Source organism: Cololabis saira, chromosome 2, assembly GCF_033807715.1.
Source record: "Cololabis saira isolate AMF1-May2022 chromosome 2, fColSai1.1, whole genome shotgun sequence".
NCBI lineage: Eukaryota > Metazoa > Chordata > Actinopteri > Beloniformes > Belonidae > Cololabis > Cololabis saira.
Genome location: NC_084588.1, coordinates 6,500,069 through 6,572,157, shown reverse-complemented (window position 1 = coordinate 6,572,157; position 72,089 = coordinate 6,500,069). Strand labels below are relative to the sequence as shown.

The window sequence follows — 72,089 nt, the reverse complement described above, 5'->3', positions numbered from 1 at the left end:
TAGGGTGCTTTCAGACCTGTGGCCCATTTGTTTTGTTCCGATTCAGGGGCTAAATCGATACAGTTTGTGTTCACAAGGCCATGTGCCATGTGTGAACCAACTGTTCTCTCATTGGTGAGAAATGAACACGGAAGGAGTTTCCTCTTCCGTACCCCGGGAAAAACAACAACTATGGAGCATCGAACCACAGTTTTGAGTGAGTTGTGTGGGTTGCTGTGTGGATTATGTTCTCACTGCAAACAAACCACTCCAGGTCTGGAATGGAAGCGAGCCGAGACCTCCTCTCCTTGGCGATCTTGGGTCGCCTTTTTTGTCCCGCATCCGAGTGCGATTGCTGTGTTCACACATACCAAATGAACCGATCTTTAGGGGGAACCTTCCCTGTATTCGGAACAACTGTTCCAAACTGGACAGGTGTGAAAGCACCCTTAGTTTCTAATGTACTTGTCCATAATCCTTTCCTTCTTTCCACTCACATATAACTTCTTGACACCTTCGACTCTCCAGCCACCTCTAGTTCTGCTACCTGTTTCTTGTCAGTGCTGCTCTCTCCAGGCCATATGGAAGGGCTGGTCTCGTAAACCTTTCCATTTATTTTTTCATCGCTACACTTCTTTCACAGATACAGTAATTATGGACACTTTTCAACACCCACCCCATCCTGCCTGCAACTTCTTCATTCATTCATTCATTACACTGCACAGTTGAATCCAAGTATTTAAACTCCTACACCTTCTTCACCTTTATCCCTAACATCCTCACTGTCTGCCTGTTTTTTTTTCATTTCCACAGGCTTTCTGTCTCACTGTCATTAACCTTCATTTCTCTTCTCCTGAGGGCATGTTTCCACTTCCCCAAGTTTCCTTCCACCTGCTACCTAACCCCCACATTTAACAATGTCCCCCACAAACATCTTAGTCTATGGAGACACCTGTCTGACATTGTCTGTCCACCTGATACATCACCATGGCAACCAGGAAGATCAGCAACCTTGATGGAATCCCACTTCCACCAAAAACCCATCTGTAAGACACCTGTAACACATAACACCAACATGTTATTTTTCAAAGCAAACTGCATCTGTAGTGCCCTTTCACGGCATGGAACCTATAAAGATTAACCTTATTAACCTAGCTTCCACTCTTCTTTCTCAGATCTTCACCGTGTGGCTCATCAGGTTTATAACTGCGGCACTGTGACAGCTCTAACTTACCCTTGTTCATGAAAAATTGCCCTTGTGCACGTTTCCTCCATTCCTCAGGCAGTCTTTCACTTTCCACAAAGTGGTTAAATACTAGTTAATTGACCCTTTCCCATCTCACCTCTATACTTCAATGGTAAGTCTTTAGGACCAACTGCCCATCTATTCTTCTTTGTTTTCAAAGCTGTTCTATGTACAGCCATGCTGACTCTTGGGACTTCTTGGTCTACAGGCTCGACACCTTCCACTATTTTCTCTCTAATTTTCTTAATTAGAAACTTTTAATATAATTTTAACTAAAAACCAAGGACCAAATGGTGTAGACTGAAGCCTAAGCTTGTGACGCCTACCCTTTTCACAAAAAAAAGTTAACTTGTATAAACTAGTGCATTTAGGATTTAGAGTATGAAACAAAATACATAAATAAATCCATATGAGACGTTGCCCGAGTATAACAAAATAACTGTACACAAACATACAGCATATTCCACATGTCATTATGAAATATCATTCCATACAGTATTTATATAAGCACATACATAAACATACACATACCTACACATACTTACATACACACACGCATACTATATATATATATATATATATATATATATATATATATATATATATATATATATATATATATATATATATACACACACATTGTAGTAACTTTAAGAGATCCAACTTTCACCTCGACATTGTTGCCTTTCCTTATTCCTTCTGTCTCCTAAGATGTCTGTCCTGAAATCTTTACCTTACCGAAAAGGACCTTGTTTACAACCCTGCTCCTCCCAAACAGATTTAAAAAGCCCTCAGCAACACAGTCTGGGGATGCTGAGGATGCTGAGGAGTCCGGCTGACAACCGAGTCATGAGAGGCTCCAACAAACAGAATTAACTAAAGACGGATGTGTGTGTGTGTGTGTGTGTGTGTGTGTGTGTGTGTGTGTGTGTGTGTGTGTGTGTGTGTGTGTGTGTGTGTGTGTGTGTGTGTGTGTGTGTGTGTGTGTGTGTGTGTGTGTGTGTGTGTGTGTGTGTGTGTGTGTGTGTGTGTGTGTGTGTGTGGTATTCTTACATTACTGCATAATGTATTTCAAGCCTCCTCTCTGACATCAAAGCTTCTTTCCCGACAGGTTTCAGCCGGAGTAACCGTCCTGTGAAGACGCAGCGGAGAAATTCTTCACACAACTCGAGGGAACTAGCAAGTGAGTGAAAACCACTGCTGTCTTATCAATAAAGATTTGGGGGCATTGTTGTTTTACAGTTGGCAGGGGGTTGAGGACAGCCCCGAGGGGGGTGTTGTGTGTGTCCTCTGTGTGTCAGGATGTCAGCAGGGGGGCTATACGTCAAACTCTAAGACAGTCATTTGCCACCTCTTTACTAGCAGGGAGGGTGAGAGACCTAGGTGGGAGGTGAGGAAGAAGAGAGAGGAATCAGCATGGAGAGGTGGGGATGTCCGTTCTTCTCAGGGCCATGAAGTTTGCTGGTGGATGGTTGGCCGGATTAAACCCAACATCACTCTGTTTGACGGAGAAGTCACATGAATCTTGAAGGCAAAGAAAGGCAATTTTATTTGTAAAGCACGGGGCTCGGCAACCCGCGGCTCTAGAGTCGCATGCTCTTTAGCGCCGCCCTAGTGGCTCCCTGGAGCTTTTTCAAAAATGTTTGACCTTTTTTTTCCTTTTTTTCTTCTCTTTTTTTCCTTTTTTTCTCTTTTTTTCCTTTTTCTCTCTTTTCCTTTTTTCTCTTTTTTTCTTTTCTTTCTTTTTCCTTTCCTTTTTAACCTCGACATTTTGACTTTTTTCTCGAAATTTTGACTTTTTTCTCAACATTTCGACTTTTTTTCTCGACATTTCAACTTTTTTCTCGAGATTGTACTTCAACATTAATCTCGACATTTCCACTTTTTTCTCAACATTTCAACTTTTTTCTCGACATTTCGTTTTTTTTCTTGACATTTCAACTTTTTTCTCGAAGTTCATAATGAAAAAAAATCTTCCCCCAGTTATAGCTAATATAGATACATACAGCATGTGTTGTCTTCATTCTAAGGCTTATACAAGACTTTTTATTTTTTGCGGCTCCAGACATATTTGTTTTTTGTGTTTTTGGTCCAATATGGATCTAAAACATTTTGGGTTGCCGACTCCTGGTTTAGCACAATTCAACACAAGGTAATTCAAAGTGCTTTACATCAACATTAAAAGCAGCAAGACACAATTAAACACTAAATAACAAATAAAAATGACATAAAATGATAGGAAAAGAGGTAAGATAATAAAAAGCACAAGTTGTTAAAGAGTAAGGGCAGTAGAGTACAGCAGGTACATCTCATTCTTACAATGGCAAGAATTACGTTTCTATACGGTCAAAACGTACAAAGACCGGGTCAAATACAGTATTACAAAAGTAATCTGTAACAATTTGTACGGTGAATTAAACCATAATGTATTGTTCTTAAGCGTTCTGTTCACCTGGTGTCATTGATCAAAAAAATCAAACAAGCAAGTGCAGTTTATTAACCTGTAAATTGTAATTAACTAAGTTTTAAATGTAATTAATTAGAACATATATGTGGGAAGTTTTGCATATTTAAAGTGCATGCACTGTATGTTCTTATACCTCCTGTCAGGCATAAATGAAATTACTTAAAGACCGTTCAACAGGCCGTCAGAGCATTTCAAGACCGTTATCAGACAAGATTGTTACCTTTGTTTCACACCTGGCTGGGTCTTTTCTGTGAGGAGTTTGCATTTTTATATCTCTGTCCTGCACAGATTTGAAAGTCTTTCAGTTGCTTGGTAACAGATTAGTTATATTTCCATTTAAAAATTGTATTTTAAAATGAAAGAGAGTGAAGTGTATGTAAACTGATCATCAGGTCTGCATTAGGATGATTACTCCATGTTGGAAAAGAACCCACCACTGCAAACGCACATCCCAGGCCGTTAGCGTTAGCTCAATGGAAACGCACACATGGGAGTATGTGAGGGCGGGAAACCACTAGAAACACCCTTCTTTGTAGATTTTAGCTGCATAACTGCTAAAACCAGGGACAAAAAAGTCAGCAAATTATTTTTAAACAATACTGAAATGATGTCAGACGGAAGCAGTCTGGTTGGACAGGTTGCCGGTCCATTGCAGTTTATTACACATTAGTAAATTTTTATTCTTCTGGAATTTTTGCTCAAACATCAACAAGCCAACAGAAACAGATTATAGGACAGCAGTATCTTACTCATCACCAAGGGATATTTGCTGTGCAGCCAGCAGAAACATTATGCAAACCATGGAAAGACAACACACAACAGGTTAAAACTGCACATCGCCGTGACTTGTTTAAACAAATCGTGACCAAATGGCAACAACAAAAATCATTAAAAAGAGGGGGGCTTGGATCAGTCAAGGTGGACCTTTTTTAAGGTCCTAACCTTGCGTAGGTTAAAGTCACTCAGGTTCTTACCTGCAGTTACTTCACATATCTTCACACACCCCTTTTCAGTCTGTTCTTATCACTTAGAGAAAGTGATCCAAACCAAAGATATGTAAGAAAAAGTCAAACTAATTAAATAAAACAATAATTAAACATCCCCATAAAACACAACATTAAAGCTTAACGAGGTCCGTCAAGTCTCTTTCGGCACTCATTAGTGTAACGCACGAATAAAAGACAAGACGGGTCGCAGTCTTGGAGATAAGAGCATCCAATAAAACACCGTTAACGCCCTCCTGCTGGGCCTGCACGTTAAAACGCTCCATCAGCCGGTGAATTAGGCCGGAGTCAACGTTAAGAGGGCTTGAGTCTGCTGGTTAAAATGTGGAGTCAGATTCAGTTTTACATGTGCACATTTGTTGGTAAACTTGAAAAAGATTGAAGTCTTTTTACACCAAAGTGTGTCCATCTTGTTGTCAGGCTGGTACAGGGAGGAACCAGAATGAAACCTGCCTTGAATGAAACATACTACAACTGCATGATACAACTGTTATTACCCATTTTAGATGATGCTGATGTTGTCTACCAGAACACTTATGAATCACATCTTCAACTCCTCACTGTCATTTACAACAGTCTCTGGAGATTTGTCTTACGGTGCCCATACCGACCTCACCACTGCTCCATGTATCATTCATTAAACTAGTTTAATCAGCTCAAGAAGACAACACCACTGGCTCCAACTCAGATTCAAATGGATCTACTTTAGTTACTACTTTTAGCTACTTTTATTATTTTACTTAAAACAATATCTGATTCCATATACATCCTCATATTCTCTCAGAAACACTCAGCAACCCTTCTTTTTCGTTCCTTTAACATTTAAAGAAATTGGCAGACGTGCTTTTAAGTTCAAAGCCCCATCAGATTGGAACAACCTACCCATCAATATAAGAGAACTCAATTCATTACATACATTACACATTGTTATTACTGCATTATATGCAGTGTTTACTTGTGCTCTTGGGGTGTGGTAGGTCTTGGGGACTGGTGTGTGAGAGTCTTATGTATTATGTATGTTGTATGTAACTGTTTTGTACTGTGTTGCATGTTTTATGTTGGACCCCCTCGAAAACTAGATGATTCATCTCAAGGGGCTATCCGTTAATAAATTTAATTTCATACTGTCAATAGTTTCTGGTGTTGCTACAACCGAGCTTCTTCTGAGAAGGTCAAGGTGTGTTTTTGGTAACTGAGGTTATTATAAATGTTTTGGTTCGTACTCTTCTGCCTCATGTCTGCTCCCAACAGAGAGCAGCTGATGAAGCACTGGTTGATGACACGAAGCCGTAGATTAACCAAGATAATTGTGATCTGGTTCATGGGATGTCTAACGGATCACATAAACATGGGACCAATGTAGAAATGTTTTGTTTAAAGCCAGTTTTGATTTAAACCCAAAATCTGGTGTTTTGGCAGATCAGAGTGGATGATGAATGGAATTATATATTCATTTATTTGAAAAAGTTTATATTTACCTGCATTCAAATTGACACACAACACAATTATTCCACTGTTGTTGCCTAAATATGAACAAAATTCTCTCTCCCAGGTACAAAAGCCTCTCCCATAAAAGTGTTTATGCTCTCAAAGACCTGCAGCTACAAGTCAGACCTGCACAGCTGCTGATGATCATCATGGATGAAGATTAGAAAACTCCTTCCCAGGAGAAGTGGGAGGTTTATGGTGTGGTACCGCCACTGATCTCTAGGGGGCTCCAAAAACACAACGGAAATGTTGCTTTCCACTCAAAAGAAAAAAGTTTGATGGAAAAAAATCGATAATTTCATGCTCCATCATTGCAACATAAGCAATTATCTTTGGTCCATGTTTGTTTTAATAATATGCATTTGGTATTTTACTAAAAGAATTCGTTGTAATCAGTTGAGTCTTAAAGTCAAAGAAAAATAACTTTTAGAGTCATTTTTAGATCACATTGGCTATTACCCAATGTGATCTGAAAAGGACTCTAAAAGCACTTCCTTTGAGCAATAATAAAGCCTAATGGAAGAAAATATAAAGTGAAAAAAACAAACAACAAACAGTCCAAACAGTGAGCCCTGTGGAACTTCGTGGCTAAGTCTGGAGGGAGGAAGACTATTTATTTACGTTAACAAATTGGTATCTATCAGGTAAATATGACGTAAACCTGTCTAATGCAGAACCTTTAATCTTGATAACAAGTAGAAATCTCCGGTGTAAATGTTGTGATCAGTGATCAGCACTCAAATCCAATAGGACAGATACAAATACAGATCATTGGAGACTTTCACCAGAGCAGCTACGGTGCTGAGTCTAATTCCTGACTCTTCAGATTGTTTCTGTGTAAATAATCAGAGTTGAGCTGCAACAACTTTTTCAATAATTATGGATATAAAAGGGAAATAAGTTGGTCTATAATCGGCTAACAATCCTGGATCAAGAGTAGCGTTATGAAATAAAGTTCTAATTACAGCCAGTAGACAATGACTGATCAAATTGGATATGGAGGTGTTGACATTAACTCCAAAGGGCAGTTGTGGATGGACCTACGTGTTGGCTCATGTCCAGGTGACTGACCAGTCAATATCTAATCAAAGGAAGTAGATTGGAGAGTGGAGAGGAGATCAAAGATCCGGGAATAATCATGAAAATGTGGATACAGTAAACACAGGAGTGTCAAGAAGCATGAATGAAAGGCAGCTTGTTGCACGGCCAAACATCCCAATCACTACTTCCTGCAAAATGGTAAAGAATTGTAGACTGGTCTGATGTTAACTTTTTGATTTTGAGGTGGTGTAGAATTGGTTGAAATTAGCTTTTTATCAGTCTACCCTGGTGTGTGTGTATGTGTTTACGCAGGATTGAACCGAACTTCCTGCATGTATTTATATCATGTGATGATTGTGTACTTGGTTAACCTTTTTAACACTATCTTAACACACAGAACTTGATAGCCTAACTATAAACCGATCTTGACATATTCCCATTAATGATTTAACGATGTTAAATTTGTTTACAATATTGTTATGTTTATAATGTTGTTTATAAAACTAAGTTGGTTCCTTATCTCATTGTGGTTCCTTTATGTCCTGTATTTACTGTTATAGTTTCATAGGAGCCTAATGATGCTCTTCTAGTTTAAGGCTCACAATGACCTGTAACAATGATATAGTATGGGTATATTATACATTTCCTGAATCTTTATGGTCCTGTGAGTATTCCAGTTTTTGCATTTTGTGTCTCTGTTGTTCCTAGTTGACACAGGGCCAAAAGATAGAATATAATTTAGGCAAAAATTGTGTAAAAATGCATGTTGTTTATAGTTTAAAGAGCTGCAGTGACTTCTATGTTGGTCAGAAAGATTCACATCTTATCTTGAATGAATGCTTAAAAGGTCCCCTTTAAAATGATACCAAAGACAATATAGTGAAACATTGACAGATATCCTGTACATGAGTCTAAACCAGGATATGCACCAGCATCTAAAATGTAATTTTCTGAAGGGGGTGGGTAAGATCATGAGTTGATAACTATGATACAGCTGCCACTCAGGAAGGTTATCATACCAAAATATCATCTTTAGACATGGATCTTTTCAAAAATTATAAGCAATTGAGAGGTATTGATATCTGGTCTGGCCCATGGACTAATGGAGCTGCTGAAGGGAGACACTTCACTGAAGAGTCAAAGCATGATGGTGATCACAGAAATGCATCGACGTCTTCAGATTACTTTTAGTGTACTGTCTTAAAAAATGTGAACTTCATGCACTCCCTCTTTCATTTCCTCACATTATCCATTATCCCACAGTGTTTATGTGTGTGTGTGTGTGTGTGTGTGAGAGGGGGGTGGTGGTGGTGGGGGGGTATTGGAGAGACTAAGAGAGAGAGAAGACAAAAGAGAGAAAACCTTGCATCCAGTTACAGGTGGTGGTATCTCAATAGGTCTAAAGAGGAAAGAAATGCCTTTGAATGCCACATGAAAAGACAGGGAGGGATGGGATATCTGGGGATACCTTCATTTCTGTGACAGCAGCCGTGCATACAAATAGGAAGCTATGCTAGGAATCCCCTCCTGCTCGCAGACTCTCTCTCTCTCCCTCTCTCAGGCCTTTGTGTCGTCCCTGTGTCTCAGTCAAGCGAGGATGGCTGCTCCTCTGTGGTGATGCGCTCACTCTCCCATGCCAGGATGGTGGTAGGAGTGCTGGAGGACAAGAGTGATGACACTAAGAGGGGCGCCACTCTATATATGAGTGTTTGCGTGTGTTTGTGTGTGTATGTGTGTGTGTGTGTGTTTGTTTGAAGAGTGAGGGGTGTAACATGTCAAACCTATTCATCATTTGTCAGTGCCATCTGCTGATCAATTAGGGGAGAACAAGAGAGCCAGTGACTGGACGCTCCAGCACGACGGGGCCACACACACGAGCGGCCCAACGGATGCACACACACATTGGTGAACTGCTGTTTTAGAGACAGTTTCATCACCCAAGGAAAGGTCAGTCCCCCCAGTCACCCACTGTTCAACATCTTTAACATTTAGCGTAGAAGTTAGATCTATCCATCCATCCATCCATCCATCCATCGTCCGGCGCTTATCCGTTCCCGGGTCGCGGGGGCAGCAGCCTCAGCAGAGATGCCCAGACTTCCTTCACCCCAGACACTTCCTCCAGCTCTTCCTCCAGCTCTTCCGAGGGGAGTCCGAGGCGTTCCCAGGCCAGCCGAGAGACATAGTCTCTCCAGCGTGTCCTGGGTCTTCCCCGGGGTCTCCTCCCGGTGGGACATGCCTGGAACACCTCCCTAGGGAGGCGTCCAGGAGGCATCCGGTACAGATGCCCAAGCCACCTCTGACTGACTCCTCTCAATGTGAAGGAGCATCGACTCCGAGCTCCTCCCGGGTGACCGAACTCCTCACCCTATCTCTAAGGGAGCGTCCAGCCACCCTGCGGAGGAAACTCATCTCTGCCGCTGGTATCCGCCGCTTGTATCCTTTCGGTCACTACCAAAAGTTCATGACCATAGGTGAGGGTAGGTTTGTAGATTGCCCGGTAAATCGAGAGCTTCGCCTTTCGACTCAGCTCCTTCTTCACCACGACGGTCCGGTACATTGACCGCATAACTGCGGACGCTGCACCCGGAGAAGGCACGCCACCCTTTCCCGGTGGAGAACCATGGCCTCGGTCTTGGAGGTGCTAATTCTCATCCCTGCCGCGTCGCACTCGGCCTCAAACTGCCCCAGCACATGCTGAAGGTCCCGGCCCGATGAAGCCAACAGGACAACGTCATCTGCAAAAAGCAGAGACGAAATCCTGTGGTTCCCAAACCGGATCCCCTCTGGTCCCTGGCTGCGCCTAGAAATCCTGTCCATAAAGATTATGAACAGGACCGGTGACAAAGGGCAGCCCTGCCGGAGTCCAACACCGGGAACAAGTCTGATCTACTGCCTGCAATGTGAACCAGACTCCTGCTCCGATCATACAGAGACCGGACAGCCCTTAATAGAGGGCCCCGGACTCCATACTCACTGAGCACCCCCCACAGAATGACACGAGGGACACGGTCAAATACCTTCTCCAGATCCACAAAACACATATGGACTGGTTGGGCAAATGCCCATGAACCCTCGAGTGTAGAGTGTAGAGTTGGTCCAGTGTTCCGCGACCGGGACAAAAACCGCATTGTTCCTCCTGAATCCGAGGTTCAACTATCGGCCGTAATCTCCTCTCCAGTACCCCGGCGTAGACTTTCCCGGGGAGGCTGAGAAGTGTGATCCCCCTATAGTTGGAACACACTCTCCAGTCCCCCTTTTTAAACAGAGGGACCACCACCCCGGTTTGCCACTCCAGCGGCACTGTCCCCTTCCTCCATGCAATGTCGCAGAGGTGTGTCAACCAAGGCAGCCCTACGACATCCAGAGACTTGAGGTACTCAGGGCGAATCTCATCCAACCCCGGTGCCCTGCCACTGAGGAGCTTACGAACTACCTCAGTGACCTCGGCTTGGGTGATGGATGAACACGCCCCAGAGTCCTCACTCTCAGTGGAAGGCATGTCAGTCGGGTTGAAGAGATCCTCGAAGTAGTCCTTCCACCGTCCGACGATGTCCCCAGTCGAGGTCAACAGCTCCCCACCTGCACCATAAACGGTGCCGGCAGAGTACTGCTTCCCCCTTCTGAGGCGCCGAACGGTCCTCCAGAATTTCCTTGAGGCCGACGGAAAGTCTTCCTCCATGGCCTCACCAAACTCCTCCCAGACCCGGGTTTTTGCCTCCAGGACCGCCCGAGCCGCGGCTCGCTTGGCCTGCCGGTACCCATCTACTGCGTCAGGAGTCCCACAGGCCAACATAGCCCGGTAGGACTCCTTCTTCAGTCTGACGGCATCCTTTACTTCCGGTGTCCACCACCGGGTTCTAGGATTGCCGCCACGACAGGCACCGGAGACCTTGCGACCACAACTTCGTGGTCCACTCGGACTCAATGTCGTCCGCCTCCCCCGGGATCTGAGAGAAGCTCTCCCGGAGGTGGGAGTTGAAGATGTCCCTGACAGAGGGCTCAGCCAGACGTTCCCAACAGACCCTCACAATCCGTTTGGGTCTGCCCTGTCTGTCCAGCCTCCTCCCCTGCCAGCGCATCCAACTCACAACCAGGTGGTGATCAGTTGACAGCTCAGCCCCTCTCTTCACCCAAGTGTCCAAGACATGCGGCCGAAGGTCAGATGAAACGACACCAGGGTCGGCGCCAGAGCAAATATTCAGAGGGGGCACGAGGCTTATTAGGGCGGGCACCAAATCAGTTGTGTATAGGACAGCAGCATTTTAAGGAAAAAAGTGCATTCTACTTTCCTATTAATAATCTGTCTAAAACATGTGGAGAAATCAAATCACTTAGGTGGAAATAATGCAAGGAAGCGCACATTTTACTTTGACTGAAAACGTTTTAAGCCTTTTTCACATAGAGTGCGCACAGCGGCAGCCACCGCCGGCTTTGCCATTCATTGTGTATGTGCTGCGTCTCCGCGCAAGGGCGCAGGGTCTGTAGCCGAGGTCGGCGGCACGCATCCAGGCGCACGCCGGGATGGGCGTCTCTGTGAGTCTGTGTGAGGAGCTGTGGGATGCGAGACTGCAGGCCTATCGGGACATCAATAAAAAGGGACAAAAGTGGAGAGAAATCTCCTAGGATATGGACATACACGTGTGTTTAAAAGTGGTAGAAATGTGATATTCTTTTGCTCTTTTAACAATAAAATGTTCATTTAAAATAAAATATAGCATTTCCATGCCTCATATCAGGATCAATTGAATCATTTATCAATATTATGAAACTTTTTTTCGGTCGCCAAGCAACCTGCAACAAATATGTACAAAGGTCTCCAACCCTGGTCCTGGATCCACCTATCCAGCATGTTTTAGGTGTCTCCCTGCATGAGCACACCTGATTCTAATCAAGGGTCGTCATTAACTTGTCATCAAGGCCTGGACAGTTCTGTTGTTGACACAGCTCCTTGTATCATGGTGTGCTGAAGCAGGGAAAGATCTCAAACATGCTGGATAGGTGCTCTCCAGGACCTGAGTTGGAGACCCATGCGCCCAGGCGCGCCCTACTCTGCGCCACCCCCGGCGCTGTTGCCGTGTTCTATGTGAAAAAGGCTTTACTCGTAACACACAACGAGGTCACATACATGTTTTTAACATATCAAGTTGATCCGTTCATGCCCCGACAGAGCGGGGGAACGGCAGGGAGCAGAGCCTGTCAGAGCTGACAGCCGGCTCTGCTGCGCCGGGCGGGGTGCTGGGTGAGGCGCAAAGTGGGGCGCAGGTTTTTGCGCAGAGCGAAGCGACCGGTGTACAGAGCTAGATGGCGAGTCTAGAAGTCAGGCTCTGTTGAAGGGGCTGACTGGACAGACTGCCACCAGGATGGCTGAGTCTGTGTTGGATGGAGAGGAGGATAGTGTAATGGAGGAGCGCTTTCGGGAAATTTGTTTACCGCCAAAGAAGAAAAGTGAGGGGGCACAGTGACTGAAGTAAGCGGGCACTGCCCCCTGGTGCCCCCCCATGGCGCCGACACTGAACGACACCAAAGACGATCATTGACCTCCGGCCTAGGGTGTCCTGGGGCCACGTGCACTGATGGACACCCTTATGCTTGAACATGGTGTTCATTATGGACAAACCGTGACTAGCACAGAAGTCCAACAACAAAATACTGCTCGGGTTCAGATCGGGGAGGCCGTTCCTCCCAATCACGCCTCTCCAGGTATCACTGTCATTGCCCACGTGAGCGTTGAAGTCCCCCAGTAGAACAATGGAGTCCCCAGTTGGATCACTATCCAGGACTCCTCCCAGGGACCCCAAGAAGGCCGGGTACTCCGCACTGCTGTTCGGCCCGTAGACACAAACAACAGTGAGAGACCTTTTAAGAGAAGCTTCAAGCGGCAACGCTTTTTAACTTTTTTTTGTTTGTCTCGGCCCTGCTGAAAAGTCAGCTGGAGCCGTGAGCAGCTATGAAGAGACAGAGCTCCTGGTAGATCTGGTCGTTCCTTATCGCCCGTCTAGATCCTTTTTAATTCTCTCCTCAGCACCAGGTTTATGAACATCTGCACCTCAGAGTTGGATCATGAAACAGACGTTTGCTGCCATTGTTGGTTGAATAAAACGAAAAAGCTGCGAGCTGCTCTTGCACTGATTCCCGCTTCCTGACTCTGACTCCAACCCCCCGACCAATCAGTGGCCTGTAGTGTGATGATGTCAGATACAGCCGACTCAGCCGCTTAGAACCTCGGCAGAATAGATACAGAAAAGTATCTACTTGGCAAGCCTCCACCCGCTTCCACCCGTAGTTTAAAAGCGCAAAACAATCTCTTTCTTTAATCAGGCTTTTAACTGACTCATTTAACTCTATAATTTTCTATGCTCACCCCTATTTTTATTGGATCTTACTACTCTATTTCATATTAATTTTTAGTTTAGTTTACCCTGTTTTATCATCTCATTGTTTTATCTTAATGTTATATTTTCTCCGTTTCTAATTTCTTGCTCTTTAGACCTACTCTTAGGATTTCATGTTATACTTCTATACTTTTTTAGCATGTATTTTAACTTCATTCCTCATGGGGAGCCTCCATGCTGGGAGTCTCAGGCCTGCAGGGGGGTCGTTGTAGGAAAGGTTTTGTCTGATTCAATGTCAGACAGTGAGAAAAAAAAGAAAACACTTATGTATCTTTTTATACAGTGTATGCAAACATCTGCTTTCAACTGTATGTATAATTACACAGAATAAGAATCAATGGTCCCGGTGGGCCGGGCTTAAGTCCATCACTGACTACGGCAGCGACGGTGCAGGGCTTTGATTAGCTGGAGCCTGAAGTTCAGTGACAGGGCAAAGCTCCGGCCCAGTCACAACTAAGTAAAGAATGAGAGCATCAATGACGAGAGACAGTAGAGAGACATAAAAGCACCGAGAGCGGGGTTGTCTGTCTCTCCTACAGATGAAAGACAGTCAGCAACAAGGAGGAGGAGAAGTCTTTTCTTTTGCTGATGAAAACAAGAATCAGCAGGGCTAAAGGTAAAGAGGGCGTTCGCATGGCGGCGGGTTATGTTCAAAAGACGCACCTGTTGTTTGGCCTGTCGCAGTCTCTCTGTCCCTCCCTGCTCCTCTGTCTGTCAGTCTGTCTGACCACACACAGACGCAACAAGTGAGCACTTCAAACAAGCCACCACGCCCTCTAAATCAGGCGCACAGATACACAAACACACATGCTACACGCACACAGATACTATCAAAGACAGAAATCCAGCGGTGCTCCAGGTGAGATCCCACTGATTTATTCTGGACAAAGTCATGTAGCAGATGACACAGTGGGGTAAAGTTTTACATGTGTAAAACACTCATTTGTTTAACAATTTTAAGCTTTACATAACTGTGGTGAACAGTGAGTTTTTTATTAAGTTTGTTTAACATAGCTTTAGAGGGGGTCGACCTTTATATGTGATGGTACAACAGTTCTCTATTATTACATTTAGTCTGGCAGGGAACAAGATTCACACTGGAACTTCTGAAACGCTTTCAAAACCATCCCTTGAAGGCAAGTGTCAGGAAATAATAAAACTTGGAAGACAGGATCTGAGTTTTTACAGTCATTACACGTTTGGATGAAATCCTAACTTGATAATCTCGCAATGATTAAATGTTAAGCTGTTTGAATGTGTTTGAAAAAGAAAGTTAAAGCATTATAATACCTGCATTGCGACGTAGAATTGTCAAATTGGTTTGATTCACTGCACGTATCGGCAAAGATTACTTTTGTAATACTGTATTTGACCCATTTTTTTTTACGTTTTGACCGTATAGAAACGTAATTCTCATCAGTTGTGTGAAATAAGACCTGGAAACAGGCATTGCGGCATAGAATTGTCAAATTGGTTTAATTCACCGTACGAATTGTTCCAGATTACTTTTGTAATACTGTATTTGACCCGGTCTTTGTACGTTTTGACCGTATAGAAACGTAATTCTTGCCATTGTAAGAATGAGATGTACCTGCTGTACTTTACTGCCCTTACTTTTAACAACTTGCGCCTCCAAATACCACCTACAAATGCACCCTAACGGAAAAATAGACGGCTCCCTGGAGGAAAACAACCAATTCAGTAAGTATTCTCCACACATTTACCAGCAGAAATAAACTATCAGACATAGTGAGCACACTAAGCAACTTCTGCTTCTTATTATTTTACCTCTTTTCTTATAATTTTATTTCATTTTATTTGTTATTTACTGTTTAATTGTGTCTTGTCGCTTTTAATGTTGATGTAACCTTGTGTTGAATCGTGCTGTACAAATAAACTTGCCTTACTTGAGGCAGCGTCTGTGACTCGGTGTTTTTCTCTCATTATGTGCCTCAGAAAACGGAGGGAAACATGACGGAAGGAAGTAAGGTTCAATGTGAGCAGCATGAGATCAGGAGCGTTTGATGGTGATACATAGCCATGTAAGTTACAGGCCCACCCTGCTGCCTGGGTAATTGAAACCCTGCAAACCACCCTGACTGCTGCCTGAACTGTCCCACTGTGCGTGTGGTGGCGAGGGCAGACCTCCACCACGAGCCCTCAGCCAAACTCATCAATGCACAGGCCTTTTTCATTTTTCATTAATTAGGGGGTTCTTTTGTGCAGAATATTCCGTTATTTAGCTGCCTCTATCAGTTAACAAGCCCTTTATGTCACTTTTAGGTAACTTTGAGGGTCAGATAATCAGACGGCTCTCAGGGAGCAGCCAGAGGTGGCGGTTTCAGCCGCGACTAGGAAACGTATACTGAAGCAATTCATGCAAAGATGACACTGTGAGAGAAGAAAAAAAGATGCAAGATTCAATTTTACTAAATATTTTATAGCCTTTTATAAGCCACAGTATTTCACTGGTGCGTTGTTATGAAACAAGGACACCAAAGCAGTGCTTTAGAAAGGCCACGCATCACTTTGTTGAGCTGAAAAAACTCAAAGGCCCAGAAAATTATTCCTCTTAAAATCTATTTCATTGAAACTATCAAAGATAATCTTTTCTATTTTAAAAAAAAAGTTCAAGTCACTAGTTTGGGATCAGTTATGAAGCATATACCCACCCAACTAAACACAGATTTCATTGGATTTTACTTTTAAGTCGTCAGATATTTTGTAACATTTGCAAATATCAAGTCCACTGCTAAATATACAGAGGTGTCAAGTAACGAAGTACAAATACTTTGTTACCTTACTTAAGTAGAAATTTTGGTTATCTATACTTCACTGGAGTAATTATTTTTCAGATGACTTTTTACTTTTACTCCTTACATTTTCACGCAATTATCTGTACTTTTTACTCCTTACATTTTAGAAACAGCCTCGTTACTCTATTTCATTTTGTCCTTTAAATAAAAACTATCCAGTTAAATTGCTCCATCCGGATAGAGTGAATTTGGTTGTGGTTGTTTCAGATGTTCTTGTCCAGTTTTGTTCTTACATCCGTTCCCTCAGATTCCTGCAACTAAACTTGGATGTACATTCCAATAAAGGTTAGGATAAATGATAACATGCCTCTGAAGTTTGACTTTTTGCACCATTACAATACTTATAGGTAACTAGTCATCATATCTGCTGCTCTCTGAAACATGTTAATGCTCAATAGTACACATATATGGTTCTTTAATATATTTGCATTATACTAAGATGCATTCATTTTCAATGGCTTTTGTCCTTAATGGCTTTTTTCCCCCTTACATTACTTTTACTTTTATACTTTAAGTAGTTTTGAAACCAGTACTTTTATACTTTTACTTGAGTAAAAAACTTGAGTTGATACTTCAACTTCTACAAGAGTATTTTTAAACTCTAGTATCTATACTTCTACCTGAGTAATGAATGTGAATACTTTTGATACCTCTGTAAATATATGTCTAACATAGAGCTCAACTACTTTGGTTGTTCATGGAAAAAGTTTTTATATTGTTTAGATTCAGAATACACACATATACATGCATACCCACGCATACACACACATAAGAATAGTAAAAAAATAATAATAATAATACAGTAGAATGATTATAATAATAGAATAGAATAATTTCATGTGGTAACAACAAAATTGTAAATAATGGTTTAGAATGTAAGATAGCAGTATTTAGAGATCTTTACAGTTAAATATTGAAATGCAGGCGCCATCATTTGTTCATTCAAGTGGGGTCCAAAGCCGACTTTGATCAAGAAGTGTATATTTATCCACACAACTCAGCGTGTACACGTTTGGAGACAGAAAGACGTGCTCAACATAGACAGGGAGGATGGCCATGTTGCAAACATCCCAAACAAACTGCAACAGTGGGAGCAACCACATCACACACGACACAGATGACACACTGGGATTAGCAGTGAAGTGGCTAAGTGATTACCTTGATGCTGGCTCCTCGTAAACTCACATGAGGTGGAGTTGAAGGAGAGATCTAGCGATTCATGTCGAGCTCTAAAGTTGTAATTAAAGAGTTAACACACACACTAACCTGTAGCTTTGATAGACACGAGTTGAAAGACTGGCTATTTGAAGGGAAGATTGAATTTGTATCTCCATATTTCTGTCATATTAGAAGCTGAAACTGTCACGCTGGTAAAACTAACGCTCTGTTATAGTGTTAAATATTAGATAGATAGAGAAAGATATTGCCTGGCATGGTGCAGAATGGGGAGCGGCCATGTTTTTATCCACAACACCTCAATATAAGGAAGATATTTGAAAATGTATTGTAAGCATCATCCTTTGGGGGGCCTCTATCTCAGCACTTAATGAGCAAGACATGGCGTACACACTGTATAGTTCACTAGCCCATCATAGCGCCAGACGGAAGCCCACACAACAGCCAACGATGTACTGTAAATCACACCTACACCAGTGGGCAAGCTCTGTACCGGGACATTCAGACTTCACAAGATGAGAACGGCAAGTTCCTTTTAAAGAGAAGGTTTTTTTTTAGTTAAAAGGCTCTTTCCTTTAAGCTCTGGCTCTTCCAGAGATGAGGGGCATAAGTTGTAGTCCCTTAAGCAGTATGTTCATACTAAGATTTGTTGATGGTTGAGCTTTGTCTAATTCAGAATCAGCTTTATTTGCTAAGTAGACACATACAAGGATATCTTTGCAGTTGTTGTCTGTCTAGCAGGGCGGGAGGATCTGGGGGGGGGCGGGGACTGTAATCTGATAGGCCCCTGAAGTGCCCCTGTTCTGTCAATCAACGGGCAAGCTGAGAATTTGATGATCGCTGCTGCATTTCCACCCCCAAACTGTTGGTGGCGCCTGTTGTGTCAATACAACTGAATATAAGAAGAAACAGCTTGGTGCACTCTAGGTGGGACAAACAGATTATGGTAGACGTTATTGAACAGTTTGATTTGGAGGGAGGGTTCACTTCCTTTTGAAATATTTGTGGCGGGCTGAACGTAACGTAAGGATTGCGTTTTCATTCTGCTTCCGAAGAAAGAGATGATGTTAAAGAAGATGTTAAATTAAAAGCAGCCCCTTTCACATAGAGGGTGCAAAGCACAGACCGCCACCGGCTTTCCCATTCATTGTGTATGTGCTACCGCGGCGCAAGAGTGGCCCGCTCTGCCGCTGAGCTCAGCGGCGCGCTGAGCGGGCGCCTCAGAGGGCGCCTGCCGCGCGCCTGCCGCAGGGTTTGTGCTGCACCTTCCTGCCCGAATTGAACATTTTTTAAATTCACCGCTTAAAGCTGCTTTCACATAGAGCACGGTTTGCGCACCGCTGAGTGGGCGCAGAGTCGGCGCAGAGCAAGGCGCGCATCGCACGCCTATTTGTTGCTAGGCGACCGAAAAAGGTTTTTCCAGTCTGGCGCCCTTTTCCCACTGGTTTGTACGTACAGTAGCTACAGCTCGGTTTAAAAAATGTATCTGTCCCTGCTTCGAAGAAAAACCCTGGCTTTAGTTCTTCTTCTGAGGAGGAGACGAGCAGCAGCAGCAGCAAGGAGGGTCCATGAAATCCTCATGAAGACAGGATTTGGGGGAATACAGGTTCGTTCGGGAGCTACCGCTCCATGATGAGTTTCCAGGTACGTCAGACTGAACAGGGAACAGTTTGACAGCCTGTTGAGGAGAGTTGGCCCAAGCCTCAGCAGGATGCTACCACCTCCAATAGGAGAGACCACCTTCTCTCCTATTGGACGTGCCGAGATGTCGTCACAGTGCGGCAAGGTGAAATAAAAAAATCAATTCAATTCGGGCGCAGGCAGGCGCAGGCAGGCAGTCGCAGGCAGGCGCAGCCAGGCAGGCGCAGGCAGGCGCAGGCAGGCAGGCGCAACGCCGCGGCAGGCACTCTCTCGCGTGCAGCCGAGCTCGGCATTATGCCGGTATCTAACTATTTCAGCCACATAAATCATCATAACAAAAACTTCTTAGAGTAAAATAACATGCAGTAATATTACAGAACCAGACGAGATTCGCAAAATATATAAATATAGACTATTGGTTACACCATAATGGATATATATATATATATATATATATATATATATATATATATATATATATATATATATAAAATGTGGGTAGAGGTGATGAATACATTACCAGAAGAATGGTTACAAAAACATTTTAAACTTTGATTAAACATATAACCAAACTATTTTGCGGAAGTGGCAAAGTGTGCAAAATTTCAAAGAGGGCTAATGACCAAAGTGATGGGGGACGGTGCCTGCACACACATATATATGTAGGCACATCTTACACACACACAAACACACACACACACACACACACACACACACACACACACACACACACACACACACACACACACACACACACACACACACACACACACACACACAAAGAATGGCAATGCCTTTGACCGGGTTCCCTGTATATAAAGCCTTTGATTTTCTGACTCCACTTATTGTTCATGGGTAACCATGTCAACCATTCATGTCCCGCCCTAAGCCTGCTTTACTCTCTTTTTTGCAACTGGGGATACCTGTACAGAGCATGCTAGCTGTGGCGAAGCAAAAAGGGAGAGAGAGAGAGGGGAGAGAGAGAGAGAGAGAGGGAGAGAGAGAGAGAGAGAGAGAGAGAGAGAGAGAGAGAGAGAGAGAGAGAGAGAGAGAGAGAGAGAGAGAGAGAGAGAGAGAGAGAGAGAGAGAGAGAGAGAGAGAGAGAGAGAGAGAGAGGGAGAGAGAGCGTATGAATGACATGATGATCAGGGGCGGAGGTGTTTGATCGTGCTGCATTGACACATAAAACCAGTGTTTCTCAGTTTTCAGATGTCTCATTGAAGGCTCTTCCCGCTTTGATATTTTAAGTAGGTATCACAACAATAGGGGCAACAAACGGCAGAAGCGGTGCTGGAGGACTATTACTGCAGCTAATGGAGGACTGACTGTAGTGCTCGGAGAAGGGAGGAGCAATGCTCCCTCCTAAGGGAAAGGTTGGGTTACCTGGGAGGGATACTTGCATACTTCCCTTCCTCCTCTTTCCGCCAGAACACAAGAGAAACTACTGCACAGTTTCACCTTGGCTAATTAGCTTTCCCTCACTTTATCACATTTGGTCAAGCTAACTTCAAGCGCTTGACAGACAGCTTTTAACTGCTGTGGATCCCTTGTAATTATTATACGCCAAATAAAGAGTACAAGAGATCAAAATCACAATGGATCAACAACAGCATAGTTTGTGAGACTGGACTGTTTCCCACTTAACAAATGCCAGCTCACCTTTGGGACTGCCTCTTTTTGCCAGCTCAGATGTGTATCAGTGGTGTTTCAGCTTCCACTCTCAAATCCATCTCTGTACTTACAAACAGGATGCGGTGAAGAGTTGTGGCTGCTTTCAAATGAAATGACAAATCATTATTGATAGAGTTGTTGTTGGTGTGAGTGATTGGCGACTGAGGGTCACACACTACACAGTCTGACAACAGCTTGGTTACCCAACTGGTCACCAAACCAGTGGCGCTTTTCCACCAGTACCTACTCAGCCCAACTCGACTCCACTCGGTTTGGTTCTTTCCTACTAGGGGTCTAACGTGCAGAGTAGATACTTTTTCTGTAACTACTCTGCCGAGGCTCTAAGCAGCTGAGTCGGGCCGTATCTGACGTCACCACACTACAGGGCACCGATTGGTCGGGGGGTTGGAGTCAGACGTCTGAGTCAGGATGTTTGTTTGTTTGTTTGTTTTATTTAGGATCCCCATTAGCATTAGCCACAGCATTAGCTATTCTTCCTGGGGTCCGACATACAAACAACACACAAATAAACACTTAATACATACAGACATACATTACACATGACAAAACAAAACAGTAATAGACACAACTCCCTTAATCACAATCTATACAGAGGATAGAACTAAATCACCATCATTCTCAGACATACATACATAGAAATGAAATCAAATAAAACACCTTTATAACCAATGCCTGCCTGGAATGACCTTATCTAAAATTATTTGACCACTTTTCACCTTATTACGATAGGGTTTACACTACCTATAATTATATTTCAGCCTTCACTTTGTTCCCTCTAAATGAAAAAAATCATCATTCATAAAATTGTAAAAGATATTGTTTTAACTGAAACTTAAACCAATGTTTGCTACCTGCATGTGAAATATAAACTGGTATAGAGTTCCACCCAACCATGGCTCTGTAAAAAAAAGTTCTCTGAATCATACCTGTTCTCACCCTTGGTAATATAAACCTGCTTTCTGATGTGATTCTAGTATTGTACCCATGGTGAGCAAAATGATAATGGAATCTGTCATAAAGTTGTTTTGGAGAGCGTGTCACCAGTATATTTCTTAGAAAACTTAACATAACATACGTAGACCTTTGTCTTACAGATAACCAGCCTAGTTTTTTGTGCATGCTGGACACATTAGACCTATAAGGACATGATAAAGCACAACGTGCAGCTTTATTTTGTGCCACTTGTAATTTCTTTATATTTTTAACTAAGGTATTAGACCAAACTACAAAACTCAACAACTGTCTCATAAACTTGTTCAACAGAAATATTATTTATATTCAATTTCAATATTAGTTCAGGTTTAAATTGATATTTAGAACAAAGCAATATTGATTTTGTTTTGCCAACATTAAGAATTAATTTATTGTAACCTATCCATTCAGCTACTACCTTTAATTCCTCCTGCAATATGTCATTCAATTCAACTATTAAAGGAGCAGTAGCATAAATTGTAGAATCATCGGCATATGTAACAATATTAGATTTCTTCAAAACAAAGGGCAATTCATTAATAAATATAGAAAATAATAATGGTCCTAAACAGCTCCCCTGTGGAACTCCACATGTAACATCTTTCATTTTAGATGCACTGCCATTAAAATAAACTATTTGTTTCCTATTTAGTAAGTAACTTTCCATCCAATTCAGTGCAGTAACCGTAAAACCATAATGTTTCAGCTTGTCTAATAACAAAGAATGATCAATTACATCAAAAGCTGAACTCAAATCAAGTAAAACTGCACCCACTAAATTTCTATTATCTAATTCACTCTGCCAATTATCAACCAACTGTGTCAGAGCAGTACAGGTAGAATGACCAGATTTATATGCATGCTGATTGCATGTATTTAAATTATTAATTTCAAAATAGGTTTGAATTTGATTAAAAATAATTCTCTCCATAATCTTTGCCAACGTAGGTAACAAACTTATAGGACGACTATTAGATCCACAAAAAGGTCCTGCTGAATTCTTAGGCAAAGGAATAACTTTTGCAATTTTCCATGCCTGTGGACAGACCCCTTTACTGATGCTTAAATTAATAATATGGCATACAGGGACTGCAATTATATTGGATACCAGTTTTAGGAATTTAACATCCAAATAATCTATACCCGAAGGTCTCTCCTTACATTTATTAATTAGATATTCCACCTCTGATGCAGTTACGCTCTCAATATTAAATTGACACATTTTATTCTTTACAATTGATTCCCTAATTATTTCTGTATAAGTATCATTATTCATAGATTTCATATCTCTTCTTAAATTACTTATTTTATCATAAAAATATTGACTGAAATAATTTGCAATACTTTCTGATTTAGTTAAAAATTTTCCTTCCACTTCTAGGAATGAAGGGTTAGATTTTACTGTCCTTCCCGAAAGATTATTTACAAGTCCCCATAACTTTTTCTTATCATGCTTTAGCTCAATAATTCTGTTTTCATAAAACTGATGTTTCTTCTTCCTGTTTACTATAGTCACATAATTTCTTATTTTCTTATAAACTTGCCAGTCAGACTCATAAGATGACGATACTGCCACCTTTTTTGCTTCTTCCCTTTGTTTAATGAGTTGCCTTAGTTCTTCATCTACCCAGGGTGATTTGCAATTCCTGACAGTAAATTTTCTTAATGGGGCATGTCTCTCAATCACCTGCAAAAATAATTTCATAAAAATATTAAGTGCTGCATCAGGATTATCCTCGTGTAATACAGATACCCAAGACATATTTTTAACATCATCCTTATAAGACCTTTCACAGAAATGTTTCATTAACCTCCTAATTATTACTTTAGGACCAGATTTTGGAACCTTCGCTTTCCGAACAAGAACCACCAAATTGTGGTCACTACACCCCACTGGGATAGATACTGCTTTGGAACATAAGTTACTACAATTTGTAAATATATGATCAATAAGTGTAGAACTTCTAGTTCCATCTCTCCTCATACATATTCTAGTTGGTTTATCCACCATCTGTACTAAATTACTTGCATTAGTTGTCGACATTAACTTCTCTTTAAGTAAACAAGATGTTGAATTCCAATCGATATTTAAATCTCCCAAGAAATAAATCTCATTATCAAAATCACCAACTATATCCAACATTTCACACAATTTCTCTAAGTAACTTAAATTTGCATTCGGAGGTCTATAACCACATCCTATCAGCAAAGGTTTCAAATGAGGTAAATGAATTTGCATCCATAGTACTTCAATATCAGCAAACATCAAATCATATCTTACTTTTGCCGGTATTTGATCTTGAATATATATTGTGGATTGTGGATATTTCGCGGATGTGACATCCGCGAAAGGGTGACTCGCGGCTTCTTGTTCATTTTATTTTTTCGACCAGCAATGGCAGCGCAAAAGTCTGTTTCTGATCCAACTCTGAGGGTCAGATGTTCATAAACCTGGTGCTGAGGAGAGAATTGAAAAGGGATCTAGACAGAGATAAGGAACGACCAGATCTACCAGGAGCTCTGTCTCTTCATAGCTGCTCACGGCTCCAGCTGACTTTTCAGCAGCACCGAGACAAACTAACAAAAAAAAAAAAAAGCGTAGCCGCTTGAAGCTTCTTTCACTCTCATTTTTTAACTTGATATCGAACGTAAATCACAGACCCACCAGCACATCTATCATCTCCTCCAGGTTCTACATCTTTAGTGTTGTTGTCTTCTTCGTTTAGATCAAATAGGACACAGCAGCTTCCTCCAAGCCTTCTACTTCTGATCTGGGTATTGAAAAGAAACGAGGGCAAGGCGAGTCAAGGCGAGTCGAGTTGAGACGAGGCGTGGCGAATCAAGTCGGGCTGAGTAGGTACTAGTGGAAAAGTGCCACAAGTGTTACAATAGTATGTATTTGATCGTATCTATTAGAATGTTACATAAGATCACAAAAAACAAACCATTTTAATACAGAAATGTTGACTCATTGAAAAGTATATCCTTATGCGCACTCAATACTTGGTTGGGGCTCCTTTCAAATGAATTACTGCATCAATGTCATGGCATGGAGGTGATTGCCCTATGACACAGCTGAGGTGTTGAACCAGGTCATTGAACCAGGTATTTGTGCTTTTGCTAATGTCAGCAGGTGCCAAGTCCTGCTGGGAAATTAAATTAGCATCTCCAGAAAGCTTGTCAGCACAAAGACGCATGAAGTGCTTCCAAATGAAATGCCACATTTACTTTTATCTGAAAAGAGGACTTTGGAACACTGAGGTTCAGAAATGGCTAGACACAAGGAATGCAACAGTTATGGCTCATGTCCTGGATATATGTGTGGTGGCTCTTGAAGCACGGACTCCACTCCATCTGCATCTCCCAAACATTCTTGAATGGGTGTAGCTTTGCAGTCCTCTCAAGGCTGCCATTATCCCTCTGCACCTTTTTCTGACACACTTTTTCCTTCCACTCATTTTTCCATTAATGCATTTGGGTATAGCTCTCTTTGAAGATTCAGCTTCTTTCGTAATGACCTCTTTGGCTTACCCTGGATATTTGAAGGGAAGTGCTGCTTACCCTCCTTGTGAAGGGCATCAATGACTGTCCTCTGAACAGTTGTCAAGTCAGCAATCTGACGCAGGCTCAGAGACCATTTGCAGGTCAAGACTTTTGCAGGTATTACGAGTTAATATAGACGATTAGAGTGTGACAACACAAGTCTACATTATTGACCTTTTTCTCAAGATTCTAATTAACTGAGATATGAATTTTGGACTGTCATTAACCGTAACCCATAAGCTGTCACGACTTGGGGATGTAGGACCCAGGTGCAGGAGTTCCAAACAAAAGTGATTTATTTAAACTAAAAATGCTGCTGAGCAGAATTCTAAAGCAAAAAGCCAAAACTAGACTGAGCATGGACGGAGTACATGAACAAAACAGTAACCATGGCAAGAAACAGTACAGACCAGTAGCGAGGAAGGCAGAGACGTGACAAGATATACTAATAGCACTTGACGAGACACAGGTGCAAACAATCAGGGCTGATGGGAAGAAGGGAAGTCAAAACAGAGCTAAAACACAAGGACACATACTTTCAAAATAAAACAGGTACAGATAGAAACTCAAACTGTGACATAATCATCCTAAATGAAAAGAAATAAACATTTAGAATATATCACTCTTTTTATAATGAATCTATTTATTACATGAGTTTCACTTGTTGAATTTAAGGGTTGAAATAAATTCACTTTTTGAATGTATTACAATTTATTTAGATTAACCTGTAACGTTTGAATTTTTACTCTGTTGGAATGTATTGCATTAATTACAAAACAATGAATTACAATGATCTGGACTAAACTGGAATGTGATTAAGCTGAACAGGATCTCTTTGATTGGGATGTGACTTCTCTGTAAAGGGCCTTGAAGTGATATTTGCTGTCAAATGGCACTAAATGAGAACTGAACTGAATTGAAAAATAAAATCCACTGTAGCTCTGTGATGTGTAACATTGTGGATGTGTGACATGGTGCAGTTGACACTTGGTTGGTTTTTGCTGAAAGTAGGGTTGAGAGACAGTAGCAAGAGCTCGATGATGCTTCCTAGTAAGCAAATATTCATTCCAATGTAATGAAAACTGATATTTCAAACATTACAGAAAGTCTTTTGTACTGATTTAAAGTGTTTTCTTTCACATTGTCCCTAGCTCCATTGGAACAGGAGGAACCTTTTCCTGGAACTGGGGTCTTTGAGACTTCCTCAATCTTCTCAGATTTGAAGGCAGGATCCAGGGACCAAACACATAATCAGGAGGAGACAGTCCAGGGCCAATAATAGCCGTGACAGAGAGGTTGTACTACTGAGATTATTTGGGAGCTTCGGGGCAGGGCTTGCAATAATGAAGCTTTAGTGCAATTAAGCCCATGGTGACAATATTTAGTGCAGTTAAAATAAAAGTAAAATTAAGAACACGCTCTAATTTTTCATACATTAATCAATGTAAATAATACATAAATTCATAATTTTAATAATATTTTCTTAGCTGTGACACTAGGCTGCTGGATTGTGGACATAGCTTTGCTCCTTATACATATATACATATATATATACACACACATATATAAACATCAGTTGTCCTGTAAAACTGAAACTAGTAAGTTAGAAGAAGACTTAAAGGTATAGTCTGTGATCGTATTCAAAAACATTTATTGTTATACTGGGTGAAATGGTCCTTCCATCCTGAGAGTAGCCAGTGAATAATGTGTTCAGAAAAAAGAAAGAAAGAAATCCGACCTCTCTGACAGCTTTAATCCTGTAAAAACTCTGACCAATCTGTTTTTTGCGCACCGAATGGCACGGATTGGTCAGAGGACCAGAGGATTGGCAGGGGGGAAAGAACCAATCAGATGCCTTCATTTTAAGTCCCGCCCATGCCCCCCTCTGTCCCATGTGCGCACTTGTCACGTCGGAAATCTTCACACACTCGAGTCACGTTTGCTGAAGAATGGCGCAGAAAACGAGAAAACGCAGCCAAAAATACCAGCTCCCCAGTATGGGAGTCCGTGGGGATGGAGGCGTCTCCATCCCGGCGAGGGCGGAGAGCGCCGGTGCGGGTGGTGGTGCGCTGCGGTGCCGTGCAGGCTCTGTTGCCACGGCTACGGCGTAGGGTACACGGCGACGCGCACCATTCTGCGTTGGTGTAACGTGGAACCATAAATCAACCTTCAGTGTGTGCTCTGTGTGCTGTTCTGAACTTCTCTGTTGTCTCATTTTACTGGGACGTCGGGTTCCTCCGCCGAGACACAACTTTTGCGGTATGCGTTCATTGTTGTGTCTAAATATGATGCGCAGTGCCACTCAATCAGAAACGGTACAGATATTCTGTGATATTTTTTTATATTTATAAAAAAATAAAACTATAAAAAAATAAAGGATCCCCATAACTTTGATTGGGTGGGAAGGACGCACGTTTGGGTGGGCACAGCCCACCCCTGCCCCCCCTAAAACCGGCCTCGCTTACAGGTGAATGAGACATGGGGTAGTTTTGTTGAAAATGTGCTGTCCAAAATGTCCTGGAAAACTCGACTCCTGCAAATGCGCGTTCCCCAAAGTTTGTGGGGGCGTAGCTTTGGACGGAGCACTGACGGGAGGGGGAGGAGGGGGCGGGGCTTAGAGGAGGTGCCACTTTCAAATCTTTAATCAGAATTAAAAAGGGATCTAGACAGAGATAAGGAACGACCAGATCTACCAGGAGCTCTGTCACTTAATAGCTGCTCACGACTCCAGCTGACTTTTCAGCAGCGCCGAGACAAACTAACAAACAAAAAAGCGTCGCCGCTTGAAGCTTCTTTCACTCATTTTTTAACTTGATATCAAACACAAGCCACAGATCCAGCAGCACATCTATCATCTCCTCCAGGTTCTACATCTTCAGTGTTGTTGTCATCTTTGATTAGATCACACAATCAAATACGTCACAGCAGCTTCTCCAACCTCCTACTTCTGATCTGGGTATTGAAAAGAAACAAGGGCAAGGTGAGTCGAGTAGAGTCGGGCTGAGTAGGTACTAGTGGAAAAGCGCCAAATACAGTATGTGGCAGGATGAGAATGAGAATCGATCCACCCAAGGCTGAGCATGGAAACATGTATGGGAGAAAGAGGCAACATAAAATACCGATGCCTCATGCCCATGGATCTAAAAGCTGACCGCAGGAATCTTCCGAACAAGAACCAGTTAACATCACAATCCGGACATCCAAGAGAGGGTTTCAAGTATGACTAGTTGTACAGCACTGAGCACCGAGCAACACAAATGAGCCGATTGCTAATAGATGGACCCATCCAGAGTGGTTTCCCAAGGTTTCACTGACCGTCCTCACTAGAGGAGGAATCCAAATCCAGTACCATCCAATAACCTGACTGTGCACTACATGGTAGCTCCTATCAGACGTCACAGCAGCCAAGATGAGAAGGCACCAGCTGGCACCAGTGGTATAGAGAGTATGCATTGACGTCACTTTCCCACTGGACCACGCCCCCTTACTCGCACTGAGTGGCACAACATAATTTGCAAATATGTCTGCAGTGGGGAAAGTGTTGAAAAGATGGCATAACAACCGATTATTGGCTTAAAGGGGACCTATTATGGCATCTAATACCTATTTTAAACAGGCCTTGAATGTCTTAAAACGAGCTTTTGATTTTTTTTTATAAATAAATTAGAAATTCAGCCTCTGAGCCATGTCTTTATCTTCCCATTCTCTAACCTTTACCTAACCCCAGAATCCCTCATTATCTATGCAGGATTCTGAGTGGGCGGGGCTATGATAATGAGGCTCTGTGCTGATTGGCTGCCTGAATGACACGTAGCAGGGGAGGGAACAAAGTGTTGGTTTTTACAACCAACAACAGAGCAATTCACATGTCTAGCTCGAACAGACGCCATCACGATACACCGCTACGAAAAAAATGGCGGAAGCTCCGGCCGGCGGAGTTATTTGTGGGCGTGGTTTCACGCGGATGCCGACCTATGTAAATCTCTCCCGTCGTTACGTAACGACGGGAGCAGAATCTTATTGGCTCGTAGATCCACATCACACTGGACGGTTCATCCGGCTGTACAGACACTGCAGAATCTGGTTGCTTTCCTTCTTCTCTGAGTTGGCAGGCTGAGGGGAGACCACTTTATATATGGTAAAGCAAGAGAAAACCTGTTTTTCATAATAGGTCCCCTTTAAATTAAAGGCAGTTGGACTTGATAGTGACCCGTACAGTTACCCCAAGAACCAGTGGTCCATGGACATTAATATTTAGTACAGTTACCCCAAGAACCAGTGGTCCATGGACATTAATATTTGGCCACGAATCCAGTTTCTGATATTTCTATGTACTTAATTTCACGAAGCAAAGCTTGAAGGCATACAAAAGTCTTGACGCTTGGTCCGACTTCAAGGTAGGATTTGTTGGTGAAATTAAAGTGATGTGGACACCGAACTTTATGATTTGACCGTTTAACGTTAGCTACCCAAAAATCCAACATTACCTGATACTAAATGGGAACCACAAATCCACATTTCGGTGCCTGGAATCCAGTTGTTTCTGTGAATTGCAGCGATCCATTTGTCTCTTAAGCTTATTTTTCAGCAGTCTGTAAAACGATAACTCTGATTTCTTGCTAAATCTATGAGTACAGTCGATCGCACAACAGCTCTTTCCCATTTTAGATGTTTTTAAGTTGCTCAAACTGAAAGTTTACGCTGCCACTCAGTCTTTCTGACACTCAGTCTTTCTGCCACTCAGTCTTTCTGCCACTCAGTCTTTCTGACACTCAGTCTTTCTGACACTCAGTCTTTCTGCCACTCAGTCTTTCTGACACTCAGTCTTTCTGACACTCAGTCTTTCTGACACTCAGTCTTTCTGACACTCAGTCTTTCTGACACTCAGTCTTTCTGACACTCAGTCTTTCTGACACTCAGTCTTTCTGACACTCAGTGGGCGTAACCTGCTGTGAAGTTGCATCTGTGACGTCATGCACATTCCCTCTATTACAGCAGCCTCCTTTAAGAGTAGAAACACAATCTGCATCCACAATAGTGGGATTTAAAACATGAAACTTTTATTACAGTTACAGTATATCTGGCATCCACCCTAATCCAGCAAGTTTGAACCTTAAAAGTAAAGAAAAAAAAACAATTTGACCCTCTGCAGACCTCATTTCAGTGTTAGTTGTGTACAGACAAAACTGGAAGCTTTTACAAAGCAAAAACTGTCTTCAAACACTTGCCCCTAGATTTGCCAAACAGTTACCAGAAGATAACAAAACTGACCCATGTGTTTTCTCAACACGGGTCGTGGACTGACACACTAAAAATCCTTAAATCATCCATGCAACATAAGCAGCTTCTCCTCGGAGCTTCCTGTAGGTATAAAGTCTGGAAACAGGAAGTGTCTTGTGTTTATTGGGGAATGAGAAGCATTATAGTGTCACACCTCCTCACCGAGGAATGCAACTCACAGAGGACACACACACACACACACACACACACACACACACACACACACACACACACACACACACACACACACACACTGGTCTGTTTTTTATTAGCCAGCCCACCATGCTGCACTATATATATAGACCTCATTAACATGAGTATGGCTGCTGTCTGCTGACAAATCTCTGTTTACAACACACTTATCATCAATTCTTTGGCTTCAGTATGTGAGACAGAATAGCATTCAAACTTACTCACAGTTGATTTCCAACTTTGTTCATCCCAAGCAGAGATCCCACCTGCAATCTCCTGCTTTTGGTCCAAAACCTCAAAATACTTTGAAGATTTTAAAGTTTCTATAGCCCCGTTGTCAACAGCTTTTTCTGGGGGGTGCACTCATCGGCTTTCAATTCAACTTAATAAAAACTCTCAATAAACAAAAGCAACTGGATTTTGCGGTTCAGTGGCATCCGAGAGAACAAATAAATGCAAGCTGTTAGTTGTAAGGTGAAAACGTGTAATTGAACACCGTATTTAAAGAAGCCCCAACACTCGAACTTCCCTCCAATGTTTTAGTTTTTTTTTTTTATGTCTGGCATCCTGTTTTCTGGCTCCATAGCCGGGTCACCTCACTGGACGAGTCCTCGCTGAATGAAATGCAGCTCCTGCACCACCAGATTCATATCTGACCTGCACATTTTCCTGTGAAATAAAATACAGCCAGAGAATAAAAATAAGAGCATTTCACATTTGCAACTCAGAAATTGTAAATATGTATGTTTTCAAAAGCTTTTAAATCAGTATCAAAGCCAAAATTCTAATGGTGGTTTAAAAGCAAAACAAAAACTATCAGCAGCTTGATTCCTAAGAACATAAAACCTCACTTCACCCCTGTGTGCGATTAGTTCTTGCTCTCCCACGCTGCCTCCCTCATCTCTGCAGACCCATTGTTCCCACCTCTCCGCCCAGTTGCTTTGAATCCCCCTCAACCTCCACCGGCCTTAAACTCCCTCATGCACCTTCTTCTCAACCTGCTCTCCACCCCCCTCCCTGCAACAGTAGAGCTGTAGGTGGACAACTGAACAGGGCTCTGCATGAGAGACAATAAAAAAGCTCCAGCACAATGTGGAGTCAGATCTTTCTGAGAGGTCCATCACGACCTAAGCAACTTTTCTTTTGTAACACTTGTTTTGCATTGTCTTTTTGTATGAAAATTGACAATTTTAGCTGCTTTCAAGTGGGTGGGATCTGTTTGCACTGTGAGGAAGGATGCTCTTCAGGATACCAGTCGCTACTGTCTGCGGTTGAAACAGAAACTTAGGCAGACTGCTTGTGGGGGGAAGGCATTAACATAGCTACAGCATGTCTGCTGAAAGACAAAAGCAAACACATCGCTCCCTCAAGTGCCTTCAAGACAGATGTCTGTCATCTGATCAGGTAGCTCACTGAGTGATGAGAGTCTCTATTATAGGCAGTAAGCCTTCATTACATCTTCCAAGGGCCAATCCCAATACACCCCCTACTTTCTACCACTAGCCCTCACTCACCACCACTAGCCCTCACTCACCACCACTAGCCCTCACTCACTACCACTAGTCCTAAAAATGAAGCCACAGGCGTAGGGCCCTTGTAATGTTCCCTAGGGATTGGGACACCACTTGCTACGTCACTGCGTGGTTTACGTTCGGGTACGTAAGCGACTGCGTAGTTACGTTTGCACATACGTCACACCATATCAGGAAGCCCAGAGATAAAAGCTGTTTTAATTTCCGCTGTAGCGCTGTTAATATGCCACTTTATTACGTTTTAATATTTTTTCAGGTGTAAAAGTAACCGTTAAGATCCCCAACCTGGGCTCAGTTTATCCAAATAACGCCTGTTAAGAAATTTGCTCCGATGTTTTTGGGATGAGAAGAGCCGCCGGCTCGGGAACTGATTTATGGTTCTGCGTTAAATCGACGCAGAACCTACGGCGTAGGGTACAGCGTAGGGTACGGCTTAGGGTATGGCATAGGTAACGCGGCGACGCGCACCGTACGGCACACGCCGCCGCGTAACCTACGCCGTAGGCTCTGCGTTCGTGTAACGCGGAACCATAAATCAGCCTTTATTCTGGCGAGATCTGAAGATACAACGCAACAACGGGCAAGCGAGTGATTATGTACATTCACTGAGTGAATATTATGAAAGTAAAATATATATTTCTCACTAGAAATGTAATCAAAACACATTTTTATGCAGAAACTAACTCAAAATATTGATTTTATTCACTAAAAAATAAGAAATGTCCGCCACGTTTTTTCGGTTGATTCAGTCTGCAAATGATGACGTAAAGCATTCTGGGAAATTTTTCTGGACCTCGGTCGGCGAGTCAGTATCTGAAATCCCTCGCTGTGAAGGGCTAGATTCATACACACTAGCCCTCGTTATGTCCACTAGCCCTACATGCAAAGAGGAATTGGGACACCACTACCCTCACGGGAACGCACAACATTTAGGGGTAGGACTGAAAAGTAGGACTAGGGGGGATTGGGACTGGGCCCAAGTAAACCCGGTGCAGAACACGTGCTTCTCCTTCTCCTTACGCCAGAGTCCTTACAAACACCAGGAAACTGGACCACATTACACCAGGAAACTGGACCATATTACACCAGGAAACTGGACCACATTACACCAGGAAACTGGACCATATTACACCAGGAAACTGGACCATATTACACCAGGAAACTGGACCATATTACACCAGGAAACTGGACCATATTACACCAGGAAACTGGACCATATTACACCAGGAAACTGGACCATATTACACCAGGAAACTGGACCATATTACACCGGTCATGAAATCACTACACTGGCTTCCAGTGAGTCAAAGGATAGAGTTTAAAATCTTACTGCTGGTCTACAAAGACCTGAATGGTCTTGGACCAAAATACATGCTGGATCTGTTAGTTCCTATGAAGCTCCCAGACCCCTGAGCTTCATCTGGATCTGTTAGTTCCTATGAAGCTCCCAGACCCCTGAGCTTCATCTGGATCTGGTTTGTTGTGGTTCCAGAACCAGAACCAAGCAAGGCTCCTCACCGGTGGAACAAACTTCCTGTAGACCTGAGGTCTGCTCCAACTGTCAGCTACTTTAAAGGAGCATGAGGCTCCTTTTAAGAAATGAGACTCTCTAGCGCCACCCTTCACCACGACGGCCGTTGGGGGTACTGCAGCCAACAGTGAAGTCGGCACGGGAGAACGGGGAGAACGAGCATGCAGCGTCATGTGACGTCACATCCGCAGGACAGCGTGGGAAAAGCGGCCCCCGCCTTGCAGCACATTTTGCAGCACACAGCCTGTTCAAGGCAAAGGAGAGATACACTAGAGGGCTCATTCTTTTTGGTTTGGAACGCTTCATCTGACATTATTACTAGAAAACTTAAAACGTATACAATTTTTTTTCATAAATCCAGCCTCAAGCTCCTTTAAATCAGGATAAAAACATTACTGTTTACTAAAGCGTACTCTTAAATTAAATACTTGTGATTTTTGAAAACCGCGCAAAGTTACACTAGTGATGGATAAGCCCTGAATGCAGGCGTTGTGATGTAGAATTGTCAAATTGGTTTGATTCACCACACAAATCGACAGATTGCTTTTGTAATACTGTATTTGACCCTGTCTTTGTATGTTTTAACTGTATAGAAACATAATTCTTGTCAGTTGTGTGAAATAAGACCTGGAAACAGGCATTGTGGAATTGTCAAATTGGTTTAATTCACCGTACAAATTGTTACAGATTAATTTTGTAATATTGTATTTGCCATTGCTGGACTCTACTGCCCTTACTTTTTAACAACTTGTGCCTTTTATTATTTTACCTCTTTTCTTATCATTTTATTTCATTTGATTTATTTACTGTTTAAATGTGTCTTGCCCCTTTTAATGTTGATGTAAAGCACTTTGAATTACCTTGTGTTGAATTGTGCTATACAAATAAACTTCCCTTCTTCTTCAGTTAAATCAGCAGTGCTGGCATCTATTGTTCCCATTTGATTCACAAATAAATCTCTGCATGAACTAATTCATTTAGACTCACCTGCAGAGCCGGCACAAACCTCTCCCGACGGAACAGCTTGCATAGAAGCGCCTCATCCATCTTCTCCTCCCTCGGCCGGGGCTTTTTCATGCAGCGCCCCCTGTGGAGGACACGGCGTTGCTCAATGGTCCAGGGTCAGGCAAGGAAATGAAACGACATTCAGTTTCAAATGAGCTTCTTCTTGCAGCTGCTTCATCACTGTCGGCTGGGCGGGGCTTCCACCCGTCCATCAAGCGGCCCTGCTGGTACCAACCCAGGAAGAGACAGATGCCTGTCGGTGTTTCAGGGTGTGAAGGATGACAATTCATTCATTTCTCCTTCGTCTAGATTTAAGTATCTTTCAATCATCTAAATCATACGTTGACATTTCAAAGTTCAGGGGTTTAAACTGATGAGAAATACCTCTGTCAGTGATGAATACACAACTTTATGTGCCACTTATACACATCTGCAATGACGTATTTAAGCATCTACACCAGGGGTCTTCAACCTTTTTTATCCCAGGGACCCTTGGATGAGAGAAAAACAGAGCAGGACCTGCTTGGAATTCAGATTTTTTTCCCTTTTTTTTTAATCTGTCACATTTTAAGCCTGGCTTATAATAACTTTTGAATGTGTTTTATTCTGCTTAGATCACCTTATTAGCCAATTCATGACTGGGTTATTAGCTACATGTGTTTACGGTTGATGAAACTTTGTCCTCGTCAGACGTGGAAGGAGTAACGTTAGGCCGAGCTGGAACTCCAGCTTTAGGCTTCGTTATTGTCACTAATGTATCTATCAGGTCTAACTAGCGTTAAATATGAAATACAAAGTCAATTTCGCAATGAATTTTCTTTTCTTAAACAGCTACCTAGCTTGTTTTTCCGCTCTAAAGTTGACATTAGTCACGTCATGGGAATCATTTATGTAGAGTTGTAGACTAAATAGTTATTGTCAAAAGTAGATTATTATCGCCTGTTAATGGAGTTTTCTCAATCATATATATTATATGAGTTCCTGAACAAAATCCTGAACCGCTACACGTTTAATGAGCTCTTTGAATAAGGATTTATTTCAGTTTTTGGATATACACATCTGGGTCCAACAAGCTGCTGTACATAGTGAGGTGGAGTTACTTTCATAGATGGACTTGGACGTTTTTTCCCCCAAATGTTTTCACCTGAGTATGTTTGTCCAACTTTGAGGAATTTGATTTAGTAAAATTTCAGTCAGACTGTGTAATTTCCCTTCTAGGCAGGTAAACAGAGTATTGGACTTTTTCTAATGTAATGTAAATACATTGACTCGTGCACCTAGACATAGCTGGAACAGCAGCACACAAAAAAAAAAAACGATTTAGGATAAAGACAATTATAATCACTATTTCAAGAACAGAAGCAGCATTAAGTCCGTTTTTCACATTTATCCATATTAATGTTCAAATTTATTTTCTAAAATGTTGCAATTGTTTTTGCATCATTTTATAAAAAACACCGTTTTCTCTTTTTTTCTTACAGTTTAAGCTGTAAAAGGAGATTTACACGCTAGTCACAGGAAAATCACTACATCATTTTGTAAAGTGAGGACTACGGAACAGTATTAGGGCCAGGCAGGAGAAAAATAAAAATTATATTTTAGAGGAGGAAGATTTTTTTTTTCATTATGCACTTCGAGAAAAAAGTCGAAATACAAGAATTGGCTTTACGATATTGATTTGAAACATATCACACATATGCAGTTGCATAACTTCAGAAACTTCCCCTTAACATTCCACTCCAAGGATGTAGTTAGTTAGTTAGTTAGTTAGTTAGTTAGTTAGTTAGTTAGTTAGTTAGTTAGTTAGTTGGTTGGTTGGTTGGTTGGTTGGTTGGTTAGTTGGTTAGTTGGTTAGTTAGTTAGTTAGTTAGTTAGTTAGTTAGTTAGTTAGTTAGTTAGTTAGTTAGTTAGTTAGTTAGTTAGTTGGTTAGTTAGTTAGTTAGTTAGTTAGTTAGTTACGGCTGCTGCTGCATCGCTGTCAGTCGCTCTAACTGGATTTGATGAGAGTAGACATTTCCACTTAATTCACCAAATTGTATTTCAACTTTATTCTCGAAATTTCAATTTTGTTCACGAAATTTTGACTTTATTCTTGAAATTGTATTTCAACTTTATTTTTGAAATTTTGACTTTTTTCTCGACATTTTGGTTTTTTCCTCAAAGTGCACAATAAAAAAAAAATCTTCCCCCCCCAAATATTTGTTCTTATGCATGGCCCTAACACTCTTCCGTAGAGGTCAGTTCTGTCTGCCGTGCTTTATTACTCCCGTGCATGTATTTGCGGTAGCGTGTGCTTGCTGCACGTGAGCGTCCGGTGTGTGTGTCCGTGCGCCGGAGTGCATGTGTGTGTGTGTGTGTCCACGGCCGGTGTGCATGTGTGTGTCTGTCACAGCCATTGATGGCCTCTAAAGTTTCATCCCTCCACAATCATTCGCCTGTTGGAAGGTGCAGCCGCTCGGCAGGCATCTGAAACCTGCAGCTAACAATCAAAGAGCTGTAGGAGTATAGGACAGACCTATCTGGTTACAGAGAGAGAGCGGCTCAATGAGAGACAAAGAGTGACAGTGCGAGAACTAGAGAGTAACAAGAAAGAGAAAGCATGTAAGAGAGAGAGAGAGGGACAAAAACTTTAGAGAGGTCGTTATTTTAATCCATCTGATAGAATATGTCATTGGTTTTTAAAGAGGAAAGATCTTTTTCTGAAGCTTCCTCGGCCCTCTGGCATTCCTTCAGCGTGTTCAGCATTTGTCCCCTCACTCGCATTTCCTCTTTTCTCCATGAGAACCGATTCATAACACAATGAATACACAGGAGACATAAACAAATCCCACTATTTGTCTTTCTGCTCCTCGTTCGCACAAAGACAGAGCCTCTTCAAATACTGCTGTTCAAATATGCTTGATTGTTAACTCCTGCAGCGAATTTTTTTCATGTAGCGTGTAAACTACTGTTTGAAAACTGGGGCCGTTTGGCTGTGTCAGGTGACCCTTAAAGAAACTCCTCATAACTGGTTTCAGGCAGGTCTAAACAGCATCTTTACAGGGAAATATACAGGAATCTATTCGTCTAACCTGCATGTAGATTGACTGATGCTTTCAGCTAAATACGAACGCCAGTGTACCAGCAAGTGGTGTGGTCAATATCAAGCTGAAATGATATTTGTAATGTTAACCATTTCATAAATGGCGCAGTGATGAAACTTAAAGACATAAATTATCCCTCTAAAATGAATTCACTGAATCAATATGCCACCTATTTTAGTAACATGTACACTATCTGCAAGAAACTTATTTGCATATTTAGATCCCTGTGCATAGATGAAATTGAAATAATAACAATAAGTTTATGACTTCAATGAGGTTATTCCAGCAAAGACTTTACAATCTTTTGTTGTGTTGTCACCTTGAGGTTAAGTGGTGGTATTGGTAACTTCTATACAGCTTACCATGGCTAGTAATTGCGGAAGAGTATTAGGGCCATGCAGGAGAAAAATATTTGAGAGGGCAAGATTTTTTTTTATTGTGCATTTCAAGAAAAATTTTCGAAATATCGAGAAAAAAGTCGAAATGTCAAGAATAATGTTGAAATACAATTTCGAGAAAAAAGTTGAAATGTTGAGATTAATGTTGAAATACAATTTCGAGAAAAAAGTGGAAATGTCTCCCCTGGCCCATCAAATCCAGTTAGGAGAGTCCTAATACTGATAACTACACCGTCTTTATGAGCTAAAAGAGAAAGAATGTATTTGTTACTGAAGCCGATTCTGAAGTACAGTTTCACCAGTTCATCTATAGGCCTACAAGACAGTCACATGTGTTTGTTATGGTCTCAGAAGGTTGACCTTATGCTTGAAATTTCGCCCTTTTTTCTCGAAATTGTACTTCAACATTAATCTTGACATTTCAGCTTTTTTCTCGACATTTTGACTTTTTTCTCGAAGTGCTAATGAAAAAAAAATCTCCTCCTCTAAGATATTATTTTTATTTTTCTTTATTTTTCTCCTGGCCCTAATACTCTTCCGTACTGAATTGAGTCAGAATACCAGATGTTTCTTTTCCGTTACCTGAAATTGAAAATCACGTCCACAAGAAACACAGATTAAAGCTATGTATACTGTAGAAACCCTTCAATTTCTCGTTTAAATTAGCTGTTTAAGACAAATGCTCAGTGAGCGTAGAGGAGTGAGTAGTCGGTTACACGTCATAGTCACCGATCCAGGACTGCATTGTCATATAGATATGCTCATTTGTGACAGCCTGTTGTCTCCTTGGCATGCAACATCATTAAAATACACATATGTCTGATGATATTTAATGCAGTTACATTACAGTAGTATCATAAATAGTGCTGAGCTGCGTTTGCCGGAGCATTGGGACAACAACCAGCTCAGATGAAGGACTAAATGTGATCCAACACCAGTATATCATTTATACACTGACCACACAACCCTGCGCTGGCTTCTGCTGTCGGGGATAACTGCATCATGGGACAGAGTGTGTCCACAGCATGTCCAGTATGTGATGACGTGGTCAGTGTGACACTGCAAATGTTTCCAGGATTAGCAAACCATCCAGGTTTTTTTAATTAGGGCCCAAGCACTGACAGTGCGAAGGCCCTGGCCTATTGTATCTGTAGGAATTGTTTTTGTTTTCATCCTCGTTTTTCTTCTGACGAAAGGAGGGCCTTTTTTTCCCCCTAAATGTGCCCCAAAAGTCACCAAATTTTGCACCAAGCCAGGCCTGGCGAAAAATGTGATATTTAATGGTTTTCATTAATGGGCGTGGCAAAATGGCTCAACAGCTCCCCCTAGAGAACTTTGTGCCTCAAGCCCCACAATACGGTTTGACGTACATGCACGAAAATCGTTACACACCTGTATCATGTCGCAACTTAAAGAAAAGTCTCTTGGCGCCATGGCCGAAACTGAACAGGAAGTCGGCCATTTTGAATTTTTGAATCATGTAATTTTGGTGCAATTTATGCCATTTCTTCGGCTGTTTCTTCGCCCGAACCGTAACGTGCACCCAGGTGTGTTATACATCAAAATGTGCATCTTGATCCTGCGACGATGGACATTACTTTTCTCAGTCAAAAGCATTACCGTGGTGACGATGGACACCAAAAAGCACGCCCCCACTTCATCTGATTGGTCCATATTTGATAGTTCCTACTTTCTGCCATAACTTTTGAATTGTTTGACATAGAGAGTCATGGGTGGTGTCATCGGACTCGGTTTTGAGTCCTTCAACTTAATTGGTGCAAGTTAGCCCCACCCCTTCTTCTGATTGGTCGATGTGTGATAGTTCCTATTTTCTGCGTTAACTTTTGAATGGTTTGACAAATGGTTTTGAGTCCTTGACTTTTATTGGTGAAAATTGCTCGTACGAGGGCCCGTTCATCGTTGCTTGCAGCTTTAATTAATTTTGTATTGTTTCAAATGCGAAATATTCCTCGAGAGTAAGACCATGTTTTTTGGACACATACCTCAGGACTGGCCAAAAACAGAAACATTTAATGAATATCCTGCTAGTGGCCGGTAAAAAGACTATTACAAGGAAATGTTTATCACAGGAGAGCCCGACTTTAAAGGTATGGATAGAAATTACAATGGACATTTATAAAATGGAGAAGATAACGGCATTTATTAATCATAAATTGGAGAAATTCACCTCATACTGGGAAAACTGGGTCAACTATGTCACGCTCCATAGGCCTGATTTTATTTTCTCAAGTCAATGACTGTGTTATGTTGAAAAGATCACTCCCCACTTTTACATAGTAGTTTTTGGTGGTTTGTCTTTCTTTTCATTGTTTGGGCATAAAACAAAAATATTATTCCGACATTTAGGACAAACAACAGATGTATAATGTATGCATACATGGTGTATCGGATGTGAATGTCTAATGTTGAATGTCAATAAAAAGAAATTAAAAAAAAAAATGTTGTATTGTTTTTTATGAAGTTCAGATTGTGCAGTTGATTGCACACTCAGCGCTACATTTTACACCAGGACATGAAAACGCTCTGAACCTTCCAAAACAAAAGTCTGCCCATTAACCATTTGACTGAGGCCACGTTTCCACGTAGCCGAAAAACAGATATTTCCCCCTCTACGTTTTGAAAAATACCATAATTTACATGAACCCACATAAATACGCTGTTAAGGTGCTATGAGCAGCCAAACCTACAGGGGGCAGTGTAACGAGAAGATAAAGTCATGCTAGCCAATCAGAATCCTGGAAAAAAACATCAACAAATAACACGAGTGATTTCCAGTTACTTCCAATCCAGAGGTGAATAATCCAGGTGTTTAATCCAGGTGCCATAAAGTAAAAAACCTGCCATGTTTCTGGATCAGCCTGTACATTTAGAACAGGGGTTTTCACTAACGACCTGCCATCTAGCTGGAGCTGGTTTAGTGACTGGTTGGAACTGCTGGACTGGATTTTTACTTTATGGCACCTGGATTATACACCTGGATTATCCACCTGGATTATACACCTCTGGATGGAACGACAGTCTTTCGTTTGGATTGACAGAGAAGTGGAGTTACTTTTAAGTGGGACTTTAGAATATAAAACAGGTAAAATACAAGAAAATATTGACGGTGGCCAAACTAATTGTAAACACAGGTGTCACTCATGACGCTGGTGACGTTTCTGTCTCATAATGTGACGTTCTGAAGTCTAAATGTCCGTTTCCCTCTGTTTAGACGCAAACGTGAAGACGGAGTTTTTGGAAATCTCTACTTTGGCCGGAGTTTTTAGAAACGATAGTTTCGTTTTCATGTAAACGAACGGCCAAAATACATGAAAACACCACAGTTTTTGCTACGTGTAAACAGGGCCTACATCACGTGATTCTTAGTTCAGGAGGCGTTTAGTGAATATGTTCATCCTGGAGGAAACAAACTGCAGCCAGCAGGTAAACGACCCGGCGTCTGCAGGAAAATCAAGCAGAGTTTAATTTAATCAAACCAACCACGTCAAGCGTGAACCCGCCCTCTAAGGAAAGATTGTGACTTTAATGTTCTTTTACTTTACAGTTAAGATTATTATCATTGAACTGAGAGCACATGATTTCTCCGAGACCTTTGCCTCGGCAGTCTATGCTGCACTATGACGTTTAAGGTTATGTTGAAAAAAGCAGGAAACACTGAAATGTTTCAAGCAAGTAAAACAAGTAATATTACAGAAGGTAAAGTGAAATTGTTGCTGTTAAATATATATATTTGAAATGTCTGAAGGTTCTCTAGACAACCTGAGAAATGAAAGCTGCCCTTTCATCTGCAAGACAGAGGGAAAGTTTAGTTTTACCTCAAAACAGTGAAACAAAAAAACTGTGAACTTGATACCAGCCACTTAACCCAACCTCCCTTTGGCTCATGAAGGAAATTTGTTACAAATTAATCCTTGAGAACACCAACTGAACTTCTTTTTATGAAATTGGTGTTTGTTGGTTGGTTTTTTTTGCCACTTAAATAAAACCAATGAGGAAGGTTCTTTAGGATTGTTATTAAACGGGTGAATTATTGTGAACGATGACTCTGGAAGTTTTTGGAAAAGTGTCCCTGGGCAAAAGCAGCGTGTCCGTATTAAAAGAGTGAACCACGGTGAGCCGAAAATAAAAGAGAGGGCGAAAGAAGGAAGGCAGAATAAAACAGTTGCCAATTTGTTTGCCGTGTGCTGGAACTGTACTAGACTTCTTTCTGAAGTGGCTGACAAGCAGGTGAGATCAAAGTCACGCGGACAAAAGAGGTTCAGCAGCGATTTGTCAGGAGACGAGAGGCAGCGGCTGGATTCAGCCCTCTGATCACCGCGCCACCAAAGAAACCTGCCCATGAGAAAAAGTACAGCAGAAAGGGTTCAAAGGTCATTTTGATTTGCTCTGGATTACTGGTACCTCTTTTCCCCCTCCATTAAAAGGGGGGAGCAAGAAAAGGACCTGGCTAATAACCTTTGTATTATTGCAAAAAAAGAAACCCTTTTGTGCAAAGAGGGGTTTTGGGAGGTGGTGGTGGGGGGTGGAGGGTGGAGGGACGGGGGGGAATTTAGGGAGGTCAATTAAAAATGGAGCCCTGAAATCCTTGCTTTCATTCATGGCTGGAGGGCCAAAAAGAGGAAAGTTAAAATGTATGCTTTTGGCTTTTGTGTGACTGGGTTTGGACTCATTTGTCAAGTGTGCTATGCGAAAAAAGGAACGGCTGGAAATATTTCAGTTGGGTAAATAATAAAGAAATAGCCGGCTGAGCTTTGCTCTCGAGGCAAAGTAGCGCTCCTTGTGTTATTTCTGCTAAACACAGGTGCGAACGCTCTGGAACACAGCGAGGTCGCGCCGGGATCTGATCTCTCCAGCCGTGTTGGGAGGTGGTCAGGAATGCAAGGCTGCAGTGTAATGTGAAGTCGAATGGCTCCCGAGCCACAATGAAGGACCAATTAGTCAACTTTGTATTGTGTGGGCAGCGGGACAAAGATCCCCAAACACAGTTGATTTGTCTCTCTTAGACAATTTCAAAAGTATGTGAAGTCTGCACCCCGGCCTGGGCATTAGAGCGCTGCCCCAGCCGTCCCTGCCCCAGCCAGAGCCGGAGCCGGCTGGGGTTTCTCTTCTGGGAAACCGCCTTTAAAAGTGAGCAGGGATACCATAGGAATGCCATTTGTTTAAAATGTGTTGAAATAAAGATGTGCAGAGTCATATCTAAGGTTGACAACCGTCCCTTGAAAAATGGAATGGTCCCGTATTTATAAACTAACTTTATAAAGTTAGTTGTCCCGTATTACTGTGAGAGTCAAAAAATAGTCATAACATGCCAATGGAAAATGGCATTGAGCTGTTGAGTTCATAAATTATTGTTTTCTGTTTTACTACAACTGTAGCTACAGTCATGGCCTTTGAGGCACAAATATGTTTATATAGTTTTATACAGACTTTCTAATTGCGCTTTTGTTATTGCACTAAAAATTTGCACTAAAGAATGGATGTTCTGCTTTCTTTCTATTGTTTTATATGAATTTATACAATTTTAAGTTAAGAAAGATACTTATTTTATTCAGTTCATCTTGTAATTTTGTATTAAAGTGAATTGCTGGATAATCATTTGTTTTCCATGTGTTCATGGCATTCAAAAATATGCATCTAATTCAATTCAGCTTTGAGTCAAATAGTTAAAAAATCGTTTCACTCACGAAAAAGGGGCTAAAAAAATTCACCAGGCCAGGAAGGGTGAAGGCAATCAGGTCAGCCGGTCCTGCAGATGAGGTGTCCCTTATTTATTTTTCAGGGAGTTGACAACCCTAGTCATATCAGTTCCTCCAAAGGGGTTTGTTACACTCCTCATAAATGCATTTTTGGACTCTCCTTCCAGATTAATCACCTGCATCGGTGGGTGGACTAGGAGGATATGGATTGCAAACTCTTAAGAATCAAGGGAATACAAATCCTTTACATAGACGACTGTTTTTTTTTTTTGTCCCAGTACATTCCATATATCTTCCTCACAATATACAAAGTAACTGGCTGCAAGCTTTCAGCATCTCTTTCTAAGAATGACGTCAACTGCATTGTTGGAGTTGGACGGAGCACAATCTGAAGGTTTGGACCAATAAAAACACCTTTGGGTATTATTAGGGCCCTGTGATGGACTGGGAACCTGTCCAGGGTTTACCACTGGCTGTTACCTGGAGAGAACTGGGAAAGGCTCCAGCAGAACCCAAAAGGTCGGTGGAGATAATGGATAGCTGGACCGCATTATTTGGGAAGAATTTTTTCTGTTTTCTATAGTAATTCATATATTAAATGTCACAATCCTGTCAGCAAAATACAATCTTGTATTTTTACATATCAAGAACCTTTGGTAACCTAAAATGACAGACATGTAAGGGAGTGTGTCCTACCCTGCACCAGTGCAGGCTTAATTCCTAAATAATTAAAAAGATAAAAACAAAAACAAACATTTAAGGTAAAACAGCTGGAATTCCCACGCCTCAGTACCCTTCCTCACACTTGTAACTCCAGTTGGAGGAAGGGGACAGATTAGTGTAGTCTTGATCAAACGGGCCCGATCATGACATTTTCAAAACATCGGTATCGGCCAAAAAAGTATCGGGACATGCCTAGTTATAAATGTTTTTAGGATATATTAATTATTTAATCGTTTTATAATTGTATTTAACAACTGCATTTAACAATACAGACAGTTGATGTGTGTTTATAAGATATTGCTTTAGCGGCGTGGCTAACAAAGCTAACAACAGGTAGCCTTGACTGGATATCATTCAACTTTTGAACCCAGAAACAACCTCTTTTGAAGTGAAATGTATTTATTTTTGTTATTGCACCATTCTGCACTTTTTGTTTTACTTTACAATTTCATGTTTATACATTTTGTGGAACCAGAGCTGATAAACTTTGTTTTGATCCAATGATGCAGTCAGTGAAAAGAAATATATGTCCATGTTGGAGAGAATGGACACTAAAAGAAACTTTTTTTTTTTTTTACTTAATTCATTGCCAAAATGTATCTGATCGGGAAAAAGTATTGGAATTATATCGGGAGCCAAAAAAAGTGATTGGATCGGGAAAAATCGTGATCGGCAGATACTCAAACTCAAGTGAGGGAGCTTAACCTAGTACAGATCCATGGAAATTACACAGAATGATCTATTATCAAACATGTATGTTTGATAAGCATGGGGACCGCATAAACACGCTTAAAATGGTGCATTCCCACTTTGACTGTTTGGTTCCATTCAAGTAAATTGGTGCGGTTGCCAGGTTGGTGTGGTTCACTTGAACACGTGTGCCTTGATGGGTGTTAGCAGACCATGGCCACTTATGGCACTTTTCCACTAGTACCTACTCAGCCCAACTCCACTCGGTTTGGTTCTTCTCCACTAGGGGTCTAACGTGCCGAGTAGATACTTTTCTGTAACTATTCTGCTGAGGTTCTAAGCGGCTGAGTCGAGCTGTATCTGACATCATCACACTACAGACCACCGATTGGTCGGGGGGTTGGAGTCAGACGTCTGAGTCAGGAGGAGGAAATCAGAGAAACAGACTCTGACGGATTCTTCTTCATTTTATTCAACCAGCAACAGCAGCAAAAGTCTGTTTCATGATCCAACTCTGAGGGTCAGATGTTCATAAACCTGGTGCTGAGGAGAGAATTAAAAAGGATCTAGATGGTGATAAGGAACGACCAGATCTACCAGGAGCTCTGTCTCTTCATAGCTGCTCACGGCTCCAGCTGACTTTTCAGCAACACCGAGACAGACAAACAAGAAAAAAAGCTTTGCCACTTCACTCTCATTTTTTAACTTGGTATGGAACACAAGCCACAGATCCAGCAGCACATCTATCATCTCCTCCAGGTTCTACATCTTTAGTGTTGTTGTCTTCTTCATTTAGATACACAATCAAATACGTCACAGCAGCTTCTCCAACCTCCTACTTCTGATCTGGGTGTTGAAAAGAAACGAAGGCGAGTCGAGTCGGGCTGAGTAGGTACTAGTGGAAAAGCGCCAAAAGATGAGTCTTGGCCCTCTCTCTCCCAATCAGACCAAACCGTCTGTCCAATCAGGTTCTGACCTTTTTCACATTTTTTCTGTCTTGTCTTTTGGTGTTAAAAGACACATGCAAGACCTAAGCAACCAGGACTTTCTACAAATTAACTGAACTAAATGTATATATTTTTTTGCTTTAGTTGAAACCAAATGAGTTAAATTACAAATGTGAACACACACCAAACGGTCTACGGATTAATCTCAGTCTCCACCAGGGTGACTGTATAGAAATGTAATTCTCATCAGTTGTGTGAAATAAGACCTGGAAACAGGTATTGTGGCATAGAATTGTCAAAATGGTTTAATTAACCGTAAGAATTGTTACAGATTACTTTTGTAATACTGTATTTGACCCGGTCTTTGTACGTTTTGACCGTATAGAAACGTAATTCTTGCCATTGTAACAATGAGATGTACCTGCTGTATTCTACTGCCCTTACTTTTTAACAACTTGTGCTTTTTATTATTTTACCTCTTTTCTTATCATCTTATTTGTTATTTACTGTTTAATTATGTCTTGCTGCTTTTAATGTTGATGTAAAGCACTTTGAATGACCTTGAGTTGAATTGTGCTCTACAAATAAACTTGCCTTGCCTAAAGGTATAAAAACACTCTTCTGATTTAATCTGGCAACGATGTGATCATCTTTCTGATTCTGTGTAAAGCCTGCAGCAAAATCTTAATCAGTCAACTTTTAAATGTAGAATCGCGGCAACGCCAGTGTATAGTACATTTCTGCTCAGTCCATTGGATCCAATTACAAATGAAATGTTAACACTGGCCACTGGAACTGCATTGGTTAATCATTGCACTCCTAGAATTGAGTCATGCATCGTTCCTACACATTTTGAATGAAAATATTTGATTGTAGGGAGTGGGCTGTGTTTAGTTAGACTGCAGTTTTCATCAGCTTGTCCCGTTTAGGCCAAGCCGGTCCACACGCAAGCCTGCTTCATGTTTGAAATTAGGTTACGACTCAGTTTATACATCAGAGATTTTACTACCTAGACCGTAAATGCAGCTGCTTATTAACTAGAAGACGATCACGCTCCCACATTTGATCTACGCGACCTGTTTGAGTTCGCCGTGTTTTGATTTAGGTTCCCAAACCTGCAGGTCTCTTGAAGTCGTTGTTGCACTCAAGTTCCTCTCAGAGCAGGTCTGTCCTTCTCATAATTATTTCCTGCTCCTTAGGCTTTATGTTTTCCCCCATGGTGTGAGCATCATACTACATTACAGCACGGCCAGCCGGTGTTCCTTTTGCAAAAATAGCCTCGAGGCATGTCAAAAAATGGAGCAAATAGCTGTGAAGTGTGTTGAGTGGACCATGTGGCCGCTTCATTAACGTTGACACGGTAACAGGGGACACTCACATGTGACTAAAGCCAGAAAGCCTCTGTTTAGCTACTTGATTTCTGATGGGTTTTTTTTTTCTTTTGTAACCAAAAACTAAACACACACATATCTCCAACGGTGTGGAGGGGATGCTGCTGTGCATGTGAGCGTTGTTTGCCGCGCAAATTGAGAGCATTGGCTTTGCTTATTGCTGGGGATGCTTTGTGGGCGGTGTGGAAGGGGAGCATAATTAAAATAGTTTCTGAGAGAAGCAGCGCACCACATCTGAGGTTCCACCCTCTTCCAGCATTTAACCACATCAGGAGCATCTCACTTAGACCCAGCCACCAGAACAACCTCTGATACACACTGGCCCGGCTCATGTTTTGGTGTGTTGGGGCTTCGGGGGCATAATGCACATTTGTAATTAAAAGAAACTGCCTTTTTTTCTGATCATCGGGGGTAAATAAAGTGACAGAGGCAGCTAGCTGGGTGATGTATGGGAGGGGAAGACAAATTAACCGTCTACTCTCTGGGGGATTCTCAGCAGAGGCCGACATAGCAGCGGTGGAGCAGCGCCAAAGGGCAGAGAGATTTGTAGATGATGGTGCTAATTACCAGAATGCAAACCATAATGTGACCAAGATGGAAGCAATTTAGGCAGCAGTCATTTACCCTGCTGTTCTTCCGCCCACCGGCTGTTGCCTCGCCAGAGCCGGGGCATTAAGATGAGAAAAGTCTGGGACAATCCATTGATATAGGAAGAAGAATAATGCATCGGCAGAGGTTTCCGTACAGGGTGATAAGCGGACGGGGAGAACCCTGTTGACACAACATCCATTTGTCTTTAACCTTCGCTAGAAACAGACCTCACAATTGGCGAGCAAAAGCTAATAGGTCAGGGGGGAGCAGAGAGTATAAAAACCTGGGAACAAAGAAGGCTGCAACCCCTTAAATGCTGAGAGAAGACGTCGCATTTGAGTCTCAAGCGAGCAGTTTTTCCTCCTCACCTTCAGAAAATCTCTAGATACAAACGAGTTAAAGGTCAGGCCGAGCTCAGCTCAGCATGCAGCAGCTCTGTGGATCATGAGACATCTGCCTATTACACTTTTATGAGGTGTGTGTGGAGGGTACATCTGCACAAGCAACCTCTCAAAGCTGGGAAGTCTAAGATTCCACTAATTCTTTGCTGAGAGGAATTGAACTGTGACAATTTTCTTTTTCTTTTTCTTTTTTTTGAAGTTGCAGGAAGTTTTTCCAGTCTTGTCCCTCACCTGCTGCGGTGGCTGGCGCAGGGCTCAGACCGCCCTGTGTAATTTGGGGATGTCTAATTGCTCTTTTAGGATATTTCAGAAGAGGAGTTCAGAGAGACAGAGCCGTTCCGCACTGGGCCACTATGTAATTTTATCCATGCCTGCTGTCTCTCACTTCACACGGGGCTGATACCTTTTTGCCTCCCCCTTTCCTTTGTATCAATTGGTCGAAGTTCAGCCCTATTGTCGCCGCGAGCTTCTTTTATATCTGCTGCTCTGGTCTGCAGCAGGGGACTGTGAGTTTAGTCAGCTCTGCAGGAGGGCTCCAGGAAGCAGAGGAATCAGAGAGGAAAGGATCCGCGGATCTGTCAGAGCAGAGGTGGCCCCGGCGCGGCCAGGACGCATTTTACGCAGGAGCTGGATGCGCTCCGGCGGGTGTGAGGGCTTCATGGGACCCGGAGAGCCGAAGAGCAGCCACTTTCCTCCCATCCAGAGTCGGGACCCCCCCACGGCCATGCCACGATGCTGATCCTACCGGCGCTGCTGTTGGCGAGCCTGCTGGAGAGCGCGTCCCCGCGGGCGCACTGCGCGCCGCCGGGCCCGGGCTGCAGCGGCACCCGGGGGTGCGGCCCCCGACCCCGGGGGTGCGAGCCCCGGGAGCCCCGGGAGCCTCGGGAGCCCCGGCCCCGCAGGGACGCCGGGGGCCGCGGAGGCGTGTACGAGCACCTCGGAGGAGCTCCCCGCCGCAGGAAACTCTACTGCGCCACCAAATACCACCTCCAAATGCACCCTAACGGGAAAATAGACGGCTCCCTGGAGGAAAACAACCCATTCAGTAAGTAAACTATCACACATTTACCAAACATTTACTTGTGCTTTCTATTATTTTACCTATTTTCTTACCATTTTATTTCATTTTATTTGTTAATTATGTTTTAATTGTGTATATCCGCTTTTAATGTTGATGTAAAGCACTTTGAATTACCTTGTGTTGAATTGTGCTCTACAAATAAACTGGTAGTGGAATATTACTGATGTTCAACAACTCGAATATTTCTAAGGCCTTAAATCAATTCACTTAAAATGAAAGGTTACATTTATTCTGGCTGAAACAAATGTTTGAAATGTTTCCGTAAGAGTTTCTTTACATCATTGGTCTCCAACCTTTTCCCTTCTTAGAGCTACTTTTACAAAAAATGAAAGTGGACGACTCGTGTTTTCTACCATTTATTCCATACTGTATTTTAACCCGAACAAACTTAACTGTACACAGTTAACATTTTGCATCAAAACGCCACAAACAATATTTAAATAATATGCATGTGCATTTTGGCTTTTCTGTATGTACTTTTTGTGTGTGTCTCGCGCTATTAAATGAAATAAGAATGCTATCAAAACAAAATGCAATTACAAATACGGATATTGTTAATTCACTCATCATTTGTTAAGAGTATACTTCTTTTCTTTTCGTAGACTGCTACCTGCAGGAAAGTCCTTTGTTTGTATGTTAGTTTTTTTTTTTTAATTTAGTGAAACTGAGGGGGTTAATCTGTCAGGATCTATGAGTTTGTTTCCCTGACACTGTCAGGTATTTGTGTGAATCTGTTGAATCCATGTCTCTGCAAAGCTGCAGACACGCAGGTTAATCTCACCGACTCAGGGCCGAGTATTAACATCCCCGCGGGACAAAGCGCTGTCTTAACGGATGTGTTTAACTAATCAGCAACTATTAGTGCTTTTCTGCTGCGCTGAATGGGCCATTGACTAATCAAGCAGTGATTAAAAAAGCCAATAAACGCGCTGAATGGGGCGCTAAGTAGCGACTACAAAAGGAAATCATCATTCATTACATTTAAAAGTTGAAAAACGTGTTTCTATTCATTCATTCATTCATTCATTCACTCACCCATTCATTTATTTTTTAATCAAATACTCTCTTTTAATTTATTTTTTTCTCAAAGCAATTGATGGAGTGATTGATAAATCAGTCAGTGAACTCATTTCTGATCAATCTTTCATTGATCATCCTGTTAATGTGTTCTTCTGTGTTTCAGGCATCATGGAAATCACAGCTGTGGAAGTGGGTGTCGTGGCAATAAAAGGGCTTTTCTCTGGGAGATTTCTCGCCATGAATGATAAAGGAAGGCTGTACGCATCGGTCAGTACATGTTCATCCCACCAGCTACACCTAAACACATGCAGGTCCTGAGTGACAGCTGATACCAGACCTTGAAAAAGTCCCGGCAGAAGCATTTGAGACCCAGAACACCCAAGTTCTGGCTCTCTGGAAAGCACCTAGAGACAACTTCTGTTGTAATAGACTAATTGAATTGAATTGAATTTGACTTAAGCTGCTCAAAAGCTACATTTTTACTCGATTTACACTTTATTATCAATTCCGGTGTTCTGCCAATTTCTGCTCCCTGCCGGGAAATGCTACTTTGTGGTTCTACGCATGCGCACAGTTGATTTTTAAAGTTTGCATCATTTCTTGCACGATGTAAAATGGATAATATGGGATGTTGAGTATTTGATCCTTCAAAATACACGACCCATGACATGAATTGCATTACACTTTCTGAACATTATACGATAAAGAGAAAAAAAAACCAATTCTATCACTTTATTTGATATCCATTCAGTCATTGGCCTTTAGCAGGCAGGTCATTAAGATCAGATTCTTATTTACAATGACGGCCAGGCAAGAGACAAGGACCACTTGGGGGGAAAAGGAAATGGGCTAGGGAGTAAAACACGGTAAAATTGTAGCTTTGCAAAGGTAGAAAACCATTAAGGAGCATTTTTTGGCAAAGCAGCAGAATTCAGCTCATTGGACACAGCAGTTTGGGTAACACATGTCTTTCCCTCTTTTTCTTAATCCCCCTATAGGAAGTGTTCAACAAAGAGTGTGAGTTTGTGGAGCGCATCCATGAGTTGGGGTACAACACGTACGCGTCCCGGCACCACTCCACCGAGCAGCCTCTGTCCCCGGGAGGAGCAGGCAGCAGGCGGCGCGCCAGCGTCAAGAAGGAGTGGTACGTTTCCATCAACGGCAAAGGCCGGCCGCGGAGAGGCTTCAAGACCAGGAGCACTGACAAAGCCTCGCTTTTCTTGCCTCGGTTGCTGGGCAACAAGGACCACGAGATGGTGAGGAGCCTGAGAGACAGCCTGGGTGGACACCACCAGATACGCCAGCGCGGCCGCCGCGGGGAACGCCGGAGACGCCGGCACCGCGCCAGGAAAGGACAGCGTCGACAGAGAGATGACCCAGCAGACTTTTAGAGAGGGGGATTCTGATCAGACTTCATCTCAGTCATGGACACCGATTCTTGGCACATATTGTAGCCTGTCTGCGATGAAGGTTGTGGAAAAATGACTTGGATTCAATTTCTCCCCCCTCTGGATTGGTTGATGTTTTGGTTGATGCACAGAGAAAAGTAAATCCATAGAGGAAGGAAAAACTGGAAGACCACCCAAAGTGTTGGGGTAAATAGGCCTTTTTTCACATTGGCCACTTCCAGGAGACTGACTCCCACACGCTCCACCGCTGTATAACGCTCCATGTTCTCAAGTCTCACTCCTTTAACACATGTATTACAGTAAGATAGCTGAAAATATCCATCTTATTGTGTAAAAAAAGCAATGACTTTGCCATCAACTGGACACTGAGTAAGTACCTTTGGGAGAGATTGGTTCTGTTTATGTAAATACAGTTAACCTGGACAAGCATCGCAAGCTTTTTTCCAAAAATCAAAGCCCCGATGACAAACAGGGCATCACGTTCTCCTGTTTTGAAGTGCAAATCTACCAGGACTGTAACTGAAGACGGGACTTTACACAGCAAAGCACTTTTTGTCAGATTCACATTAAGAAGCAAAAGGGAAATGGGTGTGAAACAGGAACTGCTGTCTGTTCTTGGGACTTTCTTACAATGTGATAATCTACTGTCTGTAAACTGAGAGAAGTACTTTGTATATTTTACTAATGATATGAATATTTATTTGGTACCTGAGCTGTAAGTTATTGATAAGACTATTTTTTCTCCATTTACCAATGTTACTGTTGTTTCATAGCTTTTTACTCTGTCTGGTTCCAACATAAACACAATGGTACTGACCCAAAGAGAAAACCGGCTGGTTTGTTTCTGCTTCTTTCTATTTTCTCCAGACAGGTTTGTCTTTACAATCTTAAATCTGATTCCCCCTTTCTCTTCAAGGGAATCAGAGCAGTCATTTTTTTTTATTTATATAGATGGTGATTATTAGGTTGTGAATTTTATATAACAAGATAACACTTTGTTGGTTTTACTTTTGCCTCTTCTGTTTCTTCAGCTGCAGCTCTTTGGAAGTAGTTGAGACGAAATGGATAAAAGGACGTTTAAGCTGATCCAAAGCACTTCATCTCCTTTCTTGTATCATATAAAACTACATTTGTTGCTTGTGTGAGAGTGTGTGTGTGCACGAGAGCATGCAAGGGAAGAGGAGGATTGTATTTAGAGATGTTTCTCCCATCTTTACGTATCTGTCTCTCCCTCATTTGTTGAATTGTGCACCTTAAAAATCTGAAACTGCGGTGACGAGCATCAATGCTAAATCCATCCCGGCCAGTAAAAGGAGTTATTTGGACGTTCAGGTTCTGCCCTGCCTGGTTTGCAACTATAGGTAGCAGCGTATAAAGCCCTGTCACCCTATACCTGCAGGCAGGGGAGGCTTCCTGGCCGGGACAAAGGCTCCTCCCAAGGGGGGCCTGGGAAGCGATGCCGCCTCAGACTTTTAGGCCTTTTCTTAAAAAAAAACACACACCGACCAAAAGCTGAAGTTGATAAACAAGGCTGGCCTTCCTGAAAACTAAAACTGTGTCATACAGAGATTAACACCTTGTTATGAATGTGGGGCTCTAATATTACTGGACAGGAATGCAGGACTCCAAACCCTGCTAGGACTCATTAGATTAGGAACCGGGCAATAAAAATAAAAACATGTCACCCAACTACAATATTCACTAAGCTGATGGGAGTATTAAATAATGTGAAATAGCCAAATGATTCTTAGTCTGTCATTCTGAGAGGGAAACACAACAGAACTCTTTTACATCCGTCTCGGGCAGGAATTTTGTGGGACATAGTTTTGTTCTTGTTCAAACTGTGTTTCAGGTGTTTTATGGATCATTGAAGGATCTTTTTGGCGGTCTGGGATGTGAGAACATTTGTCCTCCTGAGGACCAAAATAAAAACATGTTGAGGCTAAAATATATTCTTCTGGGTTTGTAATAAATCATATATGTTAAATGAGTCAAATAGCATCCATAAAGATATCATTTGTAATATTTAAGAGTATAAAAAGGGTGATCCCAACCTAGAATTGTCAGCTTTCGCAAGCTTGGTATCAAGGTATCAAGGTTCACTTTATTGTCATTCCAAAAGTCCAAATACAAGTGGAAGGAAATTTCGTTGCCACTGGCTCAAAGCAAGCAATAAAAACAATTAAAACATTAAAAACTCTAAACACTAAAAGATAAGGAAACTAGGCTAAAAACTAAAACGCTGCGCACTCAAACGTGCATAAAGATATACAGAGATTAAAGAGCTTGGTGCAGTAATGTAGATTGTACATTTTCAAGGGTAGACAGGGAACAAAAAAAAAATGCCTTATTAAAAAATGCCTTATTATCATCCTCATCATCATCATCATCATCATCATCATCATCATCGTCACCGTCACCGTCATCATCATGGAAACGTGAAAGAGGCTCTTATAAAGTCTCAACCAAATAGTCTAATAACATTGTGATTCAGTATGTATTGTGATGTTGCACTTGAATGAATGAAGGAATGGATGGATGGATGAATGAATGAAGGAATGAGTGAGGTGTGGAATTATATAACAAAGTGATTACTCTCCAGAACACATCAGTTTGTTAATGAGCGAGTGTCCTGGAGAATCTGGGAGAATAAGCAGCTAAAGCTGAGCTGTACTAGTGTCTGGGACATGTGGCTGCAGCTCCAACAGGTGATTGTCGGAACATGAAACTTGTAAACAGCGACCTCTACAGGCCAATAGTGTGTTCTCTCTTCACTGGAAATCAGCCCTTCTCCCTACTGAGGGTCACGGTTGTTCTCTTTAGGCAAAACACAGAGGAACATCTTAGACAGAAGTCACACACTGGGATTTCACTCAGATTTATCATCTCATTTACACAAATAATCTTCATATTCTCAAGTTTTCATATTAAAGCCTACAAATAAAGGCTGGTTAATAGTTTCTATGTAGCAGTGGCAGTAAAGCTCCACTATTTCTGTTCTTATTCATCATTTGTATTTTTGCACAAGGAACTACCGCTTACTTTATTTTTATTTTTCCTTACTTAATGTTTTGCAGTAGTTTGTTTTAGGCTTTACATATACATTCAAGTATCACTTTTTTTTGTCTTCACATGTGAGACTTGTTAACAAATACAGATAAAGGATAAAAGTGATGAGTGTATGCCATAAACTACAGCTCAGTGTTGGAAAACAAATTGTTTCTAAAGTTTGTCTAACTGTCAAGTTGATATCTGTTTTCAGACAGATTTTTCTTTTAAATAGATAAAAATAAAAAACCTGAAGTGGTTTGTTGGGAGTGTTCAACCACAGTTGCTTAAACCACAAGTAAGAATGCTTTTTTATTCAATTTAGATGTAGACGTTTTGTCATTAAGCTGCCATGCGTAGGCTTCTTATTAGACGATGAATAAACAAGGGAGCAAATGAATGCGTCCACTGAATGTTGAGACATTTTAAGCTCTGAATCGCAGCTGCCACTCAGTGAAATTTAAAACCTCTTCCCTTCAACATAATTCAGCTCATACTTGCAACCCGAAGCCACTATGACTTTAAGCACAACATAAACAGAAAATAAAGCCCAACATAACTTATAAATCTCTGCGTGACTGAAGAGGGACATCTTAACCTGCGTTTTATTCCAACATGATAAAGGAGTTTACAGAACCATGGACAGCGACAATGGCAGCTCTGCTGGTCTGCGTGGCTCAGTCCTGTCAGCTGAGAGGAGACTGGAGGAGGAGGATCAGTCGTTACACCACATGTCTCTGAGTTCAGGGCCCGCCGGGCCGGCTACCTAGAAGGCCCACCGGGCTGTCGCTGCAGGGGACCTTTGATTGATTAGATATCCTTGAGGTCCAAGTGCCTTAAATGCCTGCTGAACATTCCTGCAGGTTACGCAGCAGATACAGGGCCCGGGCAGCGCTGTGGTACGACAACCATCCCCTTCCCTTCATGTGGTTGGGTAACCGTTCAACCAGTCTCAGTTATCCATCACTGGACCTGAACACGGAGCATTCCTCCAGCACGCACGGCTGGATTACAACGTGTGTCCTCAAGGTGCAGCTACGGGAGAGTGTTAGGGCCAGGCTGAGGGGAAATAAAAATAATATTCTAGAGGAGGAAGATTTTTTTTTCGTTATGCACTTTGAGAAAAAAGTGGAAATGTTGTGAAAAAAGTCGAAAATGTCGAGAAAAAAGCCGAAATGTCGAGATTAATGTTGAAGTACAATTTTGAGAAAAAAGTCTAAATGTTGTGAAAAAAGTCGAAAATGTCGAGAAAAAAGTCGAAATGTCGAGAATAATGTTGAAATACAATTTTGAGAAAAAAAGTCGAAATATTGAGACAATATTGTTTTGAAACACATTTCACACATATGAAGTTGCATAACTTCAGAAACATATCCTTAACGTTACACTCCAAGGATGTAGTCAGTTAGTTAGTTAGTTTTTGCATCATTTTATAAAACAAACAACTTATCACGGTTTTTCTTTTTTTTCTTACAGTTTAAGCTGTAAAAGGAGATTTAGACGCTAGTCAGAGGAAAATCAGTACATCATTTTGTAAAGTGAGGACTACGGAAGAGTATTAGGGCCCGGCAAGAGAAAAATAAAAATAATAGTTTAGAGGAGGAAGATTTTTTTTTCATTATGCACTTCGAGAAAAAAGTTGAAATGTTGAGATTAATGTTGAAATGTCGAGATTAATGTTGAAGTACAATTTCGAGAAAAAAGTTGAAATACAAGAATTGGCTTTACAATATTAATTTGAAACAGATATCACACATACATGTATGCAGTTGCATAACTTCAGAAAAGTACCCTTAACGTTCCACTCCGAGGATTTAAGTTTAGTTAGTTAGTTAGTTAGTTAGTTAGTTAGTTAGTTAGTTAGTTAGTTAGTTAGTTAGTTAGTTAGTTAGTTAGTTAGTTAGTTAGTTACGGCTGTTGCTGCAGGCTGTCAGTCGCTCTAACTGGATTGGATGGACCAGAGGAGACATTTACACTTTATTCACCAAATTTCGACTTTATTCTTGAAATTGTATTTCAACATTAATCTTGACATTTCAACTTTTTTCTCGACATTTTGACGTTTTTCTCGAAGTGCACAATAAAAAATAATCTTCCCCTCTCAAATATGTTTTCTCCTGCCTGGCCCTAATACTCTTCAGTATTCAGCGGCCCATCATCCCAGAAGTGATTAAGTCCCTGGAGTTCTGATGGTTCTGGTCCCTCGGTTTATCTGGAACTATTGTCATTCATTTGAATGTAATTGAAGTTACACATATATGTCCATGAGTTTTATCCTCCCTGCTGGTCCTCATGCTGCTGTCAGACACATGGACCACTGAGCACCATTTCAGTTTGTCCGTTTCTTCCATTCCATCACTGGGATATTGGTGGTGTTGCTGGTAGTTCTGCTACTTTGGGGAATCATTAACCCCCCAGAACCTGCCGGGACGGGCCTCGGAGACCTGCCTGTATTCATGAGGCCAGTTTGCAGCACACAAAGAAACAATGTTGTTGTACATTAAGAAGCAGTCAAATGTGAACGTGAGAAAACGCTTCATGCGTGGTCGGTGAGGAGCAGGACGGAGCCCCCCACAGATCAAAGAGCTGGCTGCTGGAGGCCTGAACACAGGAATACCACAGGAATACCTCCACTGCTGCAGCAGAGGACTACTAGGGCTGCTGGAGGCCTGAACACAGGAATAACACAGGAATACCTCCACTGCTGCAGCAGAGGAATACAAGGCCTGGAACACAGGAATACCTCCACTACTCCAGCAGAGAAATACAAGGGCTGTCCCCCCATAATACACCACATAAATGATGAAACACGGAAATATCAGGATGGGATACTAGTTAGCTTGATTTATTTCAAAGGAGCATCAAAAGAAATGCATCAGTGCATGTGAAAGGATGTCAAGGATGGAAATGAAAGACATTATAATCATCATTTTAAGATAAGATAAGATAAGATTGTCCTTTTTTTCTCCCTCAATGGGGAAATTCACTTTGTGCAGCAGCAGTACACTCAACACACACATGCAGGGAAAGTGTAAAAAAAGTCCAAAAATAAATAAAAAGAATTTCAAGGTGTGTCAACATGAATGACCATTTAAATGTTGGTCTTAAAACATTTTCATTTGTGGTTTTTAAATACTACTAACTTTAGGTGTTCAGAATCATAATCAGAATCAGGTTTATTTGTCCAGGTCAGGTCAGACAAGACATGGAATTTGATTCGGTTGTCATCGATCACTCTACAGTAAATAGGTAATAGACAAATGACAGATCTTATTAACATATAATTTTTAAAAAGTGAAAGGTGCAGCAGAATGAGGTAGATATGATTATTATTTCCCCCTCTGCTCAGCATGCCTGGACATTAACTACAATTTATTATTATTATTATCATTATTATTATTATTATTATTATTATTATTATTATTATTATTATTAGTATTAGTATTAGTAATAGTAGTAGCAGTAGTAGTAGTATTTTAAATTTAGAGGGCTGTAATATAGCACTTTTAAAAAGCAACAGCAGGTTTCTTCCATTGGAATGAATTCCCAAAAGCCTCCACACTTTTCACAAAGAAACTACTGGGCATGTTAATGATAATTTTGTATATTATTGAATTTCAGTTTGTTTATTTTATTTCATTTTATTTTATTTCATGAATATTACCGAAAATACCAACCATAACAAGCGTTTCCGGCAGCGGCAGTGACGTTGGGCCACGAATGACATGAGCTACTTAACATGCTGCCCTAAACTCCCTGGTTTAGTCTTACCATTGTTTTCTGTAAGGGCCTCCGACATGATTTCCTTCTACCAGTCTTAAGTGAGGGCTTTTTTTTCATTTGGTTGAATTGGACCTGTGTTTTTTCCTGTTATTGTTCATTTATAGATCTGTCTCCTGTCTCGACAACACGGTCTGTTAACTTTGCTGTTTCCTTTTTTACATCCTCCCATACATAAATTATGATATTCTGCAGCTGATAATGAAAGCCTCACACAAAGAGTTATTTTCCATTATAATAAAGCTTTTATTCGTTTATTTTCTACAAACTGGTCCCTTTTTCTCCGAGATAAGACAGCTATTATTTGATTACAATAAAAGCTCCAGTGCTGTTTGGGGTCCAGCCAGACCCAATGTGAATGTGGAGTTTGTGGATTTCTTCTAAGTGTCTCAATTATATAATAAAGTCTAAATTCAGCGTACGAATTGTTACAGATTGCTTTTGTAATACTGTATTTGACCCGGTCTTTGTACGTTTTGACCGTATAAAAATGTCATTCTTGCCATTGTAAGAAATAGAATGAGATGAACCTGCTGGATCTACTGCCCTTACTTTTTAACAACTTGTGCTTTTTATCATTTTTCAATTTCAATTCAATTTTTATTTATATAGCGTCTAATACAACAGATGTCTCTAAATTTTACCTCTTTTCTTATAATTTTATTTCATTTTATTTGTTATTTACTGTTTAATTGTGTAATTTTGATGTTTTAATTGTGTCTTGCCGCTTTTAATGTTAATGTAAAGCACTTTGAATTACCTTGTGTTGAATTGTTCTATACAAATAAACTTTCCTTGCCTTGACAGGCTGAAAATTGTATTTTCTTCATCATGTTCTCCTTTTCAAATGTGCCAGAGAGGCTTGCAGTGTCACAGACAATATTACAGAAGCAACACACACACACACACGCACACACAAAATATATGTTTTAATTGTGTCTTTCCGCTTTTAATGTTGATGCAAAGCACTTTGAATTACCTTTTGTTGAACTGTGCCGTCCAAATCACCGTGCCTTGCCTTGCCTGCGTGCAGGGCTGTGATGTAATGGTGTGTGCAGGTATAAATATAGAGGCATGGCAGCTCCTGCCGGAGATCCATGTCTCTCCGGTCAGTGCTGGAGCCAGTTGCGCCTGCGGGTCTGGGAATGAGCGCAGCTCTGACACGCTCCTCACTACCGCGTCTCCTCCCCTGGACCAGCCACAGCTGTCCCGCTCTCTCCCGGGCCCTGGAATGAGCTGCTGTACCCGGGTGCGGGCCCCGGGGACCGGCCTGAGGACCGGCCTGAGGACCGGGCTGAGGACCGGGCTGCTGCTGCTGCTGGGGCTCCTGCTCGGCCTGGGGGCCGGGCCGGCGGGGTGCGCCCCCCCGGGGCTCAACGGCACCGCGGCCCGCTGGGAGAGCCTGTACTCCCGCTCCCTGATGGGCCGGGTCCCCGGGGGGATCCCCGGGGTCCCCGGGGTCCCAGGGCTCCCCGGGATCCCCGGGCACAAGCGGGACGCCTCCAGCCGGGACAGCGACTACCTCCTGGGCATTAAGAGGCACCGGCGCCTCTACTGCAACGTGGGGATCGGCTTTCACATCCAAGTGCTGCCGGACGGCAGGATCACGGGGGTGCACAGCGAGAACAGGCACAGTAAGGGTTTACTTTTACTGATTGACATGAAGGTTATTTACATATAATGTACTTGAAAAAAGTAAGAAAAAGTAGAAATACCATAACTGAAAAAGACTTTGGGAAAAGTTAAAGTCACCCATAATAAAATTAATAGAAGTTTTTCATTCATTATTATCTATTTGATTTATTTTGTTGAAGCTGAAATGTTGATCTTGTTTGGATTTTCTTCTTTTTTCTTGGTATTTATGATACACATATAAATAAATGCATAGATAGATAGATAGATAGATAGATAGATAGATAGATAGATAGATAGATAGATAGATAGATAGATAGATAGATAGATAGATAGCAGAGGTGTATAAAGTACTTGAAAAAAGTAACTAAGTAAAAGTAGAAATACCAAAACTGAAAAAGACTTTGGTAAAAGTTAAAGTAAATAATAGAAGTTTTTCATTCATGATTATCTATTTGATTTATTTTGTTGAAGCTGAAATGTTGGTCTTGTGTGGGTTTTCTTCTTTTCTCTTTTGGTATTTATGATGCACATATAAATAAATGCATAGATAGATAAGTAACTAAGTAAAAGTAGAAATACCATAACTGAAAAAGATTTTGGTAAAAGTTAAAACCGTCACAGTAAGTCTTTTTTTAACTAATTAAGGTTATTTACAGAGGTGTATAGAGTACTTGAAAAAAGTAACTAAGTAAAAGTAGAAATACCATAACTGAAAAAGACTTTGGTAAAAGATAAAGTCACCAATAATAAAATTAATAAAAGTTTTTGAAGTTTTGATTATATATTTGATTTATTTTGTTGAAGCTGAAATGTTGGTCTTGTGTGGATTTTCTTATTTTTTCTTGGTATTTATAATGCACATATAAATAGATAGATAGATAGATAGATAGATAGATAGATAGATAGATAGATAGATAGATAGATAGATAGATAGATAGATAGATAGATAGATAGATAGATAGATAGATAGATAGATAGATAGATAGCAGAGGTGTATAAAGTACTTGAAAAAAGTAACTAAGTAAAAGTAGAAATACCAAAACTGAAAAAGACTTTGGTAAAAGTTAAAGTCAGCCATAAGAAAATGACTTGAGTAAAAGTATTAAAGTAGTTCACATTAAATGTACTTAAGTATCAAAAGTATCTTGTGAAAAATATACTCAAGTATCAAAAGTAAAAGTATTTTAAAGTACGCATGAAAAGAAGCAACACAACCAAAAATCATCCTTCCCTTGTTTTTATTTTATTTTATTTTACTTTCAGGTGAATGAAATGTGGTATAGAATACAACACCAAAATAAACTGTCTTTCTTGCAAAATATAATTCTTTGATTATTTTAATTAGTAACGAGTAACGAGGTGGCAAATGTCAAAGTAACTAAGTCAAAGTATATTTTTTAACTTTTAAATGTAGTGGAGTAAAAGTAAAAGTCCTGATTGAAAAAAAACGCAAGTAAAGTACAAATCCTCAAAAAAACTACTCAAGTAGTGTAAGGAAGTACATCTACTTTGTTACTGTACACCTCTGGTTATTTATTTTCCATCCCGTTTGGAACCATTAGGCCCTAATGAAGGATGGACTTAACATCCAGATCAGGACAGAAGTTGGGTAATATGATGAATTTCAAATAATGTTAAAGTTTTCAATTCAATTTCAATTCAATTTTATTGATATAGCATCTATTACAACAGAAGTTGTCTCTAGGATTTTTCCAGAGATCCAGAACATGAACCCCTGAGCAATTATTACATAAACAATGGCAGGTAAAAACTCCTCTAGTGGGAGAAAAACCTTAAGCCAAAATGATGAAGTCAATGTCAATGATGAAGACAGGAATTGTTGTAATACCTCCTAAATCAGGCAAACTTATTTAGGATCTAAGTGGATACTCACACTCTGTTTTCAGTCACTCAGTTAGTTTACAATACTGAGATATAGCGTCTTACCCCCCGCTCGCACCTGATCCCCTGATCATCCCCCGGTGGGGCGGTGAGCGTTGCTGCTCAGACCCCGCGGGTCCTCGCCCTGGTCCTCGCCCCGGTCCTGCAGCTCTGGTGCAACATCTGGAGTCCCCTCTTTGGTTCCGCTGAGCACAAACCAGCCGGGGCTTTTCTGCCCTAATGTGTAACCAGAGCCCGCTGTGATCCAGGCCAGCACCTAAAGTTAGGACACAGCACGCAGGCCCGTCTGTTAAGACAGATTAACCCCAGCGATACGGCCCAGACAAAGTCATATACTGTCTGACATTTGCAGACGTGGAGAATTACTAACCCACAGCTCGTCTGATGTGATTCCCTGCACGGGGAACTGGTGGATCCAGAGTGGCAAATACACAAAGAGGAACAGTTTGGTTTCCATTGATTTACTTTATTATTATTTTGTGTGTGTGTGTGTGTGTGTGTGTGTGTGTGTGTGTGTGTGTGTGTGTGTGTGTGTGTGTGTGTGTGTGTGTGTGTGTGTGTGTGTGTGTATGCAGTGTCTGTGACACTGCAAGCCTCTCTAGCACATTTCAAAGGGAGAACAGGATGAAGAAAATACAATTTTCAGCCTGTCAAGGCAAGGAAAGGCAAGTTTATTTGTATAGCACAATTAGACACAAAGTAATTCAAAGTGCTTTACATCAACATTACACAATTAAACAGTAAATAACAAATAAAATGAAATAAAATGGTAAGAAAAGAGGTAAAATAATAAAAAGCACAGGTTGTTAAAAAGTAAGGGCAGTAGATCCAGCAGGTACATCTCATTCTTACAATGGCAAGAATTACGTTTCTATACGGTCAAAACGTACAAAGACCGGGTCAAATACAGTATTACAAAAGTAATCTGTAACAAGGTCCAGTAATAAAGCGGAGCCTGCATTAGTCCTGAAAAACCTTCACTTCTCTGTTTGCAACCCCATTCAGTCCCAGTATAGGTCTTTAGATTACCTGGATTAAAGTATTCTATTGGGAAGAGCAGAAAACCAATGATCTGAGGCTTGGTTGTGGAACACTTAAGCAGTCATTCTGACAAGATACTGGGGATATTTTCATAGTTGAGTTTGGCGTAATGTTCACTCTCTTTCATGGTTGAACTAGTGCAGTTGGTAGTTTTTATAGGCTACTGACAAAATTCAATTCAATTCAATTCAATTCAATTCAATTCAATTCAATTCAATTATATTTGTATAGCGTCTAATACAACAAAGTTGTCTCTAGACGCTTTCCAGAGACCCAGAACATAAACCCCGAGCAGTTATTACATAAACAATGGCAGGTAAAAACTCCCCTAGTGGGAGAAAAGTTTTAAGCCAAACAGTGGCAAGGAAAAACTCCCCTAAAAAAGGTTACAATTAAAACCTTGTATCCAGTGTGAAATCTGTCTATGCGTTCATTGGTGTGCTAAAGTGCTTTGTAGAACCTGAATAAGGACAAAAAATTATATATCTAAGCTTTTAACATGATCTGAAATCTTAATGTTGAGGAGTGTCAGGTGAGGATCCGTCCATCCCGTCCGCCCGTCTGCTTCAGCGTGTGCTCTGTTTCCTGCAGGCCTCCTGCAGATCTCTCCGGTGGAGAGAGGAGTGGTGACCATCCTGGGCATCCGCAGCGGCCTCTTCGTGGCCATGAACCGACGAGGGAAGCTGTTTGGATCTGTGAGTGTCCAGGAAACCAGTGCTCATCACATAGACACACAAAAACACACAGATGGAGAACCAGAGATCATAGAAAGCCAACGTCTGTTTCAGTTAACACTTGTCTCCTCACACAGACGCTGTGGGAGATGTCAGTTTCACATTAGAGTCAGGGTGAAGGGCTCGATGTCATAAATCCAGGTCTTTTATACCCCCCATAAATTGCGAGATATTTCAGATGGACAACTGCTGAAAAGTTATCATTTCAGACTCAAATCAAAGTGATGGACTCGAGTCAAGAACAACTGCTCAGCTGTGAAGTAAATGATTTATCACTGGACAAAGCTTTTAAATGTTGTCACAGAAATATCTGGCTGGAAAATTCCCAAAGTCTAAATGGAGGCTGGAGCAGGTTGGGCCACCTGTTTGTGTATGATGCAGTAACCCTTCTCTGCATGACCATGCATTTCTGAACTAAAGACGTCACATTAAATGAGTGGCATCCCAACGATGCATTTCAAAAAATATTTCAAAATGTAGAATACACAATCTTTTCAAAACACCCAATAGATCAGAAGAAAATCAACAATTAAACTCAACGTTTGATAGTCACAACAAGAGCATTTCTAAATACATATTGTGTAAAAGAACTAAAATGTACTGAGACAAGACTCGTCATCAATACAAAAATCAGAGAAAAATGTATTCAGATGAATGGATATAAATGAGTGACATTATACAGGTTTATCCAAATAATGCTTCATGAATGTGCAGCAATCGCAGCTAAAGGCAAAACTAAATATTACTGTTACTTTTATGACCAAGCAGTGCATATGAAAACATTTTAAAGTTATATACGACTGCTTTTCCTCGAGGGCAGGGTAACGAAATAGACACCACATACAAATGATCTTGGGAAGAGTCATGTGTCATGTCTCATATTACATATTTTGGAAAACAAAGTTTGCAACACAATGGCAACGTTTTGGAGGATAACCAAAATGATGATTTACAGGTCAATGACGAATAAGGATTTTCAACAGGTCAATTTTTTGAGTTTTTTGTCAAGATGAATTGGCACTAGCCTTAAAAAAAGGTCATGTGGTGCAACCATGATTAATATTAAAATACATTAATTTCCTTTAACATCTTGACATCTTTTTTTTTTACAAGTTTTCAGTATTATACAGAAATGGTTATTTTAAAGGAGCTTGAGGCAGGATTTATGAAAAAAATTCGTATACTTTTTAAGTTTTCTAGTAATAATGTCAGATGAAGCGTTCCAAACCCAAAAGAATGAGCCCTCTAGTGTATCTCTCTGTTACCTTGAACAGGCTGTGTGCTGCAAAATGTGCTGCAATTCGGTCCCAAATTTCCCGCGCTGTCCTGCGGATGTGACGTCACATGACGCTGCATGCACGTTCTCCCCGTTCTCCCGTGCCGGTTTCGCTGTTGGCTGCAGTACCCCCAACGGCCGTCGTGGTGAAGGGTGGCGCTAGAGAGTCTCATTTCTTAAAAGGAGCATCATGCTCCTTTAATGGTCGCGCCACATGATATTTCATAAAATGGACGTAATCAGTCAAACTTTGTTCGTATATTATGATGGAAATATAAATACAAATGTGTTGCAATCTTACACACTACAAGGCATTTAGGAAATCATGCCAGATAGGGCAGAAGATTGATGTAAAAACATTTAGAGTGATTCCAAAACAAGTTTTCAAAACCAGAGTCATGGTCGGATGGTCGCATCACATGACATTTTGATGCTTAAAACAACAACAAAATCCCAAATAACTAGTATTTTTTTTGTAAAATTCAAGTGAGTCCATATGTGGGACAGGTCGGTCATATATATTGTATTTTCTTATCCATTTAAACCTTCTTTGAATTGAAAAAAAATCTGTTTTTCAGAAAATATAGGCGTCACGTCATTGACCCTTACAAGAAGAAAAAAGTTGTGATGAATGGCCACGCTGGTCACTAACCCGTCCATAAACAACAACACAACCTTCAAAAAGTTCATAATGTGCTTAGTTGGATGGTTTCTGTCTTCACATCTCCGCTCACAAGCTAATGTTCCACCACTGGATCATCCCCAATAGTTATTATCTGAAATTCAAAAAACCACACAATGAAGCGTGGTGTCCCGGCTCCGGCCTCACTCACATCATTCACCATGTCACAATCTTATTTTTGTGTCACGTACGGCTGAAACAGCCACTGCACCAAAACAACTCTGCCGTCAGAAAATAAAGCAATTGTTTGATAGAAATCACAATGAACAATACAGACTAGAAAAATCCCCCTCCAACAAAAAATGTCCCCGACATCTTTGTTTTGTCTCTGCCCTTCAAACACTTGACATTTTTGAAATAATCCATTTTTTTTTTTCTTCTGTCTTTCAGTTACACTACACCAACGAGTGCAAATTCAGGGAGCAGCTTCTCGCCAACAATTACAACGCCTACGAGTCCGTGGCCTACCCGAGGATGTTCATCGGCCTGAGTAAGAGCGGAAAAACAAAAAGAGGAAACCGAGTGTCACCTGCGATGACAGTGACACATTTCTTGCCAAGAATCTAGTGGCCTCAGAAATAGACTGGTGGGTGGCGGGCCGGCGTCTCCAAATCATGATGCACTTTCAATTCAAGACTTATGCAAGTGTATCACATTTGATTCTTTTGCTATGTAAATATTCATGTTTTTTTGGGGGTTTGTTTTTTTTAATTTATGTTTAACAGCTATTTTGTATTTTTATAGGAGCAGATGTCTTTCCACTGTGGGTGGGCTGGAGGGGTTTGCGTGGGAGGGTCCGGGTCACGATGCTATGTTATTTATGTCTTCATTTTTCTTATTTATCAGACATTTGCTGCTACAGAATGAAATCCTTCTCTTTGGATGCTGGTTTTCTTCGCACAGATGGGGAAATGAACAACTGTGTGCAGACGATGCTAAGGTTTATTTTATTTCGAATGGTTAGCAACAGAAAGGCTGGAGTCTCAGCGTAGAGAAATGAAATGAGGTGTAAAGATCTCTGAAGGCATTGATTGCCCCTAAACTTCAGCTCTTTTGTTACTTCTTTTTGACAGAGATGGTTTAAGTGACTGACATTTGACTGATTCTTAACCAGAGCAGCACAGCTCTTACATCAGAGCCCATTGGTGGATTTTCACCTGTTTCCTGAAATGCACTGCCACAGAAATGTAACTGCCGCTTGAAGATGAATAATATAATAACTATGGTTGCTCCATCCATCCGCCGTCTTCACCCACTTATTCCTAATCAGGGTAACGGGGGTCTGTTGGCCTGTCTTAGGCGTTAATTACATAACATTGCAGGTTTGGTTGAGCCATTCAACACATTTACTCAGTATACAGGACTGTCTCAGAAAATTAGAATATTGTGATAAAGTCCTTTATTTTCTGTAATGCAAAAATGTCCTACATTCTGGATTCATTACAAATCAACTGAAATATTGCAAGCCTTTTATTATTTTAATATTGCTGATCATGGTTTACAGTTTAAGAAAACTCAAATATCCTATCTCAAAAAAAATAGAATATTCTGGAAATCTTAATCTTAAACTGTAAACCATAATCAGCAATATTAAAATAATAAAAGGCTTGCAATATTTCAGTTGATTTGTAATGAATCCAGAATGTATGACATTTTTGTTTTTTTAATTGCATTACAGAAAATAAAGAACTGTATCACAATATTCTAATTTTCTGAGACAGTCCTGTATTGCTTTCCCACGTATGCCTGATGTCTTTTGCTCATAAAGTTAACACAATACTGAATATTGTGCCAGCATCAATTTTCTCAACCAATCCACGTGAAAACAAAACAAAAAAAACACATCATTTTTAGTCCACACCTCTCCGCTGGTCTGGATCTAAGAGCCACTCACACTATTCCATCATAGCCAGATTATGGTGATCAGTCAAACTTTGTGACAATATTTTATTCTTCTCCAAAATGCAAAGAAAACTATTTAAATCCATGCTTTGTTATGGGTCATGTGTCAAAACAGCAGTGTCAGAACACGAGACACCAAGTCGCAGGGGAAAATGAGGTTAACGCTATGTATAGAAGACGCAACGTCTTTTTTTTCCACAAACTTCAGAATACACAAGAGAAGAGTTGAAATGACGTCCAACCTTGTGTTGGAGTTTACGGACGTAACGGTTGTGGCTCTGCAGCCTGGAACCAGATAAATGGTTCAAGTTGGTTAAAAAGGAGTATTTGTGGCACTGAATCCTAATTGAAAAGATATCATCTTACTGTGGAGAAAGAGAGAGGGAGAGAGGGAGAAGGGAAGGAAGGGAGAAAGAGAGAGATGGGCAGGAAAGGAGGAGGGGAGAGTCAAAGAAAACCCACAACCTCCACTGTGTCTGTTTATAGCTCTGCCAGGGGGGTGAACTCTGAACTTCTCCGCCGTCAATCTCGGCCAGATCTATACGTCCCGCATTAGAGAGAGGAATCCTCTTTGACATTATATAAGTGGGGAATTTAGGAGTTTACAGGCAAGGTCAAAGATCTGAAATGCAACAGACAAGCAGTAGCCTTGACTGTGGAATAGGAGTATTCCTATTTTCAAGTAGCCTCTTATTGTCAGGCAGCTGTTGGACGGAAAAAAAGAAGCGACCGCATTAGTTCTGACACAGAACTGCATTTCTGATGATACCTCGTACAAAAATGTTCCTGTACTGTCCCCAAATCTGGCTCCAGACAATGACATGCACTTAATCATCTTTGATTTCGTCCTAAGAAAACGAAATGCTTCTGAACAAAGGTATAAGACAGACGAAAAACCAACGATGACTTTTACTGTTGTAGGCACATGTAGCCTGAGAAGTTGCACAGCTTTACTTCAAAACTTTTAAAATTACTTTGGATTTCAAATGACTATGCCCCCCCCCCCCCCCTAAGCTTTTTAATCAAGTCACCAAGGTCTCAATTAAATATCTCTGACATCTGGGATAGAGCACAACAACCTGTTCAATGATTGTTTTAGGAGGAGGAGTCAGCCACTCATCCCGTTTGCAGATGACTGTGTTCTTTTAGGTTGTCGTGTTTTAGATCTGTCGTACAGCTGTGAGCTGAAGTTAGGTGGAGATACAGATGGGAAAAGGTGGATGTGACCAAGGCAGCCTTAAACAGAGGGATAAGAATGTTATGTCAGAGTTTCTTAATGTGGGACTGATGTTAAACACCAAAATATAAAATATACCCTCGCCTCAGCCGGCCACTCCATACACCGACATTTGCACTGACCTTTTTATCTAAAACTATTATTTAAAAGTATTATGGGAGAAATGATACCAGTCTTGTGTATAATAATGCTGGATTGAATCTTGGGGTGTAACTCAATGTTTGACTACAATTTAATTAAAATGTAGACTTTTTTGCAAATTAGAAAAAATAACAAAACATATATATATATATATATATATATATATATATATATATATATATATATATATATATATATATATATATATATATATATATACATATATATATATACGTGTATATATATATGTATATATATATATATATATATATATATATATATATATATATATATATATATATATATACATATATATATATACGTGTGTGTATATAATTAAAATGTAGATTTTTTGCAAATTAAAAGTAAAAGAAATAAAAAAAAAAATATATATATATATATACACATATATATATATATATATAAAAATATATAAATATATATATATATACATATATATATATATATATAAAAATATATATGTATATATGTGTATATAATTAAAAGACTTTTTGCAAATTCAAAATAAAAAAAATAAATAAAAAACATATATATATATTTATATATATATGTTGGGTTTTTTTAATTTTTAATTTGCAAAAGTTTTTTTTACATTTTTACATTTTAATTAAATTGTAGTCAAACATGTCGGATAAATTTAGGTTAGTATTTAGCTATATTTTCCAAAGTAGTGTAGTATAAGAATGAAGTTTAAACCCTTGGAAACCTCAGCAAAAGTAGGCTACGGCAATGTGTAGTTTTAAAGTGCTGACACTTCCTTCTGGAGAGTCTTCACCTGCTCCGCTTCCGTCTCCAGGTCACTTTCTGAGAGTTTGGAGATACAAACGCCAGTCACCATAGACCATTCCTCTGACAGGTCTTAGCATAACGAGGGCAAAACTGATCCACCATTAGGTTGTTTAATCAGTAAAATAAACCTGCCAGGAAGTCGCTGCATTTCAGGGAGAAATCTACATGTTTGGCCTTTCATGTACAAATGAACTGATGGGTAGTGTTGCAAAGATCTAGTCTAATTTCCAGTCTTACAATCTGAACATCTTTAAATAATTAATAAAAAATTAACAAGTAGTGTCATTGGCTAAAACTGTTTCAGACACAAATCCTGTACCTGTAAACACTACACGCTGCTACCTGTCCGACACAGACCATAATAATAATAATTATGGATAATTCGGGGGGCAGCGGAGACCAACAGCTTCCAAACCCAGCAGACAAACAGGAGTAGATGCCGGCTCCAGAACGGTGTTCTGTAACTAATCTGCTTGGGAAAACACATTATCCCCAGCATGTCCTGAATGCAGTCATTTTTGTGGCAACACATTTACAAATCCTTGTGAGGAGATACATTTGGGCACAGTTCTGGTACAACACGTTTTCCATTTTCCTTTTGGTGAGTTCTCAGCTTTTCTGAAGCGGCACTCGTTGGGTTTTGGTTGTACTTGTACTTCGTCGCGGCAGCTGCTGCCCTGACCTGGATTGGCTTACAAGGCAGTTTCCTCCACACTCCCTCTTTCTTGGATTTGTCTCTATCTGTCCGTCTGAGTCCTTGTGCTTTACTGCAGCTCAGTTCTGGTGGCCATGTTGTCCTAGTTGTGCCTTGTCACGTTCCAGCTATCTTTACCCTGTGATATACTTTTAGAAAAGATAATCATGGGAGAAATATTTACAGACAGCTGTTGGACTGCACTATATGCTAGGGCCAGTAACCCTATATTTTTCTTTATATATTTTGTAAATATAACCTCTAAGTAACTGAAGGTGCTGGTATTCCTATTGGGGGGCAGTTACAGTTTTAAATGAACAGAGCTGGGTGGAAGTGGTTGTCTATAGGCACAAGGTTTCAAAGTTTATTTAGACGGGACAATGCATATTCATGAACACTACATAAAGCAGTGTAAATACTGGGTTTAGCAGAAATACTAGTTTCCACCCGCAGTCCCCACAAACAACCAGACACACTCACACGGAGGCCACGTTTACACGTAGCCGGGTATTTACAAAAACGGATATTTCCCCCTCTACGTTTTCAAAAATATCCTCGTTTACACGGACCTGCATGAAAACGCTGTTAACGTCATGCCAGCCAATCAGAATTCTGGAAAAAACATCAACAAATGACACGTGTAAGTTCCAGTTAAGGCTGATTTATGGTTCCGCGTTAAACCAACGCAGAGCCTACGGCGTAGGGTACGCGGAGACGCACACCGTACGGCGCGCATCGCCGCGTACCCTACGCCGTAGG

General features: G+C 41.1%; 2 protein-coding genes across 2 annotated transcripts; both read left to right on the top strand.

The window, feature by feature from the left end:
• Positions 1-49,474: 49,474 nt before the first annotated feature.
• Positions 49,475-53,174, top strand: fgf3 (fibroblast growth factor 3). Its single transcript, XM_061708517.1, has 3 exons — positions 49,475-49,983; positions 51,203-51,306; positions 52,038-53,174. Exons 1-3 carry the CDS (start codon positions 49,671-49,673, stop codon positions 52,428-52,430), a joined length of 810 nt encoding a protein of 269 aa, XP_061564501.1. The 5' UTR covers positions 49,475-49,670; the 3' UTR covers positions 52,431-53,174.
• Positions 53,175-60,386: 7,212 nt separating this feature from the next.
• Positions 60,387-67,341, top strand: fgf4 (fibroblast growth factor 4). Its single transcript, XM_061708502.1, has 3 exons — positions 60,387-60,910; positions 64,446-64,549; positions 66,937-67,341. The coding sequence occupies exons 1-3, from the start codon at positions 60,508-60,510 to the stop codon at positions 67,111-67,113; spliced, it is 684 nt and encodes a 227-aa protein (XP_061564486.1). The 5' UTR covers positions 60,387-60,507; the 3' UTR covers positions 67,114-67,341.
• The last annotated feature ends 4,748 nt before the right edge of the window (positions 67,342-72,089 follow it).

Excerpts from the sequence above, each read along its gene's own strand:
- fgf3 (XM_061708517.1), top strand. The coding sequence starts at position 49,671 with ATGCTGATCCTACCGGCGCTGCTGTTGGCGAGCCTGCTGGAGAGCGCG. Across the intron at positions 49,984-51,202 it reads GGAGGAAAACAACCCATTCA|GCATCATGGAAATCACAGCT; the intron begins GTAAGTAAACTA and ends TCTGTGTTTCAG. Across the intron at positions 51,307-52,037 it reads AAGGAAGGCTGTACGCATCG|GAAGTGTTCAACAAAGAGTG; the intron begins GTCAGTACATGT and ends ATCCCCCTATAG.
- fgf4 (XM_061708502.1), top strand. The coding sequence starts at position 60,508 with ATGAGCTGCTGTACCCGGGTGCGGGCCCCGGGGACCGGCCTGAGGACC. Across the intron at positions 60,911-64,445 it reads GCACAGCGAGAACAGGCACA|GCCTCCTGCAGATCTCTCCG; the intron begins GTAAGGGTTTAC and ends TGTTTCCTGCAG. Across the intron at positions 64,550-66,936 it reads GAGGGAAGCTGTTTGGATCT|TTACACTACACCAACGAGTG; the intron begins GTGAGTGTCCAG and ends TCTGTCTTTCAG.